Source organism: Pipistrellus hanaki, assembly GCF_964339955.1.
Source record: "Pipistrellus hanaki genome assembly, chromosome: 17".
In the NCBI taxonomy this organism is placed as follows: Eukaryota; Metazoa; Chordata; class Mammalia; order Chiroptera; family Vespertilionidae; genus Pipistrellus; species Pipistrellus hanaki.
Window position 1 is genome coordinate 16,143,325 of NC_140519.1, and position 72,089 is coordinate 16,215,413.

General features: G+C 42.8%; 1 protein-coding gene across 2 annotated transcripts; it reads left to right on the forward strand.

Moving 5' to 3' along the window:
- The first annotated feature begins 2,061 nt into the window (after positions 1-2,061).
- Positions 2,062-29,357, forward strand: TRAM1 (translocation associated membrane protein 1). 2 transcript variants are annotated; one of them, XM_084864943.1, is made up of 11 exons: positions 2,062-2,384; positions 11,283-11,346; positions 12,776-12,894; positions 13,007-13,123; positions 14,292-14,350; positions 16,312-16,396; positions 23,356-23,426; positions 23,533-23,637; positions 24,431-24,574; positions 24,872-25,029; positions 27,793-29,357. In XM_084864943.1, exons 1-11 carry the CDS (start codon positions 2,262-2,264, stop codon positions 27,864-27,866), a joined length of 1,119 nt encoding a protein of 372 aa, XP_084721069.1. In that variant the 5' UTR covers positions 2,062-2,261; the 3' UTR covers positions 27,867-29,357. The 2 variants fall into 2 exon arrangements, with proteins under 2 accessions (XP_084721069.1, XP_084721068.1); XM_084864942.1 differs by having other exon boundaries at positions 2,063-2,384; positions 12,773-12,894.
- Positions 29,358-72,089: the final 42,732 nt, after the last annotated feature.

Consider the following 72,089-nt stretch of genomic DNA (forward strand, 5'->3'; position numbering starts at 1 on the left):
GTCTTGAAAACACCATCACGTCAGTGATTGTCTATTATCTGTCTTTCATTCCAGGCACATGAGTTTCAAGAATAAAGACTCTTTCCTTTGGGGATAATAAAAACTTTCTAAAGTTAGATTATTGTGATGGCTGCACAACTTTGAAATACACTAAAAACCATCAAATTGTGCACCTGTGTGATATAAATTATATCTCAAAGCTATTAAAATGTATAATTGAATTATAAGAGATAGTAAGTCGGTGAAGCCTTCAAAGAAGTCACACATGAATGAGATTTAGAGGAATGATAGGAGTGTCCTGGGGGGAAGAGGAGAGAACATTCTGGACAGAAGCAGTAGACACATAGCCAGGGGAGAGGGCATGCTATAGAGCGTACAGTGTGAAGTCAGTAAGGCTGGTACTAGGAGATTGGGGCCTATGCAGGCAGGGTTTGAGCCTGTATGAGTAAGCAGGGGCCAACTCATCATGGGCGAGTCATGGGGGAAACCACCAAAATCTTTGAGCTTATTTGAAGCATCATTCTAATGTAAAAACTGGAAGGCCATTTGGAAGTGAGTGAAGCCAGTAATTATTTGACCAAAAAGGAGGAACACTCATCCCATCTAATAAAAGAGTAATATGCAAATTGACCGTCACTCCAACATACAAAATGGCTGCCCCCATTTGGTCAAAGATGGCTGACCCCATGTGGACACAAGATGGCCACCACAAGATGGCAAGCAGGGGAGGATGGATCAGGCCAGCAGGGGAGGGCAGTTGTGGGCGATCAGGCCAGCAGGGGAGGACAGTTGGGAGGGAACCAGGCCTGCAAGGGAGGGCAGTTGGGGGTGGTCAAGCCTGCAGGGGAGGGCAATTAGAGGCGATCAGGCCAGCAGAGGAGGGAAGTTAGGGGCAAACAGGCTGGAAGGGGAGAGCAGCTAGGCATTATGCTGGCAGGGGAGTGGTTAGAGGATGATCAGGCTGGCAGGCAGAAGCAGTTAGGGGCAATCAGGAAGGCAGGCAGGTGAGCAGTTGGGATCCAGCAGTCCTGGATTGTGAGAGGGATGTCCCAGATTGGAGAAGGTGCAGGCTGGGCTGAGGGACAACACACACACACACGAATTTTGTGCACCAGGCCTCTAGTAGCTAATACTTATAGAGCCCTAACCCTCTACTGAGCACTTTCCTTGAATCATCTATTCAGTTGCTAAAGTAGGTACTTACAGTAATATTTTTATAGATGATATCCAAGTGGCTTGCTCCCTCGCCTCCTTGAGGTCTTCAGGCAAATGCAACTTCCCAAAACTGTCCCTATTCCCTTGCTTTATTTTTCTCTGGGACCCCCATCTTGGTTTAACATGTTCTACTTTTTAAAATCTTATTTGAAGATTCCCCACCGCTAGACTGAAAGCCCAACAGAACAGGTTAATTTGTATTTTTCATTCAGTTCTGTATCCCCAGTGCCTAGCTACCCAATAAATATTCTTTGAATAAATGAATACACAAATGAATGAGTCAATCAAGTCTCACAAAGTTTAAGTAACTTGTTCATGATCACACAGATGATACGTGGCAGAATTCTGATTCAAAACCCTGCATTCTTTGGCCAGCCAATGTGGCTCAGTGTTTGAGGGCCAACCTATGAACCAGAAGGAGGTCCCCGTTGGATTCCCAGTCAGGGCACATGCCCTGGTTATAGCGGTGATTCCATCATCATCATCATCATCACCATCATCTCTCTCTGAAATAAATAAATTGATTAAAAATTATTTTTTTAAAGAAGTGATACTCAGCAAGGAAGCAGGCACTGACACCCAGCCCAAGATTGCCAGGAGGATGGGAAAGCATGCTTGTGGCCTTGCACGCTACCACACGTGGCGGTCAGCGACCAGGCTGGATATTTAACCTGTTTAACTCAGTTGCTTGGCTCCGGCTTCTGCCCTCGCCGGCCGGCGCTGTCGGCCTCCGGTCACCAGGCGGCGCTGTGGGCTGCCAGGGCGACCGCGGCACCAGCGAGCGCCGCCTCCCCCTCCCTGCTGCGCATGCTCGTCCCGCCGTGGGCTCGCTTTTTTTTTTTTTTTTTTTTTTTTTTCCGGGCGGCCCCGGCGGCTGCGTACTGGCTGTGGGATGGGAAGTGCAGCCCCAGCGAGCGGCGGCGGCGGCGGGGCGGTGAGGCGCAGCCAGGGGCAGGCGGCGGCGGCGGCGGCGGGCTGGTGAGCGGCGGGCGGACCGGAGCCGGCGGAGCACCTGCAGCGCGGGCGGCGGCGGCGGCGGCCTCACCATGGCGATTCGCAGGAAGAGCACCAAGAGCCCCCCGATCCTGAGCCACGAATTCGTGCTGCAGAATCACGCGGACATCGTCTCCTGTGTGGCGATGGTCTTCCTGCTGGGGCTCATGTTCGAGGTGAGCCCGCCCCGCGCTCCGGGCGCCTGGGGTCGGGGTGTGCGGTGGGGGTGTGGGGTGGGGGGAGGCGGCGGACCCCCGAGGTGCGGGCCTGGGGCCGCCGCTCGCCCCCCGCCGCTGACGCGCTGCCCTCCCTCCCTTCTCCCTTCTCCCCTCCTTCCCTCCCTCCCCTCCGGCCGCCGCCCCCTCCGGCGCCGCGCAGTTCCTGGTTCCCGCGGAGGGTTACGTGGCAGCCGGCGAGGGGCCGCGGCGGCGGGGGCGGCGGGGCTGCCGGGCTGGCCGCGGGGGCGGGGGCGGGGGCGGGCATGGCCGGCCTGGCGGCGGCGCGTCCCGGGGTGACGTGGAGGCCTGGCCGGGGGGCGAGGGGGCGGGTTGGGGGGGGTCCCCCGTTGGGGGGGGGGTCCCCGCAGCCCCGAGTTTGGGGGTGAATGGGAACAGACGGAGCCTGGCTGCCGGGATGGCCTAGGGGGGCGGGGGCGGGGCGGGGATGGGCGGCCTGGCGGCGGGCGCGTCCCGGGCGAGGGCTGGGGTGACGTGGAGGCCTGGCCGGGGGTCGGGGGCCGGCCGGGGACCTCGGGGGCGGGTGGGGGGGGGGGGAGGAGTCCCCGCAGCCCCGAGTGTGGGGTGAATGAGAACAGACGGAGCCGGCGGCCGCGGGCGGCGAGGGGCGCGCGGGCTGGGCACCCCGATGGTTTCCGCTCCCCGCTCCCAGGCCGGTGGTGTGCCCAGCCGGTCCCCCCAACTGTCTGCCTTTTCCGTAAAGGAGCCAGAGCGGCGGGGCGCTGGGCAGCGGCGCCCGGGAGCCGGGCGATGGTCCCGGTATTGTTCCTGGAAGCGGGAGCGGCCGGGCCTGCGGGAGCCGGTGCGCTCCCCGCCCGCGCTGCCGGGAGCGGCGGCGCGTTCGCAGCTGTTGAATGCGGTGATGCTCTGGGCGAGCTGGCATCCTCCTCCGTGTCCGTGCCCTCGCTCCCCAGTATGCATGCCCAGCCCTTACCACCTTTCCCTTTTCCCCCCATTTTTTCTCGAGAGCCCCGACGCCCTGTCCAATGTACTCGGTGTGCGTATTTGCCGCCTTTCCCCCTGCCGGGAGGGAGGTCAGGGCAGACCTGCCTGTGATTCTAGCGTTTCCAGCGCCCAGATCCGTGCCTGGGGGTAGGACTGCTTCCCTGGTTGGTGGTGAATAAGGGACGTTTGAATTCTTGGGAGGAAAAAATAAAAACACAAACACTAGCGGAATGAGACTGCCAGTGGCCACAGGATGGGTAAATATTTTAAATGGAGCCCCTCTGGGCTTTTGAAGGTTGCTATCAGGGAGCTTCATACGTGTTTTATTGTATTTTTGCAGTCTAAATGTAGGGTGTTTTTTTTTTTTTTTTTTAATTCCTGGTAATGTCCTTTATTTCCACGTGGTCTGTGGTGAAGGAGGGGGTAGGTGTGGAGGAAGGAGAGGTAGAAGGGAACTAACGCGTGGGAACTCACTTCTTCACTTGAGGCTGGGCCTGTGCTGCTCACCTCCTCCTGCCTGAGGGCTCAGCCACCTGTGCCCTTCTCACCGCGGGGATGCTAGGGCGGCCTGGTAATATGGTGTGAAGGCTCCCTGTGAGAACTGTGTGAATGTGTGATATTACTAAAAGGGCAGTGCTAGCTGAAGCCGGTTTGGCTCAGTGGATAGAGCGTCAGCCTGCGGACTGAAGGGTCCCGGGTTCGATTCCGGTCAAGAGCATGTGCTTTGGTTGCGGGCACATCCCCAGTGGGGGGTGTGCAAAAGGCAGCTGATCGATGATTTTCTCTCTCATCGATGTTTCTGACTCTCTGTCCTTCTCTCTTCCTCTCTGTAAGAAAATCAATAAAAAATATTTTTAAAAAATAAAAGGGCAGTGCTAAACATTTGTACTCCCTTTCTGTTTGTTTGTACTTTCTGCTTTGTTATTAGAAGTAATAACTTTTGTGTTCTGGCCGGGTACCGCGTTGTCCCCAAACTCCAAGGTTGCCAATACAACCCCGGCAGGGCACATACAAGAATCAACCAAGGAATATATAAATAAATGAGACTAAAAAAAAAAAAATCCATCTCTCTCTCTCTCTCCCCCCCCCCTCTCTTCTAAAATCAATAAATATTTTTCAAAAAAAGAAATAATACTTTGTATAAGTTTGTCATAATCTATCTCCATATGGTAAGAATTCCTGACTTTAAAGATAGAATTTGGGAGTAGTGTTTCAATGCTTTGAATTAAAAGGAATATAAATCGGAATACTGACCCTTAGACAAGGCTAACTTTGCTTTTATTTAAGATATATTTCACATTGTCTTATCACCATTCTAGGGAAATGCACCATCTGTACCTTGTCTCATGTGTTAATGATTTTTTTTAACAGAGTGGATTTTTGCCTTTATGTAAATATGTAAAATTTGAAAAGCTAAATAGATATAACAATGATCTAATAAGTTTTTAGGGTCAGTTCAAGAAAACATTGAAGTAGTATACAGGAAAGGGAAGTTTGCAAGTTGTACATTTTTCTTACCATATGTTAAAGTTTTAGGACTTGAAAGCATGTTATGTACATACGAGGAAAAATTGGCCAGGTGAGTTTTGCTATTTTAAAATAATTGCTTATAGCCCTGGCCTCAGTGGGCATTGTCCCATCATCCATCAAGGTTTTGGGATCCATCCCTAATTAGGGTACATGCACACATTCAAAGAGAAACCAATGAATACATAAATACATAAGTAAATAAAGTAACTGCAGATAAATCTCAAAGTAAATAAAGTAACTGCAGATAAATCTCAAAGTTAACATAATTATAGAATGACAATAATTGTACTAGAATAATAGAAAAGTCAATGTTTTTGCAGTAAAGCTAAGCCTTTTGTGTGACTATATTGAGGACATGTCAAGATTTATGGTGAAGTTGACAAAGCAATAATAGATGCTATATTACTAGACAAAATGAAGAATCGATATAGAAATATCATGAAGCATAGATGCTAGAGCTTAAGGGTTCCATGTTCAAGTTAGAGCTTTACAGCTTGCAAACTGGATGACCTATGTCATTTAACTTCTCAATTATTTCCTTCTCTGTAAAATGGGGCCCATTGACAAACTCAGAGAATAAAATTACTATATATAATGCCTCTCTACTTCAGTGGCATACAAGAGATATGCCATAGTGGTAGCTGTTATTATTCCTTAGATATTTTTCAAAGTGGGAAAATACAAGACAGCATTTTTATGTGAGAGAAGGGTCCAACCATTAATATTTAAAGAGATTATACAAGGTGGGGCAAAAGTAGGTTTACAGTTGTTCATATGGAAAAATAACACAAGAATAAACTGTGTTTTATGTCTTACAACTGCAAACCAACTTTTGCCCCACCCTGTGTGTACCGAAAAGATCGATGAAGTAGTAGTATGTTGGGGGAAATGTAAGACTTTAATTTCCAGGAAACTTGGCGATATCAAAAATTGCTTATGAAATTTGAAATCATGTTTTTAGTATAGTCAGCATCTGTTCACATAATGCAAATTATGGTCTATAATTAGTGGCTTCGAATTTGGAGTTAGGAAAGTTTGAACAGTCGAAAAATGTAAGGATGCTTGGGAAGCTTTCTGAAAGTGGAGCCAGAGAGGAGCTGTGGGTTTCCAAGAGGAATATTTGCTTCTGGAAGGCGTACTTCCCAGGTGTTCGGGAGCCTGTGTTGTGTGGGCTGCGCAGGTTTGGGAGACATTTACAGTTACAACCACCTTGGAATAGTTTTTGGAGGTTCGTTCTTAAGCATGACTTGTCTTAATACCAACATTTTCTTCCCTTTTTCTTTTTCTTTTTTTTTTCTTTTTTTAACCAAATTTTATATACATGTGGGAAAGTGGAATTTGGTATTCAGAAATTGTCCTTTTATCTTTCAGGCACCTGGTCAATGTAATAGTCACACCAACCTCTAACAAGTACAAAATACTAACCCCTGTATATAACAAAAAGAAAAAAAATACTAAGCTCCATTGGCAGTCTTGATATTGCATCCAACATGGAATTAAACAATTCGTTAGAGTTTGTGGTAACCTATTTAAGATGTATCTGAATAAGTCATTTTTTCCCTTATAAATGGAGAACGGTGCTGTAAATGTCCAGAACTGCCATAAATGCAGTAATTTTACTTTTTAATGCATTATATATTTCTGTAGTATGTTTTATTCCAGGCTAATTTGTCTTACTATTAATTAATTGTAAAATTAGTTTAAAGAATTGCTGGCTGTAGTGTGTGGCTAAGGGGGCTTAGAAATGGTTCAGAATGTGATGACAGTAATTTTCTAGAAACTTTTTGGGGGAGTGTAGTTTGTATTTTTTCTCTTACTCTACTTTTTTTTTAAATATATATTTAAAGTAGAGTTATCTCTCTCTCTCTCTCTCTCTCTCTCTCTCTCTCTATATATATATATATATATATATATACACACATACATATACTTATTTATTTATTTTTTTTAGAGAGGAAGGGAGAGGGAGAGAGAGAGAAACATCAATGATGAGAGAGACTTATTGATTGGCTCCCACTAGGGATCAAGCCCTCAACCCAGGCATGTCCCCGGACCAGGAGTAAACCGTAACCTCCTAGTTCATAGGTTGACACTCAGCCATTGAGCCTCACTGGCCAGGCTTCTTCTTCTACTACTTAATGTCACATAATAAACTAGTGAAGGCCAGACTTTAATTTTATTTGGAAGCCTAGCATAAAAGTATAATCTAATTTGTTTTTGCTTTTGGTATTTGATATTCAATTAATCTTTAAAGAAGTTCACTTGTCATTTGTATGGGGCTCTTAAAAAGTTGTCTTGTTGCCCTAGTTGGTTTTGGCTCAGTGGATAGGGCATGGGCTTGCAGACTCAAGGGTCCCAGGTTCGATTCTCGTCAAGAGCATATACCTTCGTTGGGGGCACATCTCCAGTGGGGGGTGTGCAGGAGGCAGTTGATTGATGTTTCTATCTCATCGATGTTTCTATCTCCTCTCCCTTCCTCTCTGTAAAAAATCAATTAAAAAAAAAAAAGTTTTCTTGTCTATGTAGCCGTGACCTCATATGCTGAACTAGAAACGGGGGTGTGAGTGTGTGTTATGTGTGTTTATGTTTATATATATGAAATCTAAACAAAGATATTAAAAATGAAGTTTAGTAATCAATTTTATTAAAAAGAATTACATGAAAGCCGTGTTACCTAGGAAATTCATACCATCATTCTGCTCTAATGCATCCATGTGAATGATTCAAATTATAACAAGCCTTACTGGCTTTTTTTATTCAAGTGACCTTTCTATATCTACCGGAGTTCAGTGACTCACTTTTGTGTCATATCCTGGGCTTTATCACACAGACCTGCTTATTTCCAATCCTGAATTCTGGGGTAGCAGAGGCTCAGCCATAACTTACCTGTTCCCCTCCTCCATCCTACTTCTCATTTGCCTGCTCCCCAGCCAGTCCGAGCTTCCGTGGTCCCTTGGCCCCCTCTCCCTCTCTCCAGAATGTTAGCCCCCTCATTGCTGTGCTATCTCTGCAGGCTTGAACTACTTATCCACACTCTCCCTCAGCTTTGTTTCCCTCTTGGTCTTTCTCCCCATTCATCCTGGCCTGCCATCTGCCTTTCCTGTGCCTCCCCATTTGTGGGTTGCTAAAAAGTGTCAGAGGAAGGCATACACTCAGTGTTACCCCCATACACAAGCTCAGTCTCTCCCCTCATAAAACAACATGAATTCTGACCTGGCATCTGTCACTAGGTACCACGTTGTTCCTCTTCTGTTCCTCAGTCTGTTGCCATTGGCTTTCGCTCTCATTACTTTGTTGAAACAATTCAGGCCGTGACCACGACTTCTCAGATTGTCCGTTCCATTGCACTCTTTCCCCACCACGTGTTCTTTGAAACTTTGACTTTATTAACCACGCCTTTTTGAAATGTTTCCCCCCTTGGCTTTTGGGGCATCAAGCTCTCTTCATTCTCTTTCTGCATCTCTGATCGTTTCTTATTTTGCCACCAGCTTTTTCTGTGCCCACGCCACAGTCTGATGTCTTATTTGTCTACGAATACTGTACCCTGTCCATAGATGATTTATGTGCTTTCAACAACTTCAGTTACTACCTGTAAATAGAGATGCCCAAGTCGCTAAGCTAGCGTCTCCCAGGCTTAAGCTTAACTACCTACAGAAATCTAAGTGTATCTAGGACTCAGTTTCTTCTTTTTTCCTCAAACCTGCTGTTCCTTCTGTATTCCACATTTTTATTAATAACATTACTTTTCACTTAGGCTATAAGCACCAAAACATAGTCATTGACTCTTGCTTACCAAGCCTTATTCTGCCTCGAAAGTCCCACTTCTATCCCACTACCACTGCCTTAGTTCGGGCCTTATTATCTTTCATGTGATCTCTTGCAGAAGTTTTATACTTGACTTCCATACTTACTTCAGATTATATTTTATCTTGTGTGTGTGTGTGTGTGTGTGTGTGTGTATGCCTAAGTGACCGACCATCCGACCAATAGCTATGAGATGCACCGACCACCAGGGGGCAGGTGCTCTGACCAGTAGCTATGATGCGCACTGACCACCAGGGGGCAGATGCTCAATGCATGAGCTACTGAGCTGCAGTGACTTGGCAGCTGCGGTTCTCAGGTGATGCACCCAGAACCAGAGAGGAGGGAGCTTTATTCTGGGGTGTGTCACCCAAGAACTGCCCTCTCACAATCCAAGACCCCTTGGGGGGGAGGGAGGAGCGTGTTGGAGAGCTAGTTTCGGCCTGATCCCTGCAGGCCAGGCTGAAGGACCCCATCAGTGCACGGATGCACTGGGCCTTAGTTCATCACCTAATATGTGCCAGGCCTCAGGCTAGTCTCTAGCATATGGTGATGAGCAGAAACAGGCATAGTCCCAGCTCTTACAGGGCTTACTTTCTAATGAGTGAGACAGAAACTGTTAATGTAATCACACCAAGAGTATGTGTTTTGAAAGGAAGGCAGTTCTCTGAGATAATCTAACAAAGGAAATGACCTGCTCTAAGGGACGGGACAGGCTTACTTGAAAAGGTGTGAAGGCTGAAGGCTGAAGGTTACCTAGCAGTGTTAGGTGGAACTGCACATACTCTGGGATAGAGGAATGCCACAGGCGAGAGAACAGGAGGAAATGGTCAGAGATGAGGCTGGATGGAGCTGAGGGGAAGGGTCAGACTATGGATTGTTGTTTGGGGCACATTGGAGATTTTGTTCTTCATCTGAGAAAGAACAGGAATCTAGCAAAGGATTTTTGGGCGGAGGATGCACCTGGGAAGATGTGTTAACGTGATCAGAAGATGATTCTGGCTGTAGTGTGGACTTGGGTCTGAGGAGACTTAGTAAGCCACAGCCAGCTACTAAAAAGCACTTGTGAACTTCCCTCTCCTCAAAATTCTCCAGTGTAAAATAAAATCTAAACTTACTTAGATCAAGAAACAAGGTCCTAATTGTACACCTATGAATCAGAAGGTGGGATGGGAACCGGCTGGAGAGGAGCTATGGGGTAAAAAGAGGAACAATTGTAATAATCTGAACAATTAAGATTTATTAATTTTTTATTTTTAAAGAAAGAAACAAGGTCCTTTCTAGCACTAGCACTGACAGTTTGTCTAGGTTTTTCTGCCACTTCTGATGTGTGCCCATGCCAGGCCTGTGTTGATTGCTATTTGACTTTTGCACTTTGTTTCTGCTGCCTACACTGCCCTCTTCACCCCCCTCATCAACTTATTTTTCAATGAGACAACTCTCTCACCACATCCTCTCAGAAGTCTTTCCTGAACATGCCTCATTCCCCACCCAAGACAAAAACAGTTTATTTATCCTGAATACCCATTGGCACTGATTCTATCTACACTAATAAAAGAGAAAGATGCAAATTGACCATACCTCTGTGATGCCCACTAGCCAATCAGGAAGGGATATGCAAATTAGGAGGACAAATATGGAGGTGGCTCCGCCTCCTAGCCACTCCAGGTGCGGAGCAGCTTGGCAGGTTGGCAGCTTGGCAGGGCAGGATGCCTGCTATGAGAGGGAGAATGGGGGGTGGCGAAGGAATCTACAGGAGCGGCACTCTGGCCTCAGTGAAGACAAAGACGGAAGACTCTGGCCGGAGCGAAGGTGGAGGGCAGTGGCCAGAGCGAAGGCCTGGGTCCAGGGTGCCAGAGGAAAACCAGTGATGGAAGCCAGGGGAAGGAAGGCCTATTGCATGAATCTCTGTGCAACAGGCCTCTAGTAGTAGTATAATAATTTTGTCTTCCTGGCCCAACTAAACTCGTAATCATCAAGGATTGTATCATTCATTCACCTTTGTTCTGTTTTCTTGTCTGGTACCTATAAATATTCAGGAAACATTCAATATTTCTCTTCCGCCCACTTTACTTTTACCAGTAGTGGGGTCATTTAAATGTTTATTGACCACTTAGCTATGCCAGGTGTGTGGGAGATGAACACACATAAACTACAGACCCTTTGATCCGTTTTTTTTGTCATGGCTACTGTGTTCCCATTTCTTTTAATTTACATTAACTTTTTTTTTTTTTTCCTCATTGGGACCTGTGTGTTCATTAGTCTAGAGTAGAGAAACTAACTTTCAAATCACCATTTAGTGGAAATGCAGAGAGTATTTCTTTTGAAATCTTTAAGGTAGGTGTGAATTATACAGTCTCATGTGAACTGCAGAATGCTCTTATGTGAACTCCCATCCCCAGTTCCTTGGTGATCAGGAATTTCATTTGTGCCTGTCAGGGTGCTGCAGGAACTAGGGTGCCCTTGGTTCTTAGGCTTGGGGACAGAAGCTATAATATTTTCCCTCTGATCAACTATTGGTAGGTCACAAATTAACTTGATCTTTTTTTTTTTCATTTCTAGATATCAGCAAAAGCTTCTATCATTTTTGTTACTCTTCAGTACAATGTTACCCTCCCTGCAACAGGTAAGTAGTTTTCTTTTAGAATTGTCTACTTAAGTGGAAAGGTTCACTTGGACAAACTGTGAAATTTCCACGAACACTAGGTTCTTCATTAATTTTTCACAAATCTCATTCACGATTAGACTGAATATTTTGATATTTTTGTAATGTAAGAGCTGATGTTTTTGGTTGACTTCACCCTATGTATTATATGGAAATCAGTTTTTATGTGTTTAGTGTTTGTTGTACATTTTTGTAATGAGCTCAAAATTCTGTCAAAGAACTTTTTTTTTTTTTTTTTTTTTTTTGCCTTCTCTTCCCTTTAACATAGATATTTTACATTTGTTTAAAGTATCATTGTTCAACCAAGGTTTCTGAAGGCACAATGTTTAGGTTCGGTTTTTCCAACAAGTGAGTTATGATTTAGACCTATAATAACCCTTTTAAGCCTATTTTATTTTCAGTTTTTTTGTCTTGCTTTACCTGTGACATTATTTCAATTAAGATGTCAGTAAACGCTAGGGGTAATTTGGTAATAGCACCAAATTATACTTTTAGTTTCATTTCAAAAAGGTTTTCTAAATTATGCTTTGTGAAAATCAAGTTGTTACAGGAAGTTGATTGTATTGAATACAGTAATATAATTAACTAGCACAGGGTAGGAATGGGTATTCAGTTCATGAAATATTAACATATTCAGGCAGTAAACTTGCCCTGGATTTCTCTTAAAAAAAAAAAAAAAAAAAAAAAAAGATGAATTATGTATCATTGAGTTGGATTTTCTTCATTATATATAGTTTTGTAAATATTTGATTTAGTGATTTAGATATCAGATAACTGAGAACCATAAAGTTGTTTTGAAATTTGAATATGCCAGAGAAAAATGAAGCCCTTAACCAACTCCTGTAAGCTTTGTTCTAAACAATTACAGCAATTTCAAGGAATGAAAATAATTTTAAGAAGCAGTTGCCTTTATCTCTACAGTGATCAAAACTAAATCAAATACAGATTAAATCTCTTTTTCCTTCAGAATCATAATGAGATGTCTCGTTGGAAAGTAGAGGTAGAAAGTAGAAAGTTTCCAAAGTCCTTTAAAAATACAGGCAAGTGGGCTAAGTGTAACGCCTGGGATAATGTCTATTTTATAATTACATTAAATTGTGGCCACCCCCCTCCTGTTTTTTGGTTTTTGATGGCTGTGACTAACATAACATGTGTCAAGTCTTTGTTAAGTAATTTCTGGAGTTTTCAATTCCTAGATAGTCTCCTCAATTTTCATTGTTGCCATGACTCAAGATGTCCAAAAGCAAATTACCATGATGTTTCTGTAATACTTATTTATTAGGTTAGTCATCTTCGTTTGTTTCCATAACTATGTTGTACTTAGTGCTGTTTTTATAATCTCATGTATATTTTTGTGTATGTGTGTCCTGTCCTTTTTGGCCTTCAGAAGAACAAGCTACTGAAACAGCATCTTTTTATTACTATGGTATCAAAGATTTGGCTACAATTTTCTTCTACATGCTAGTGGCGATAATTGTTCATGCCATAATTCAAGAGTATGTGTTGGATGTAAGTATACAATCTTAGAAATCTATACTTTGTAAAATACTAGCTCTCCATACTATGATTGTCATATTAAATATATTTTATAATTTTAATTATTGATTGTTTTTAATTTTAGAAAATAAACAGGCGTATGCACTTCTCCAAAACGAAACACAGCAAGTTTAATGAATCTGGTCAGCTTAGTGCATTCTACCTATTTTCTTGTATTTGGGGCACATTCATTCTAGTTTCTGTAAGTATATACTACGCTTAAATTTTCCTTTCTTAAAATATTTACATTATATACCCAGAACAGAAAATACAATCCTATTCTATTTTTTAATGTAAGCAAACCCTGAACCTTAGAAAATCCCTCTTCTTTTGCTATATAAGATTAGGTATTCTACTAGTGAACTAATATAAAGCAAATTTCATGGATAAGTCTCCCTTAGTTTTTATACAGTAAAAATTCTAAACTATAATGCTTGAGAAAGCCTTATTTGTACTCAGTTGAATGTTATTTTATATCTTGCAGTCATTTTCAGGCATCTCTGTATTAGCACAAAGGGTAATATGTCAGTGATACCTATGCTAGGTTACATGAGTTGTAATGTTTCTAGCCATTTCCCCCTTTAAAAACAGTTCAGACATTTCCCAAGCAACTTAAAATGTTGGTTAACTTTGCAGTTAAGGCAATCTAAACCTTTAAATGTGTCATTCTAACTAATGAGGGGGAAGGCAGTATCAACCTTAGTATTAGTACTCCAGAGTTAACATATTTTTACTTTGTCAGGACACATAATTTTTTAAACTACCATGTTAGAGGTGAATAAATAGGCTAAGTGAATTTTATCTTAAATATTTGTTTTAAAAACTAAACTGTTATATTTCATTGGGAAAATATTCTTATTAAAGATGGTCACTTTAGGCTTTCCTTTCCTTATGCAAGAACTCTCACTGAGTAGATACGGTTATCTAAGAAAAAGATTTGGTGGCTATCTGGGCATAATCTGTAAAATTTGGCAGCACCTTGATCTTCCATCTCCTGGCTACCTCTGATTACCCAAGATATAATCCATCTCTCCTGCAGCTATTGTACCTCTGTTATGGAGCATTTCTAATATTTTTTGCTTTGTTGATTTTGTTTGCATACTTGTATTTTTTACTCTACTGGACTGAAAGAATTTAGAAGGCCAGGAATTGTGTCTTATTTGACTTCGAACATCCATTGATTTTCACTTCACTAAAGTAAGCAATTCAGCTGAGTTGACAATAACTAAAACAACAGAAGAGTTTGACCTTGGGGGCTCTCTGGAACTTGACTTGGGGAGTTGTAAATGTGCAAGAAATGAAAATACTGTCTGATTTTCCAAGAAGTTTGCATTGTACTAATAGACTAATTTTTATATCTTCTTTCTTAGGAAAACTACATCTCAGACCCAACTATCTTGTGGAGGTCTTATCCCCCTAACCTGATGACGTAAGTTATTTCTGGCAGGCTTTTCTTAGTTAAGGACCATGGTCATGTCACTTTTAAGCAGAATTCATTCTTAATCTCCTTAAAATTGTAGGCAAATGCATACAAAAGTATGTCTTTGGCAGGCCTGCTGCCATAGGAAAAAAATTCCTGTGTGCTTTTTTCATGAATGTAATCTTTTCAGTATGTTTGTTAGCTTGAGAATTCTGATTATAACAATCTAATTTATTAGTTTTGTCCCTTTCTCCTCCCCCATCCTTTCTCCTTCTTCCTGCTCCTCCTTCTCCTTAGGTTTGCTCTTTTTCTTTGCCTCAGACTCTTCACTCCTTCACTCTTTTATTCTCTTATACTGTAAGCTTGAGGGTGGAAATTGTTTCTTTCTAGCTCCCAAGGTTTCTATACGCTGTTGTAATAAGCTTATTAGCTACAAAAGCATTCAACTATATTCTTCTTCTTCAAGCTGAGCTCTAGTACAACTGTTCCAGATTTTTCTCGTACTTAGCCTGTAATATTTTTTGCTTTTCTGAATTTGTCATGTGATGTATAAAATTTTATGTAGTAACCACATATTGTTGTGTCATTTATGTAAATCTTATATTGTGCCCATGCCCACCAAGACTATGTGCCTTGACAGCAGTAGAAACTCTCTGTTTATTCTGTATCCTCTGTCATGCTGGGCTTTAGGTGCTTACCACTTCTTAGACCAAGGCTCAAGAGCCGCAGTTTGCAGGCCAACCAAATGTGGCTCCAGAGCTGAGGTTTGCCACTCTGTTGACTAATGAACTTGCCAGCCACTGACATAGACATTGGAGAAAAGATATGAAGGGAGTGCTGTGGCCATGCATGTCTTAATATTTTGAAGGCCAGTAGTAATGTCCACTCTGCTGAACCATTGTAACTTTTTAAAGTTATATCAATTCAATGAACTTTTATAGAATGGGTTATAAACATCATATTTATGTGGGACTGTATTTCTTCCCTTCCTCCTCCCTGGAAATTATTTCACATTGGCTTTGAGGTTTCTATTTTAGACTCTGGAGGAGGAGGAGAAGGGAGAATAAAGAGAGAGCAGAAGGACTGGAGGATACCGTGTAAAGAGACCAGTGATTCCAGACTGATTAGGATATATCTCTTGGGAAACCTTTTTGCCTTTTACTCTCTTTAACCCTGGTTGGCCTCCATTTATTTGGGGCTCTCAATGTTCCATCCAGATAGAGTTACCATATTTCACTAAGAAAAAAGCCAGGGGATATTTAAAATTGGGATTATTCCAGTTTCAGGTAATTTTTAATCTCTTTCCTTTGCTTTTATGTCAGTCTTGTACCCATCCTGCTTCCCTTTTAATTTCATTCATTTCAGAGAGGAAGGAAGAGGGAGGGAGAAATAGAAACATCAATGATAAGAGAGAATCATTGATTGGCTGCCTCCTGCATGCCTCCTACTAGGGTTCGAGCCCACAACTCAGGCAAGCGTGTCCTAACTAGGAATCTGAGCCATGACCTCCTGGTTCATAGGTCGCCGCTCAACCACTAAGCCATGCTGGCCCGGCTCCCGCTTCCCTTTTGATGAAACTTTCTAGATCTGTGGTTTGAGTCCCTCAGTCATGATCCGTATGTGTTCAGTAACTAACATGACACACAAATCGGTATTAATTATCGAATAGACTCAGAGCTCCGGTTCCTTCCAGCTAGCTTGCATGTTTACAGGGTTCTTCAGCTGATGTGTTTGCTTCTGCTGCTCAATCCAGAGGAATTGACTGGTGGTGGGAATATCCCAGGGAGACGGGGGGAGTGGCTGAGGGAGAGTTGTTGAAAGGTGCACAGAGTATTAATTGTAAGGGCACCTGAAGTGATAGTGAAAACATAACTACTTAGTATATCCTCAGTTCCAGTGTTCATTTTTAACTTTACTCTTTAAAAATACCAGGCTTTAAAATGTGTTTTTTACTTCCTTTTGTTACACAGATTTCAGGTGAAGTTTTTCTACATATCACAGTTGGCTTACTGGTTTCATACTTTTCCTGAGCTCTACTTCCAGAAAACCAAAAAAGTAAGCTGGGATTTTGTGTTTTTAAAATTATCTGTCATTTTTTTTTCCCTTTCGTGTCTTTAACCTCCCTCTTCCCTCAAGTCTTCCCCCATTCTCTTAGCTCCAGACTTTCCACAAAGACTAGGTATCCTGGGTGGGACGGGGGTGTTAGTTTTCACTTAGAGGGGGATCTTTTGCATTAGACATGCTAATTGCTAATTTTAAAATTATTATTAGTAATGTAAAATAAATTAAATTTTGAAATGTAATATTAATTTCATATTATTGATACAAGGACTAATCAGATTTACCACAACTAACGGTTCTGCGTGTAATTCCCAGAGGAAAGTTCAGGATTGAACAAGTAAACCACAGTTAACTATTCACCAGCGAGGCTTTTCCCGACCTGGGCGGAGCATTCCCGGTTTAGCATGTGGGAGAGGTGTTTGTTTATCTGGACAAACAGCGCCGGGGCACTGCGGTTTTCTTTTTTCCAGCTTTACCCTCAGTACTTCTGAAGTCAGACTTTGTGATCTTACAGAGCAACTTGATTTCCTTTATTGAATGCTTTCTCCTCTAAAATCCATGCTAGCTCCCTGTTACTTTAAACTAAAATAGAGCCACTGACCTGTGCTCTAAGGCCCCCTCCTCTGGACTCCCCCTACTGGTCACCTTTTCTCCTGCTCTCTCCTGTGCTTCATTCCCATTGGTCTCTGATTTTATAACCCCAGCACATCAGTTATTTTTCCTGGAATACCCTTTTCCTATGATAAGTTAATGAAGCACTTTTTACCCTTTGGCGGGAGAGATTATTTTAAAATTCCCATATATGAAATTGAACATGGATGAAGATAAGGATGAAGCAATCTTGCTCATGAGTTAACTATTGAAGCTGGGCTATGGTTACGTGGGGATTCATTTCACCCCCTATTTGTTTTATATGTACATATACGTATGCTTTCCACATTTAAAACATTTTTAATTGTCTTGTAAGAAGCTTTCCCAAATAGAAATGTAACAACCCTTCCAATGACCAGTTTATCTCTGCCTTCTCAATCACCACAGTCACTTCTTTCTATATGTGCTACAAATAGTTCTTGAGTATAGTGTCTTGATTTACTACTGTTTTGTGTTTGTGGGGGTTTTTTTGTGTGTGTGTTCTATGTGTTCGTCATATTGATGTGTCTGCTACGATGAAAAAAAAGCACCACATTAGAGTTTTACGTTGACTTATAAAGTAGAATGTTCTCTAGTTAAGTTGATTGCAAGGATTAGGATGATGATCCATAAAACCTTTGAACTCAAATTGTCTGAAGATAAAATTTGTAGACTCCCAGTTTCCAGTAGCCCTTCCATATTCAGTAAGCTCTCAATGTGAACCATGGATATCCTATAGCTACACTATCCAAACAGTAGCTGCTGGTCCCATTTAAATTAATTACAATGTAATAAAAACAAATTTCACTCTCTTGGTCACAGGAGGCCTATCTCAGGTTCTCGTTAGCTGCATGTGGCCACACTGCCATTTTGGATAGCAGAGATGGAGAGCGTTTCCATCCTTGCAGAAAGTGCTTTACGACAGCGCTGCCGGAAATAGCATAGTTTGAGGTCTTAGTACCAGGGCTCAAATATTGAAGGCTTTCTTCATATACTTTTATTCCCATGGACATAATACAGACATAATACCTCTGGGTTTTACTATTAACCCATATTTTATAATTTGTTCATTGATCATGTAAGTAAAGAGCCATCTTTCAAAGTAATTGTTTCATTTTAGTTCTTATCAGTTCCTGCCAGATGGCATTTTTCCAGAAATGCAATCTAATTTTTATGGAATAATTTGCATAACTTAGAACTAAACCGAAACTATTTTTAACACCTACATATTACAGTCAAAAGTAACTGTTTCAAGTAATTAACATAATTTGAAAGTAACAGCTGTATATGTGTTAAACAGTTTCTTAAAATTTACTCAAAATTATTTTTGGAAGAAATCTTACTGGAAGAAACTAGCATAGTGATAGTTTAGGAACGATCCTACAGAGAAGTGAAGAAAGAACAAGAAAAAGCGGAACGCTGTTGGTAACAGTTCCGGAGGTATGTTAGTCATGAATAACTCAGTTTGTCTTAAGGAGAATATTTTAATTACATGTAATATATGTGCTTCAATATAAACAACATCCTCCATTTTGCCTATGAGGAGATTCAAAATATAATTTCCTTTTTTAAAATAGATTTTTATTTATTTCAGACAGGAAAGGAGAGGGAGATAGAAATATGAATGAGAGAGAATCATTGATTGGCTGCTTCCTGCAGGCCCTGTGCCGGAGATTGAGCCTGAACCCTGGGAAATGTGCCCTGGCCAGGAATCCAACTGTGACCTCCTGCTTCATAGGTTGATGCTCAAACACTGAGCCACACCAGCCAGACAAAAATGTAATTTCTTAGCTAAGTTGAATATATGAAATTTCAGGGAAGTGTGGCTGAAATAACCAAATGTTTTATTTATAATATTTAGTTTATCTAATTTAATTATACATACATATAACTGTGTATAATAGAAAGCACATTAAATTAGAATAATGCTTTTTTCCCCATTCCTACTTCATGAAAATTATATTCACACTTTTCAAATGCAAACTTGTTAATATGTCATTCATCATGAGAGCCACTTTTTGAATCATTTAGTTCAGTGTTTCGAACTATATTATCTTTACTTCTGTCTTACTGATTCCTCCACTCAACCTCTATAAGCATTTAGAAATTATATTGACTAAAGTTTTGTGTGTTTTTTTAAATGTCTTTATTGGTTTCAGAGAGGAGGGAAGAGGAAGAGAGAGATAGAAATATCAATGATGAAAGAAAATCATTGATTGGCTACCTCCTGTATGCCCCACACTGGGGATCAAGCCCACAACCAAGGCAGGTGCCCTTGATTGGAATTGAACTTGGGGACCCTTCAGTCTGCAGGCCGACATTCTGTCTACTGAGCCAAATTGGCTATGGCTTGACTAAGGTTTTTAAGGCTATTATCAGTATAGATTACTATACTCTGAGAGCTCTGGAAAGACTTAAATATGAGCTGGCTCCATCTGTGGTTTAAGGAGAGAGCTTTGCCTTATATTTGGGCATATATGTAATGCTCAGTTTAAGGTAAAGTTTGGCCGAAACCGGTTTGAAGCTCAGTGGATAGAACGTCGGTCTGCGGACTGGAAGGTCCCAGGTTTGATTCCGGTCAAGGGCATGTACCTTGGTTGCAGGTATATTCCCAGTAGGGGGTGTGCAGGAGGCAGCTGGTCGATGTTTCTCTCTCATCGACATTTCTAGCTCTCTATCCCTCTTCCTTCCTCTCTATGGAAAATCAATAAAATATATATATATTTTTTAAAGTAAAGTTTGTTTTATAGTAAGGTATAGTTAAGAAAAGCAATTTTTTAGAAAAATAGAAATTCACTGAAGTATATGGCTGATCTTTTTAATAAAAACCAAAAATTGTCACTTGAATTTATTTATAATTTTAGAATTTGGTTTGACTTAATGTTCTGTATTTATTAGATTTTCCTTGAAAACTTAGAATCAGAATTTTAAGTCATCATTTTATTATTTCATTCTTATGTAAACTACATGACCATTAGCATTAAGAATATATAAACAATTCACAAAGCTTTTCTAACTCATTTTCATTATATATTTTCCCATTCAAGTATAAAACAGTTTAATTTTTTTTTTTTATCTTCACCCAAGAATGTGTTTGATTTTAGAGAGAAAGGAACATCAATTGGTTACTTTGTTGTACTCGTCCCAACCTGGGATCGAACCCATAACCTGACCAGGAATCGAACTCACAACCTTTTTGGTGTACAGGACAATACTCTAATCACCTGAGCCATTTAACTAGAGCATAAATGTTTGTTAGTCTCTCAACAAATAAATAAGTAAACTTCATTTCTAATTCCTGATAGGAAAAGTTTATTTATTTACATAGCAAAATCATATGTAGCATATCATGTATTAAGCATGTATATAGCCAAGACCGGTTTGGCTCAGTGTTAGAGCGTCGGCTTGGGGACTGAAGGGTCCCGGATTCGATTCCGGTCAAGGGCATGTACCTTGGTTGCGGGCATATCCCCAGTGGGGGGTGTGCAGGAGGCAGCTGATCGATGACTCTCTCTCATCGATGTTTCTGACTCTTTATCTCTCTCCCTTCCTCTCTGTACAAAATCAATAAACTATATTAAAAAAAAACAAAACATGTATATAGCATATCAGATTACATTTATAACACTATAACTGAGCTGTTCTGAAGTGATTATGACAGAAGAAAGAGGCTCTCCTCTCTCCTTTGGTAAGGAGAAATAATATCAGAAGTTTGAAAATTATTTGGAAAGGACCTTAAGACTGCTTATTCTTAAAGATACTTCTCTCTCCAGTTGTACAAACCACTGTAAACTGGCATTGTGCCTGAGAATTTCCCCTGAAAGTCCCCAAACATAGTTATGTCTATAGGACCATTAGGCTGTCTTATGTTCCACCTTTATCGCTTGATCTTTGTACCGTTCTTACTAGAGGAGAGTTTTCAAGTTCAAAACTACACTTATAAAATCTCTACTCTTTCTCAGAAGACTCAATAAAGTAACTCTACTGAAATGACTAATATAGCCATATATATATATATATATATATATATATATATACACACACACACACACACACACACACACACACACACACAGGTTTTCCCCGCTGTCCAAAAATAGAGTCCTCCATTTCTTTCATAAAAAGAAATGCAGTAAAGCAAAGAAGCAATTACCTTGCTAATGGTGCACAAAGTAACTCACGATAAAGCACAAATGCTCTCAGACACAGTTGAAAGCCATGGTGGCTCCGTGCTGAGATGCTGCATGTAGTTCCTGGGGAAGGAGCTTGGGGAGTTACCTGCTCCTCTCTAAGGCTCACTGCCAGACATGCTCAATGCGCTTCTCTTCTGGCCATTTTTTATACCATCCTGTTGGGATTTCTTTCAGTTATAAAAGCAGGTGCCAATATAGGGCTTCCACAAACTTGAAGTGGTGTAAGTGAGCTTTGGAAATGCTGAGGGATACCTTTAGGGAAAACTGCCAAAATCAGGAGAGTAGAAATGCAAGGTACAGGCATTTAATAAATTAAGTATTTATTGGGCCCATCGCTGTATTTTGTAAACATTTCTTACTGCAACCCAAAATGAAAACTAGATTTTATGTCATGATTCCGTGTGTGTGTGTGTATATATATGTTTGTGTGTGTGTGTGTGTGCAATCTGGAATAAATTTTTCATGAAACAATACAGTGTGCTTACTCTACATTCTAGCATTTTCTATTCTATTTCTTTTTTAATTCTTATAGTGTGTTTTTTTTAAAATCTGTTCTTTTTTTAAATATTTTTTATTGATTTCAGAGAAGGAGAGAGAGATAGAAACATCAGTGATGAGAAAGAATCATTGACCAGCTGCCTCCTGCACATCCTCCTCTGGGGATCTAGCCTGCAACTCGGGCATGTGCTCTTGACCAGAATCGAACCCAGGACCTTTCAGTCCACAGGCTGGTGTTCTATCTACTGAGCCAAACCAGCTAGGGCTCTATTTCATATTTTAAAAGAGATTAGTGTGACTCCCTAAATTAATTTTATGATCCACTATATGTCTTACATTTTTATTTATTTACATTTTTATTGATTTCAGAGAGGAAGGGAAAGGGAGAGAGAAATGGAAACATCAACGATGAGAGAATCATTGATCGGTTAACCTCCTGCATGCCCCTCTCAAACCGAGCATGCAACCTGGGCATGTGTCCTTGACTGGAATTGAACCTGGGACCCTTCAGTCTGCAGGCTGGTGCTCTATCCACTGAGCCAGACCTGCTAAAGCTAGACTTAGATTTTTAAAAAACACTTTCTAAAACAACTTGGCTTCTAGGGTCTATGGGAGAATAAAAGAAGCAGAACTAAAATGTGGACACATGGCTTAGAGGGTTATTAAGAAAAGAAGGAAGAATAAAAAATTAGATGGTATCATAAGTGAGAAGACAAAATTATAACCTTTGGTTTTAGTGACTATACCTGATAGTGAAAGGAATTAAAAGCATGATCTTAAAAATGTAAATACTGCCAAAACCGGTTTGGCTCAGTGGATAGAGAGTTGGCCTGCGGACTGAAGGGTCCCAGGTTCGATTCCGGTCAAGGGCATGTACTGTGGTTGTGGGAACATCCCCAATGGGGGGTGTGCACGAGGCAGCTGATAGATGTTTCTCTCTCATCAATGTTCCTCTCTACCCTCTCTCTTCCTGTCTATAAAAAATCAATAAAATATATATTTTTTTAAATGTAAATACTGTTTTAGGTAAAACAAAAGCCTCTCTACCTCTAACCATAGCAATGTTAATATTAGAAGGACATTATCATGGGTATTAATAGTGTGTCATCCAATAAATGTTTATAATCAAAAGAACTAGCGGGGACCGGTTTGGCTCAATGGATAGAGCATCGGCTTGGGGACTGAAGGGTCCCGGGTTCGATTCCGGTCAAGGGCATGTACCTTGGTTGCGGGCATATCCCCAGTAGGGGGTGTGCAAGAGGCAGCTGATCAATGACTCTCTCTCATCGATGTTTCTAACTCTCTATCTCTCTCCCTCTCTGTATAAAAATCAATAAAATATATATATTTTTTTTTTAAAAAAAGAACTATAGATCTTAGCATGCAAGGGATTTTGAGGTCATCTGATTCAGGCAAACCCAAGTATTAGTCACACATTGCAGATGAGGTAGCAAAGCCAGATGAAATGCAATGACTTGCTAAAGCCATGCTGCTGATGGGGATGAGCAGTGGGGTCGGGGGCAGTGGCAGAATACCCCTCGGGTCCTCTGTACATTGTTCACCCTGCCACAGCACTCCTACAGAACAAATATGTTGGCACGTTTCACCTACAATGCAGTTTTCTGTTTACAGGAGGATATTCCTCGGCAGCTTGTCTACATAGGTCTTTACCTCTTTCACATTGCCGGCGCTTATCTTCTGAAGTAAGTTAGGATTTTCCTTGGGTGTGTGTATGGGCTGCGCAGATAGTATGCTAATCTGTCTTAGTTGATAAGTAACCTTTACATTTCAAATCTGTTCTTTTAACAGCTTGAATCGTCTAGGACTTGTTCTTTTGGTGCCACATTATTTTGTTGAGTTTCTTTTCCACATTTCCCGCCTGTTTTATTTCACTGATGAAAAATATCAGAAAGGGTAAGTTGGTCAGCCATTCTATTTCTGCTGTAATTAAAGCCAGTTGCTAAGGCCCACACTGTGGGCAGTCATATTACTTTATATGTAAGTAACAGCTTTAAGTAAAATGAAACTAATAGCAACTCGGGTGGGTATTTTCTCTAAATGGAGTCTTTTTTTAAGCTAGAGAGATATCATGTGGGAACTTGTAATCCTGAAGGCTTTTCGAGTTTACTTTTCTAACTTCTCCAGTCTTGCTTAATGCATGTTTTTCTTTTGGACAAGGGATTATAGGAAAGTGAACTTACAGAAGAAAATGAAATAACACATTATATACATTATATAACCTTAAAACTATTAAAATATTTTGATGGGAGAATTGAACTGAAAACAGAATTGAAGCAGTATTGTAAAGAGTGTAAAGTCTTTAAAGAAAAGTAGAACTAGAACTCTTAAATGAGAATTGGGGTCTTACTTACAGCACAGCTTTTGTTGTGTTTTCTCCAGCAGTTTTCAAAATTTCTGTATATACCAGGAGTTGTGAAGGTCATTCTATGGAGTAAAAAGAGGATTAGCCAAACAAAAAATAAAACGTTTCTTTACTGGACCTCCTAGAACCTTAAATATGCTAATGTGTTACCTCTGAGGGTGTGATACAGTGCAGCATCTTCCAAACATTTTACTTGCAGAACTATTTTTGCAGGAAAATTACAAATATTTTAATATGCATTTACTTAATAGAATCTGATTCCTAGTAGAATATTTTCTTATTGCTGCAGTTTTATGAATTTGACTTGTGACCTTTTTCTTCCAGCTTTTCTCTGTGGGCAGTTCTGTTTGTTTTGGGAAGACTCCTGACTTTAATTCTTTCAGTGCTAACTGTTGGCTTTGGCCTTGCAAGAGCAGAGAACCAGAAGCTGGATTTCAGTACTGGAAACTTCAATGTGTTAGGCGTAAGGTACAGTCCATTTAACATCTTTCTCACTTGGTACACCTGTATAGTATGTATTATCAGTTTATGGTATGACATACCTAAAAAATGTGGAGGTTAGGGAAAATACCCATTTCATACCTGTTTTATATGTCTAAGTTTAAATCCCAAAACATTCATTTAACTTCTGGGATGAATTATTAATGAAATAATTATTTGGGAATTCAGCAATAAATTAATACTACGAAAACAAGATAGACCACTTTTTAAAGTAGCATTGTTTTGATGCACTCTGATATTTTGTTTATTTTTTCATATTCTCAGAATTGCTGTTCTGGCATCAATTTGCATTACCCAAGCATTCATGATGTGGAAGTTCATTAATTTCCAGCTTCGCAGGTGGAGAGAACATTCTACTTTTCAGACACCAACCGTGAAGAAGAAGCCAACAGTGACAAAGGGCAGATCTAGAAAAGGAACAGGTTTGTGTTCAGTAAGCAATGAAAAACCTGGAGTAGAAAACACACACAAAAAAAATATTTTGGCGCTTTGTTACTAAGGTTTAAAATCCTGTAGAGAAAATTGTATTCTACTTTTAAGCAAAATTAGAGGCAAGGTAATCTTGCCCCATTCCACAGTTTGGTGGCTTCCTAGGGTCAGTTATTTCCCTCAAAAGCTGTCTCCTCAGTTTCTCTCTCGCAAGCTTTCCCCACTTGATTATTTTGAACCAGGATAGGCCAGTGTATATGGGCAGTTTCAGTGATAGTTTGTGCTTTCAAGCATCTTACTCATATTTAAAAAACAAAACCTCTTTACAGCTCTTTCCTATCTGCCCTTGCATTCCAAGTGGATTAGTCTGTGTCTTATTTAATAACATCTGATTGCTTGATCCTGTCCTGGACATTTCATATAAATTGAATCATACAATATGTGATCTTTTGCAGCTGTTTTCTTTCAGTTAGTATGTTTTAAGGTTCACTTACGTTTTAGCATGTACTGCTACTCATTTTTATGGCCAAACTAGTCACCCAGTGCACGAAATTTGTGCACATTAAAAGGAGATAAATTAGAGGAAATAATTTAATATTGCTGTTTGCCCTTTCTCTATGATAGAAGTGTCAGAGATTAAAGAAAACTAGTAAAATGTATAGGAAAACCTTCCTGTCAGAGTCGGGCTCACCACGGGATCCAGAGTCAAGTCCCCGCCCACCCATATGCACTTCAAAATCGCATGAGACCCAGACACAGCCTGCCCCCTGTCCCCTGCCCCCCATTGGGCTAAATCCAGACCCGGCCAGTCCCATCCTTGTCAAGCCCTACTGGGCTGGGGGCATAGCCTCAGGTCCCCTGGCCTGGTGCCAGGACAGGGGGTGTGGCCTGAGGTCCCCTAGACTGGGGCGGAGGGCATGCTTTGAGGTGCTCCATCAAGCCCCGCCAGGTTAGAGACACGGCCTGAGATCCTCTGTCAGGCCCCGCTGGGTGGGGGGCATGGCCTGAGGTCCCCCATCAAGCCCTGCCAGGTGGGGGGGAGGGGAGTCTGCCTCAGGTCCCCCAGCCCAGCACCAGGAGGGGGGGCGGGGTGCAGCCTCAGGTCCCCGTCAAGCCCCACTGGGCGGGGGTGCAGCCTGAGTTCCCCTGACCCCGCACTGGGGGTGCACCTTGAGATCCCCTGTCAAGCCCCACTGGGTGGGTGCCGTGGCCTGTGGTCCCCCAGCCTGACACTGGGGAGAGGAGCAGCCTGAGGTCCCCTAGCCCAGCACCAGGACATGAAGCACACCTTGAGGTCCCCTGTCATGCCCTCCTGGGTGGGGGGCGAGGCCAGATGTCTCCTGTCAAACCCTGCTGGGTGGGGGACACTGCCTGAAGTCCCCTGTCAAACCCCATGGGGACGGGGGAGGGCCTAGCCTCAGGTCCCTGCTGATGGCTTGTTAAGGCTCCTTATGGGAACTTTGCCTCAGCTGTGGGTGCACCCATCTTTGTGATGGAGTGATGGTCAATTAGCATATTCCTTCTTTATTGGATAGGATAGTGGTCAGCAAACCACGGCTCCCGAGCCACATGTGGCTCACAGGCCACGGTTTGCCGCTCCGTGGACTAATGAGTTTGCCAAGCACTGAGATAGGATATTTCATTGTATAGATATACAATGTTTTGTTTATGTATTAGTTGATGGATATCTGGGTTATTCCCACTTTTTGGCTATTATGAGTAATGCAGTAAACATTTGTTTACACAAGCTTTACAGAAAATCTTGGGCAGTTTGTCCTTTGTGCAACATTAGCATTATTTTTAAATGTTTGGAAGGATTCACCAGTAAAGCTGTCTAATTCAGCGTGATCTTTATTTTTATATTTTTACTTTTTTATTGAATTTATTAAGGCGACTTTGGGTAATAAAACTGCATAGGTTTCAGTGTACAATTCTATACCACATCATCTATATATTGTATGTTCAACCGGGAGCTCGATTGCTCACTATGGTGTGCGCTGACCACCAGGGGGTGGCACAGAACGAAGAAGGCCCCAGCCGGCAGCCGGAAGGAGGGCGCTGGCCAGCAGCTGCTGGAAGGCCCTGATCAGCCCTTATCGCTGGCCAGACCTTGTGTGAATTTTGTGCACCGGGCCTCTAGTCAGTGATAAGAGCAAATCATTGATTGGCTGCCTCCTGCACAACCCTCGTGGGGAATCGAGCCCACAACCCAGGCCTGTGCTCTGACCGGGAGTCAAACAGTGACCTCCTGGCTCCTAGATTGACACTCAGCCACTGAGCCATGCAGGCCAGGCCATGACACACTCTTAAACATAAAGAGTTATCCTAAATGCCAACTTTCAGTATGTTATAAGGAAACATAATCCCAAGAACCTTGCTACCAAATGTGAAAGGGTTTTTATTTCTACCAAAAGCACTGATCTAAAGACTACTTAAAAATTCTTATAATTGTTTTTTAGAGTTTATCTTTAATCACTTTTTTTTCTGCTTTCAATAGTAGTGATTTTTTTATTATTGAGATCTAATAACATTATAGTTACTTTCCCTTTAATTTGCTTCTTTCAATTCAGTGTTTAAATCAGGTTTTATGATTGGTTAAATGCTAGTAAAGATTACGCACTGGTAAATACGTTTTATCTAAGGGCATCAAAGTATATATTGGATTTTAAATTTTCTTCTCTGAAGGTACCTTTTTGTATAAAGATATTTGTGTTCCTCCATAAAATAGGGTAACACTGACTCTTTTTTCTTTTTAGAAAATGGTGTAAATGGAACAGTAACTTCAAATGGAGCAGACTCTCCTCGTAATAGAAAAGAGAAATCTTCATAATGAATTACAATCCGGTTGATTAATGTCCCCAAAGAAACCTGCTTTGTACTATATCTTTCAGCTCTAGAGATTTTTTTTTTTTTCCTGTTCTTGAAAATGCAGTTTGTGCTCTTTGATTCTCGCTATTGTACCGTTTCATGTATTTTTAAAGGGCAATTGAGGGGAGGATAATTACTATGAGTGAGAAAAATATTTTAGCTTAGACTAAGCTACTTGCCTTTAAAATAGTTTAGGGACCACCACCATATTTTACTTTATTTTTTATCTTTGAGCATTTTCTAATGATTTGGAGAGATAACTGTTTGCAAAAATCCTACATATCAATGATACGGTTTCTTGGTCTCACTGATTTTTTATATTAGCAAGATGGCCTCTTCCAGCCAGGTCATATTTTTTAAGTTATCTTTCAGAGTAAAATGGAAATAATATAAAGTTGGATGTCAAACTTTAATATGTTTTCAGTGTTCTCTAATTTGTAGGAATTTTTGTAGCCTTTACACCAGGGAAAAAAGATTTGTAAATTCGCCAAAATAATAGTGTGCTTTATTTTTTAGATAGTGGTTGTTAATGTTACATCTTTTTTTTAAAATAAAAAAATATACTATTGGTTACAGTATGGAGATTTTTGCCATATTTGTTGAATCAAAATATCTTTTATTAGCATAAAAGTATTTGTGAAGTAAAATCTTTCTTGTGCATTTTCAACACTTGTAAATGGAAATCAGAAAATTAAATATTTACTACAAAGAAGAAAATCTGACATAGCCCTTTTTGATATGTTTATTAATAATGATTCTTAATGGGGCTTGTGATAAGTTCAATATGCACAGCATCTTAGAAGAACATTGTTTAACCTGCAGACCCTTTCTAAAAATAATGCCTGTTTGATTTATATCTATAAAAAGAGTGTCAGGTAATTCTATTTGGAAAACATTTAATACGCTGACCTTAAAAAAATTGAAAATTCAGGTGGCTAAATAGTCTTAAAAGGAAATAATGCTTTATGTTACAACTATAGCTTTGGTCCCATCTTTGAGAAGCATTTATCTGTATAAATCATATTTTTGGATAAAAAAAAGATATATATTTGTATCTCTACAGAAAGTCTCTAAAAAACTTGAGTAAAATATTTGGTTCTCTTTTCTATAATTATCCTTTAAAATCCTTAGAGTATTTGCATTTTTGTTGTCTTTACGTACATGTATTCTTTGTTCATACCTTGTTCCCCACTTCTCACTTCTGTCACCAGCTCATCTCTGTGCCGTGTAGAGTGTAGGAGGTGCAGGCTGTTGGGTCTGCAGGTAAGAAGTTGCCATGCTCTTAGGAAGTCGTGCTTTCTGTCTCCAGCTGTTTACCTACTTCCTGGGGAAAGTAGTAGCTCTCTGTAGCATCATGGAGTTTGGAACCAAATTTTTGCCATTAAAAACTGGCATTCTATTGAACCATCATTGAGAAATCAATCAAAATAAAAATTTTTACTTTTACAACCTATATCCTGGATGTTTTCTTCACTGTTAGCAAGTTTTCATGCTATTTTAGAATATAAACTTTTAAAAATGTACCACGTTTATAGAATGCACTCTTGATGAACATTTAAAAAACCCTTTCCCAAAAAAATTTTTTCTACAAAGCATGATTAGAGGCTACTGTGGGGGGAAATGCTTCATAACCAAACAAATTAAGGGACTGAGTACTGGGTTAAATAAACTTAAGATGCTTCTTTCTACAGGACTGTTCAGTCCTTTATATGCAGGTGTGTTTTCTGATGCACCAAGAATGTTGACAATAGATATAAAATGCAGTTTTCCAACTCATTTAATTGTGGAAACTTCTTTCCATGGAAGTGCTTATAGCACTTGTGTTCTACAGCATATGCTGTGGGTTTAGGGGAAAAAGAAAAAAAGCCCTTGATTTGTCATTAAAACTTTACAAGACACTAAAATACACAAGTGTAACTGTAAATCATACTTCTACACCCTGTGAAGTGCTCTGACTGAGCAAAGTCTGACTTTCCTGGTCTCCAGATCCAGCAGAGGCTGCCACTGTGGCCTGGCCTCAGGTCAAACATTAAAACCTGGTGGGAAGCATTAGGCTTGCACCCTGAACCCGACAGCTGTCCTAGGCTCATTGAGTGACTTTCTTGCCTGCATTTTAGAATATAGTTATTGAGTGGAACAAACAAATTAACTGCATTCACTAAAATTAGGTAATCCTCCACAGTCCATAAATTCAGAACTAATCCTGGAGCAAAGCTTGTGTAGATGAGGAAAGGGGAGAAAGATTTTGCGAAGATGTTGTTAGCAATAGTCATCTACGCCCTCTATCTCCAATGTGTTGCCAAGTGTTCTCACAGAAAACTAGGACTGCCCCCTGGACGGGTAGCTCAGTTGCTTAGAGAATTGTCTTGATACGCCAAGGTTGTGTGTGTGATCCCTAGTCAGGACACATGCAAGAATCAACCAATGGAAACTTTTCAAGAAGTGATTATATTGATCACCTGTTTGCATTTTTAAAGAATATATTTTTATTGATTTTTTACAGAAAGGAAGAGAGAGGCATAGAGAGTTAGAAACATTGATGAGAGAGAATCATGGATCAGCTGCCTCTTGCACACTCCCTACTGGGGATGTGCCTGCAACCAAGGTACATGCCCTTGACTGGAATCGAACCCGGGACCCTTCAGTCTGCAGGCCGACGCTCTATCCACTGAGCCAAACGAGTTTTGGCCTGTTTGCATTTTTAAGAGTGGCTTTTAAAGTAACGAACAAAATTCTAGGTTTTCCCTCAAAGTCCACCCTGGGTGTGATAGGTGATTCAGTTAAGAGTCATTATAAAACCAATGCAGGACAAGTTTGGGAATTTCAAAGTAGACATTAGCAGGTGTCAGGAGGAAGAGTTAGGCTAGGAGTCCAGAGCTTGAAGGAAGTGCAAGGGTTGAACTGAGTCTCTAGGTGCTTTGGAAGCTCTGAGTGTACAGCCCAATCCACTAGGATGAAATGAGGGGCAGCAGGTCAAGCTCAGTACTGGGACTTTGTTAATCTGGTTACTGAACACTTTTTAAAAGCTATTAGCCATTTACAGAAGGCAGCACACCTCCATGGCTCAGTTCTACCTAATGAAGACAGCAGGGCCCAATAACTAGTACACACCGGCCCTGCATTCACCTAAGCATGATGTGCTTTTCACAACGCTGCCCTAGGAATCTATGCCTTGTATTGCTTTATCCAAAACCATAGACAAAGGCTAGGCCAATTTGCCTAGCTTGACTATTTTTTCATAAAAAATCTTACTTAGAGAGGGTCGGACCTGCATTGCCACCATCTGTCCATCATCCAGATATCATTGCTGATATCTACACATAAGGAACTTTTTGACATTGAAACGGGGTCTCAGAGCTATAGGACATTGAAATTGGGACTCAAACATTTTTTTGTTACTATATGTTTATTTCTAGTCTGCAGTTCCAAGATTTTTTAAAGAAAAGAATTGGGGGGGGGGGGCGGAGAATAGTTATAGAGGTAAAGAACCATTGAACAGACTGTCAAACTACAGTGGGAAGGCAGGGGAGCTTTGGTGGGGGGGGTTTGTAAGAAATCAACTGAAGGGCTTATATGCATGTATATAAGCACAACCAATGGATACAAGACACGGGGGAGGAGAGGGCAGGTGAAGGCATATGCTGGAGGGGTAGGGGAGGCTGGGGGGAGGTCATAGGGGGGGAAAGGAGACATGTACCACTATTTGTAAGGCTTCAAACAACATATATATATAATAATATATATTATACATTATAATATATATTATACATTATAATATATACATAATGTATATATTATTATATATTCAAACTCTCTCTCTCTATATATATATATATATATATGTGTGTGTGTGTGTGTGTGTGTGTGTGTGTGTTATGTATTTGTTTAAGGCTGAAATCAAACATTTGGGGTGTCCTGAAAACAAGCAAATCAGAAAAAAATCCAGAGGCTTAGGTCTAATTCATGACTATTAGTAACTTAACAGACAGACCTTAAGTTGACTGAAGAGGGGGAAAAAACTTTCTATTTTGAAGATCCAAACTTCAGCCAATTCAGGTGATAAGTAGCCTTGTTGATTTCAATTCATATAAATAGGTACACAGACTAGCAGACCAGAGTTCAAATCCCGACTCCCGTTAATCGGCTCTGGGTAATCTAATGTCTGTGCCTCAGTTTCCTGAGAAAAGTGTTAGCACCTGCCCCACAGGATAGTTCTGAGAACTGAGGAATCGTACCTAGGATTAAACGTTATCTCATAAGGTTGTGACACATAGCACAGGAGATGGCTGATGGTATTAAGTCCTTTTAGTTGCTGCGTTTCTCTGTAAGACACCATGGGGAAGGCTCTTGAGCACTCTCACTCTCTGATGCAGGCGCCGTGCTCTGTGGGAACTTCCCTGGAGCAGGTGGAACCCAAAGGAGTGGGAGATGTTCAAGCCAACGTCACTGCCATTTAGTCATTGGAATGCTCACCCAGCACAGAAGCTCACAAATGCCCAAGTCTGAACTGAATCATTTACACTTGAAAAAAAGCAAATGGTATGTTTAGTTTCTAAAGACAATAGTTTAAAAATTAGATACCTATGACTTAGGAAACTAGAGTTTCATTTAAATGGTGTGTACAACTTCTAGAGAATTTTTAAACTGTTCAGAGTTGCCTTACCTTCTATAATGGGAAGAATCGAACTCCATCAAGTAAATGGGAATATTTACCAGGGATGGGAAAATGGTGTATTATAAGATAACTAGAGGCAGCCCAGCCTGCGCCGTTCGACGGACGGCTTTAGTGCTGCTGTGGAGGCGGGAGAGGCTCTCGCCATTGCAGCTGTGCTCACCAGCCATGAGTCAGGCTTCTGGCTGAATGGTGCTCCCACTGTGGGAGCACATTGACCACCAAGGGGCAGCTCCTGCATTGAGCGTCTGCCCCTTGGTGGTCAGTGAGCATCATAGCAACTGGTCATTCCACTGTTTGGTTGATTTGCATATTAGCCTTTTGTTATATAGGATATTTATCAAGAAATTTGAACCGATCTCATAAAATGTTCTAGAAATTACAACCCTGCAAGTGACTGGAAGGCCTGGATGTGACAGCGTGTGTGGAACATATGCCCAGGTGTGGAGAATGCATGAAACACGCTGAAATCTGAAAGCTAAGGTTGTTACTCATTTGTACACTTGCTGATTGACTTCTGGATGAACCCCGTTTTTCCTCTATCAAATGTGAAAACCTTCAATAATGTTCCTTATGAGAACAATTAGAGATTAACTTTTCAAAAGTGCAATTTTACCAAACTAGGTTATTAGTGATCTCTCCTGACCAATTAGAGTAGTCCTTTTCTATTTCTTGCTGATTTCATTCACAATAAACAAAACTGTAAGACACGAATTATTTGTAACTTAGATCAGAAGGGGGACATTTCTAGACTGTATATACTAAGTATATGAAAAATGAAAACTCAAGTGTGGTTGTTAAAATGTGAATTCAATGTTGTAGATCAAGGCCTAGAGAACTACTGGGAATATGTTAGAAGTTTGGCCATTTACCTAAATCCTAATACACATAGGAAGCTTTGAAAAATTCAAAAGAAAATACGCAAGGTTTGGTTCAACTTTTTTTAAAAATATATTTTATTGATTTTTTATAGAGAGTAAGGGAGAGAGAGCTAGAAACGTCAATGAGAGAGAAACATCGACCGGGGATGTGCCCTCAACCAACGTACATGCCCTTGACCGGAATCGAACCTGGGACCTTTCAGTCTGCAGACCGACGCTCTACCGCTGAGCCAAACCGGTTTCACCTTTATCTTCAAAGAGAACGTCCATTACTGCACTATTGTTCTCACTGAATAGAAAGCCCCCGTTCAACCCTAGAAATCATTTCTCGGTGGATATTAGAGGATGGTGGGTCAACTCTGTCTCCAAGCAGACACAGTGGTTCAGAGCAATAAGATCAGGTGGAAACCATTTAGCAAAAAAAAAATCTGTTTCTGAAGAGAACTACTCTGCAGAAATTTCCACCGAAATAATAAAACATCTCTAAATGCTGATCATTATACAGAAAGCTCAGGCTCATTCCGTGCACTCTATTATACAGCATCTTAATTGTGCGCAGCCTGTGGCTTTAGGGTCTGTTGTTGTTGCTGTTGTTCCTAATGATCACGAAAACAGAATGAAGAATGGAAAAAGCAAAGCCCTTTTGCAGAATGTAGCTTCAGGTTTAAGTAATCACTGCTCTCTCTCTCTCTCTCCTGCTTGGCTGTCTTTGATGAGCGCCAACATTCTTAATTGCAGTCCAGCATCTCCTGTTTGGCAGGCAGTGCCAGTCACCCCCCAGTATGCCTCCGGGTGGGTAAGTGCTGGTGAGGGGCCACAGCAATCACCACCCTCATCTTCCACGCATGCTCCTTCCACGTCAGCGCTCTCGTCTCCAGAAGTAAGAGCAGCTGTACTCGCTGTGCTCATTAGCCCAGCCATCCCTGACATGGCTTCCTTTCCTTTTTCTTTTTTTAACCTAATGTCACAAATCTATGAAAGGAAGTATTTCAGCTGTTTCTTTATGCAGGGCCCGAACTTCCATCTATCTAAACTAGCACTCCCACAAGCCCTCGCCGAGTCGCTCCGTTTGTTAGAGCTTCCTTCTATTCGCCAACATTGGGGGTTCGAGCCCCCGTCAGTGCACCCACAAGAGCCAACCAGTGAACGCATGAGTAAGTGGAGCAACATAGCGACATGAAGACGGGTAGCATACAGGCATTGTAAGTGCCATCAGGAGGTCAAGGGCAAAGGGAGAGGAGGCGAGTCCTCCGTGAGAAATTGCCCTGCGAGCTGAGCAGCTCAGGACGAGGAGCGCTGAGGCTGAAAGCGGAGGGAGGGTTGGCAAAGGTGACATGGGGGTGTGGGTAGGGGGTGGCAAGCAGGGCAGGGTCTCCAGGACATTTGTGCCAGGCCCAGGATTCCAGGGCCACCTCCTTTCTTTGGCACCCGAATACCTCGTTTCATCCTCACCCGGCGTTTCCATGGAGAAGTGTGGCCTGCGGGAGTCTACTGGGCCAGGTGTACTGAAGGCATCCATTCAACACCCCCCTCCCCCCGTCTCTTGTTTTCCAAAGCAAGTCTTTCTGCTGTGAAGACGCTGGTGAAAGTCAAATTTCCTGGGACACTCTCAGCACTGTTTGTAAATCGGATGGGTGAAGGGCCTGCTTAGTGTCTAGCTCATGTGACTGGTATCATTTTACTATGTCACCCCCGTTCCCCGCACTTGCTGGGCGCTGCCGGAGGAGACCTGCAGGTGAGTGAGCGGTGAGACAACCCGCTGAGGAGTTCTGTGTGAGTGAGCCCAACGTTTGCCTCTCAGCTCAGAGGCAGGGAGACAGCAATAGGGTTTTAGGGGGAAGCATGGCTGATTCCAACTCTTCAAGCTCTGATTTAGGTCAGAGCGAGAAGCTACATGGTAGGAACTCTTTTCTTTAAAGAAAATAATTTCTCATCATTAAGCAGCAGAACATCTATCTTCATAAGCGCTGAGGGGTGCCAGATGTTGGTAAGCTCATGCTTCATTTCAGGCAAAGCAGGCCGAACGTGTTTCTGTTGCGCCTGTTTTATGGATCCTCAGTTATGCTCCATTCCATCACATGTGCATTTTCATGTTAAACGGCAATTGCTTAAACTCTCCCCCTAGCCTTCCAAATTAATTTTCCAAAGCCGAAGCACAGTCTTCCCCTGAAGCGAGGCATTCATGGGGGATTTCTTTCCGCCATCCTCTATGATGTCTGGGACAAAGGATAGCTCCCCGTGGCTTCGCTCTGCAGTCGCCCTGCCCTTTCTCACCGCCTGAGGAGAAAGGGCCATGCCAGCAGGTGCAGCGGACAGGCGTCTGTGCTGCTGCTGCAGAGTTAGATTAAAATGGCCAGGCACGGACTGTCTTGTCATTTGTGTACAGGTTGGGGCTGGAAATTCAGTGTACTCAGCGTTTCCTGTCACCGCATCCAAGTTTTGCCACTGGAAACGTGGGCCTTTTCTGTGCAGTGACTTTTTTTTTTTTTAATATATTTTATTGATTTTTTTTTTTGCCCCCCTCCCTCTCATATATACCCTCCCTCCCCAGAGTTTTATGCCCATTGGTTGTACTTATATGCATGTATACAAGTCCTTCGGTTGATCTATTATCTCTCCCAAATCTCCCTCCCCTCCCCGCTGTAATTTGATAGTCTGCTTGTTGCTTTATTGTCTATATCTATCTTTTGGTTCATCAGTTTATAATGTTCTTTATTATCCATAAATGAGTGAGGTCATGTGGTGTTTCTCTTTCATTGATTGGCTTATTTCACTCAGCATGATGTTCTCATATTCCATCCAGGTTGCTGCAAATGATGAGCATTCCTTCTTTTTTATGGCAGCATAGTATTCCATTGTGTAGATGTACCACAGTTTTTGGATCCAATCATCTGCTGATGGGCACCTAGGCTGTTTCCAAATTCTGGCTATTGTAGATTGTGCTGCTATGAACATAGGGGTGCATATATCCTTTCTGATTGGTATTTCTAGTTTCTTGGGATATATTCCTAGGAGTGGGATTACTGGGTGCAATGACTTTTTAACTCTAGTTTTCATAAGCGGAGATCAGAACTGTTGCTTTCCCACGATGTGCATGGTGACTGGAATTTGCTGTTTTATAGTATTTGAATTCAAGAGCTATTTGGTAAACAGACGATGTTTTCTCCTTTGAAAACACAATGAAAAAACAGTAGCACAACCTCATACACACTAAAAAAAAAAAAAAAGCTACATGAAGCCTGGCCAGTGTGGCTCAGTGGTTGAGCATCGACCTATGAACTTGGAGGTCACAGCTCAATTCCCAGCCAGGGCACATGCCCGGGTTGTGGGCTTGATCTGCAGTGGAGGGTGTGCAGGAAGCAGCCAGTCAGTGATTCTCTCTCATCACATATGTTTCTATCTCTCTCTCCCTCTTCCCTTCATCTCTGGGGGGAAAAAAAATAAAAAGCTACATGGAATCTATGGAAGGGGTCTTCTCTCTGGCTGTCTAACAAGTAGCTGAAAGACTCCTCCTCGGGAAAGAATCCACAGCTCCGTCATCTTTGAAGTCAGTGCTACTCAAACTGTGACCCAGGGCCCGGCGTCTGTCCCATTCTGCAAACTGTTTGTAAGCCAGGCTGCCATGAGAAGAGTGCAGACACAGAGGAAGCATGCAGAACGTTTATGGCAACTGGACGTAGCTTTCTGTCTGTTGACTCAAGACTAAAAGTTGAGCTTGTGTTTTGTTTGTCATTGGACAGTTTCTTCTAGTAGTTTCTCTCGTTGTTATTTATACCAATATTGGTACATGATGGATTTAAGACCAAAAAAATCGGGCCTTCCCCACAGGTGTCCTGAGACACATTGTTGGGAGTCATTACAGGGACCTCAAAGGCACTCCACTCAGAAGCACAGGCAGTGAGACCTGACAGTCCCCCACAGACCCAGCAACGCTGGCGACAGGTCAGAAGGGAGCCTGGAGCCACGCTGTTGAGTTTCAGATTCAAAACAGGTTCCTGGCCAGATTCTTGGCAGCTTTCCCGATGTCTGCCAGCAGGAAGCACCGATAAGGAGGCTTCTGGAAAGTAGAGTCCACACCCCCTTGAAAGTCAGGTTTATCTGGAGTGGCTGCTTCACGTCTCATGAAATCCACAGGGGCCGGCAGAGTGGAGGCGCCCAGAGACCGAGTTACCAGTGCTGCCTTCTGAGCCGAGTGTCTCTGCTGCTTCTCCCAACTCTACGCGGATAGAAGAGTCCTGAACTGATGCCAGTAGAGTCATATAACCTGTAGCTTAAATAGCCGTGTGGCCACGATGACATTGTCCATGAGATAAAATCAGGGATTTGGGGTAGAAAACCGGCCCTTTCCAAGTCACCACCTTTACCTGAGATGACTCAGAGGATGGGGTCTGCTGTCGGGCTGATTTGGGCCAGGGAGGGGCCATAGCATCCCCAAGCGAGCTGCTTCTGGGGACCCCGCCACTAAACCAGCCCATCAGCCCTCACAGGCAACTGAAACTCACGTGTCCTCAGTGGGCACCGCCAGAGACCCGTTATTTGTATTGTTAGCCGTGCTCCTGTGTCTTTAGTGGGTGTCTTCCATTAGACTCAATGAGTTGGATTTTTGCAAGCAGAAAAAAAAATATCTTCCCAATGTCCTTTGCAATCTCCCACATGCCCATTACATGCTGTACCCAGTGGGTTCTGAGCAAATGTTGACTAACCCATTAATAAAATGTTGTAAATCAAACAGCAGGTTCCTTTTTTTCTCCCCATTTTCGAAGTGCTTTTTATTTTCCTTGCTGGTGTTCTGTTGTACTCAAAGCTCCACGAATTCAGTGCAAAACACTGGAAATCAAAGAACAAAAAGAAAACGTGGGTCATTTGGATGCCATGTGCTCAGGGATGAGGCCCACTCAGAAAACTTGGCAAATGCATGCCAGTATCTACTCCGCTTGGGCAAAAATCTGTCTACTCACCATTTGAGGAAGCCTCCACTGATGAGAACTATGGAAGGGGAATTCAGAAACTAAAACCCAAAGCATTTGTTTTACATTTCCTTTTTTTTCATCTCTTCTTGAGTTTCTTGAAAACCATGCAGAAAGGCTCCAGTGGAAGCTGAGTGTGCTCATTCTTGGAGGAGTGAAACTCAGCTTCCACATCCAGAGGGCAAGGGGCCAGCTATGAGGGAGCCGGGAGGGAGTGAGGGGGGCAAGGCCAAGGAAGAGAGGGCCAGTGGGGGTACAGCCTGGTCTGGGGGAGACACAAGCTCCATTTTGTGCGTTGGCAGCACCTAGAGCAGGGGTCTTCAAACTACAGCCCGCGGGCCACATACGGCCCGCAGAGGAGTCTGATCCGGCCCGCCAGGTTTTTTGGGCAGTGAGCGCAGCAGAGGTGTTACAGTAGGAATTAGTAGTTCATATAGTCCGGCCCTCCAGCTCTCTGAGGGACCGTGATCTGGCCCCCACTTTAAAAAGTTTGAGGACCCCTGACCTAGAGCATAGAAATGTCCTTCCATTCCTCCTGCGTCATCCCTTTGTCTCCTTCTCTCCTACACCCACCCACCCTGCCCCCATCTTTGCTTAGCCAAACTCACTTCCCTTCTCGTAGAGAAAAGGGGGGAACTTGTCTGGCGGGGGGGTGGGGAGTGACCCGCAGTGTGTTTTGAATACAGGTTCCATTGTTACTCATGACCCCATTATCTCTGACTGCCTTAAATCCTTGCGAAAGAAGCCAACCATTTCTTTGAGGAAAAACTCCAAACTTCAAATAGAGTAATGCTCAACCTCCCCAAGTACCACTGCTTCGACACTCCTTAACTGAGAATTACGAATTGTATTTTAGAATCTTGTTACAACCTGTTCCAGAAAAAAAAAAAAAAAATTGGTGAAGCCACTGTCATGCCATTTGGTCACGTATGATAAGTCAGTACAAGCCGTAATGAAGAGTGAGCCAAAAACATGACCCAAAAGGCAGAGGCCCACGCACCAGGGTCTTGCCCCTTCCCAAATGGCCTTAGGAGAGCTGAGAACAGGGCAACGTTAGGGAGAGAGAGAGAGAAAAGAATGTTGCCTGTTCTTTTCTACTCCCTCTGTTTGGTCTTCTGGGAAATAACTTTTTTGTAGCATAATTTTGGTAAATTTACTCTTGGCAGAAGCTTGTAGAATAATTCCATACTAGTGTGCAGGATTTGATGAAACAAGTCATTTTTAAAAAAAATATATTTTATTGATTTTTTACAGAGAGGAAGGGAGAGAGAGAGAGAGCTAGAAACGTCAATGAGAGAGAAACATCGACCAGCCGCCTCCTGCACACCCCCAACTGGGGATGTGCCCGCAACCAATGTACATGCACTCGACTGGAATCGAACCTGGGACCTTTCAGTCTGCAGACTGATGCTCTACCACTGAGCCAAACCGGTTTTGGCTGAAACAAGTCATTTTAAAGCCAGAACTCCATTACCTGTAGGATCATATAGGCTATATTGGGCTACAGGCACCAAGGTTGCGGGTTCGATCCCCGGTCAGGGCACATACAGGAGTCAAGTGGTGAATGCATAAATGGATGGAACAACAAATCGATGTCCTTTCTTTCTCTTCTCTCTTTCTCTTCCTCTTCTATAAATACATTAAAAAAAAAACACAACAACAACATACAAACCAGAAAGGGAAGAACAGAGACAAAGAGAGCTAGAACAAAATTAAGAGCCAACTCTGAAAGGGAACCTATTGTCTGACTGCTGCTAAAACGAGGCCCAGGTCCCTGTGCAGTGAGTGGCATGTTTCTTGTTCACAGGTGCTGGAGAGGGTGCAGAGGACTCCGAGGAGAGTTTTATGATGTTAACTACATCTTCCATAAACTTCCTCCCTTCACCTCCTACAACAATTGGACACTCCTAGCTCTCTGGCCATTTGCAGCAAGATCTGAAGAACAAAGGCAACCCAACAACCTAGATCATGCTGGGTCTAGATCTGTGGTCGGCAAACTTCAGCTCATGAGCCACATGTGGCTCCTTGGCCCCTTGAGTGTGGCTCTTCCACAAAATACCACAGCCTGGGCGAGTCTATTTTGAAGAGGTGGCATTAGAAGAAGTTTAAAAAATTTGGCTCTCAAAAGAAATTTCAATCGTTGTACTGTTGATATTTGGCTCTGTTGACTAATGAGTTTGCCGACCACTGGTATAGATTACACCTGAGCCTTAATCTTGCCCCTGTGTCAGGAGCACTTTCTCTTTTCTTGGAAAAAGTTACAGTTCCCACCCAGCCAGTGTGGCTCAGTGGTTGAGCATCAACCTATGAACCAGGAGGTCAAGTTTCCATCCCAATCTCAGGGGTACGTGCCCTGGTTGGGGGCTCTATCCCAGTGAGAGTGTGCAGGAGGCAGCGGATCAATGACTCTATCGCATCATTGATGTTTCTATCTCTTCCTCTCTGACATCAATACAAATATATTTAAGAAAGAAAGAAAAGGCTACAGTTCCCTAGCATCTCAGACACTGTGTACCCAGTTGGGAGTTTGGAAGCAGACCCAAAGTGGAAGAGGTTGTAACATGATTGTAGAATACACTGTGTACTTATTTCTAAAAGGCAATGGTCAGTGCGGATGCAACCTTTGGGGGCAGACGGAGGCTAACGGCTTTGGGTGGGAGTTTTTGCTCTTCCTCAAACAATGTACTGGGCTCCAAGGGCCAGCTGTGTGGGGGTGCTCCCAGACAGGATGGGGTGATGAGTAAACTGGAACCCAAGTCAAAGTCTGCTGCGTGCCACTCCTTGACCCTCACTAAAGATATAGGCAGCCAACTCACCCTTCCCACATGCACACTCTGGGGCACAGTAATCCCCGCCGGCCAACTAGCTCCAACCTGACCTTGAAGTGCCAGTGACCTTGGAGACCCGCCCTGACCCCCATAAAACCCCACGGCAGAGCTGAAAAGCCAGAGCTCTCTATGTGTTCTCCGTGTCCAGAGGTTGGTTAGAACCTAGTTTTGACCCACAGAGCCTGATTCTAAGAGTGTGTTTCCACTCATTCTTTCTCTTACTGACTGGCACAACCGGACCAACAGACTTGCTGAGGCAGGCGTGCAGACCCGTGCTCCCTCTCCTGCCTGGCCCACACTTGCCTTCGCTTTCTTTCGCACGGAACTCGAGCGCAGGACTGACTTCAGTATATAGGAGTTTCATTCCCAGAATATTTGTACATGTAAGTGGCTTGGGGGGCTAAATGTCCTTTTCACAAAGCAGACTTTTGTGCAGATGGGCTGAGAGCAGTTCCGGTTTCACTGCTGAGCCAGAGGCACGGGGGTGACCACTGGAAAGGGCAGCGTGAAGCCGGAGGAGTGGGAACAATGGCTGCCATGTCTGGGGTGAGTCTCCCGATCGAGGAGGCTGGACGGGCGAGGAGCCAAGTCTTCCGAGAGAAGGACCGGAAAGTGGTGATAAGACTCGATGGAGAGGAAATGTATCACCTGGAAGCCACTGGTGCCTCCTGCATTTTGTCTTTATTCCTCAAGGAGGTAGGCTTCGGATGCATACTTACAGTTCATTCACTGACACAGCAGTCGTTGGGTGTCTTCGTTGCATCATGAGCTATTCTAAGCACTAGGAATATACATTAGTGAGCCAAATAACTCATAGGAATTAATACAGACAGCCCAGCAGCAAAATGGGTCAGACACTTCACAAAAATGTTTTCCAAATGGCCAATAGATATGTAAATGCTTTACCTCCTTAATCATCAGAGAAATGCAAAAACCCCAATGTTATACAGTTGCTATCTCATCAGATAGGTAAAATGTAAAGACTGACTACAAATGTGAGAAAGGATGTTAGCTACTGGAACTTTTGTACTTGGCAGGTGGGATGATAAATTGGTACAATCACTGTGAAGCAGGTTAGCATTACCTATTACAGCTGAAGAAGTGTATGCCTTGTGACTCAGCAATTCCAGCCAAACAAAAATGCATACACACACACACACACACACACACACACACACACACATAATGCATGCACAGAAGAGAGGTGCAAGAATGTCTACAGAGCAATAGCAAAAAGCTTGAAGTAACCCAAATGCCCACCAACAGTGCAATGGAGAAATAAATGGTAGGGTATTCATACTACAGGGCGGTACACAACAATCTTATACAATAAAAGCCTAATATGCTAAGTGTCCTACCATTCGACCAGTCGCAATGACATGCACTGACCACCAGGGGGCAGACGCTCTGACCCATAGGTTAGCTTGCTGCTTGGGTCCAGTAGATCAGGACTGGGCAAGTCAGTCTGGACATGCCCTGCAGCCCTCCTGTGATCCCTCCCAGGCAGGCCAATCTCCCGTGGTCCCTCCCTGGCCTCTGAACTATTTCTTCTAATTAATTTCCTTTCAATGTGCACGAATCTGTGTGTTGAGCCTCTAGTAATAAACTGTTACCTACAATCAACAAAATAGAGGAACCTCAGAAACACGTGTTGACCAAAGAAGCCAGACACAAAAACATATATAATGTGTGATTAAATGTGTAGTATACATTGGGAAAGAAGAAGAAAATTGAGGGTATGTGTGAGGGGTTGGTTACAATATCTTACCATGGAATTTCATTTGGGTAAGAAAAGAGGACCAGAGGGTAGCGAGGGGCAGTGTTGAGGCTGGGGCAGGGTCACTAGCAAAAGGAGCTGAGACGGGAGATCTTGCTCAGAGAGTGGTCCCTAGACTGGAGATTAGGAGGGTTTGCATTGGTTGGTGGTGACAAGGTCCAGAGAATGACAATTGAGATTAGCAACTGAGGAAGGGCATATGCCAAGGAGAGGTCAAGGCACTCAGAGGCCTGGGTGTAAAAGCTGTTATCAATGTGTAGGTTAAAACCACCAAGAATTAAGACAGAGGTGGTGTTGGAGAGACTTACTGTGAGCTAGAAATGATAATTATTTTTTAAATATATTTATTGATTTTTTTTTACAGAGAGAAAAGGAGAAGGATAGAGAGTTAGAAACATCAGTGAGAAACATCGATCAGCTGCCTTCTGTAGACCCCCTACTGGGGATGTGCCCATAACCAAGGTGCATGCCCTTGACTGGAATTGAACCTGGGACCCCTCAGTCCTCAGGCCGATGCTCCATCCACTGAGCCAAACCAGCTAGAGCTAGAGATGATCATTATTGAGGCAGGTAGGGAGGAACCTTTGGGTCAGGTGATGGATGATGCACAAGTGAGATATTGTAGAGAGTGGATGATATAGTTCGATGACATGAGATCAAATCAGGGTGAATTTGGGAGGATTATTGGGACTGAGCTGGAAGTATTGAAGAGGAGGAAGGACACCCCCAGGCCCAGTGACCATGCGGTAGGGTGTTGGGAAGAGGACACACAGGGGAAGCAGTGACCTCAGGGAGGCCCTAATATTGTTCGGAGCAGGAAGCTGAGGAGAACGTTCAGGAAGAGGTAGAGGGTCTGTGTGGGGGCGTTTGCTAATGCCTGAGAGTGGATGGGAGGTTGGCGGGGATGGGAAGAAGAGGGCAGAATAGAGATTAGGGGGCAGGAGAGGAGAATGGCTGGGCATTCAGGGCCCCCTGGAGTGACTGAGTGGGAATGAAGGCCTAACGAGATTAGTACTGATTGACTCAAAAGAGATACTGGCTGGGAGGCTGCCAGCGGTTTCTTATTAGCAGTTCCATTAACTGCCGTTTAGTTTGTTGGTTTTCTTAATGTTAGTTGTCTTCATGCGCTTTCACGTTTGGTTTGTAGCATTTGCTTTGTTTGTTTTGTTGTGTTGCGGGGTGAGGGTGCGGCTGGCCTTGTTGTTCCTTTCTGAGCTCACTCGCAGAAGAAGGTCTTGTGGCCTGAATCCGGCCTCCCAGAACCCTCTGTGCACAACCAGGTGTTTCCTCGTTAACAGAGATGGGGGGAGGGGAGGGCACCGGGCCGCTCGGAGTTGGTTCTGGTGCCGCTCGGGCTGCATTCCATCCCCGTGGGTGCCTCCTTCAGACCAGCTGCCCCCCATCCGTCATGGCCCAGCCGGGTGAGAGCCCTTTCTCACCGGTGGAAGCCCATCTCTGCGCCAGCTTCGCCCAGCACCTCCACGCTCCTCGCCCTGATGGGGATGGATTTCAGCTGAACCCTCCATCTTAAGGTAAAAAGAGAACCTAATTTTTAAAAAGTCATCGGCGTTGGGGAAGGTCTTCCGAATAAATTATCCTTATCAAAAGATACGTTTTCATGTAGTGAATTAAGAACTCTCACAAATCACTGTTAATTGAGCTATGCGTGGCACATAACATACTAGTTTCAGGTGTATGGCATAGTGATTCGGTATTTGTAAATACTGCGAAATAACCCCAGTAAGTCTAGTTAACATCCATCACTATACTTATAAGGTGTTTTTTCTTAGGATGAGAACTTATATGATTTACTCTATAGGAACTTTCAGATATACAGTACTATATTAACTATACTCATCATGCTGTACATTACAGCCCCAGAACTTAAATTATTTTATCACTAGAAGTTTGTACCTTTTGATCACCTTTACTCATTTCGCCCAATCTCTGCCCTCCCTGGAAACCATCAACCTGTTCTCTGTATCAGAGAGCTTGGCTTCCTTGTCTTTTAAGATTCCACATATAAATGAGATCATATTTGTCTTTTTCTGCCTGACATTTCACTTAATAAAATGTTATTGTGGCCCTGACTGGTTTGGCTCAGTGGATAGAGCATTGGCCTGTGGACTAAAGGGTCCCAGGTTCGATTCTGGTCAAGGGCATGTACCTTGGTTGCAGGCATATCCCCAGTAGAAGGTGTGCAGGAGGCGGTTGATCAAAGTTTCTCTCATTGATGTTTCTAACTCTCTCTTCCTCTCCCTTCCTCTCTGTAAAAAAAACAATAAAATATATTTTAAAAATAAATAAAATAAAGTGCTATTGTGAATGATGCCAGGTTGTTGCAAATGGCAAGATTTCCTTCACTTTTAAGTGGCTGAGTAATATTCCAATATATAAAAATAATATGTATAAAATCACACTTTCTTTATCCATTCTTCATTAAATGACATGTTGTTTCCATGCCTTAACTATTGTAAATAATGCTGCAGTGAACATGGGAGTGCAGGTATATTTTCAAGTTTTTATTTCCTTAAAAGTTAAATGATTAACACCCAAAAGAAAAATGAACAATAAACAGATCACACAAAAAATGTATTTTAAATATATAAAGAATTTTAAAATGTCACTATCAAAGAAAGGCAAATTAAAGCTATACTAAATATAGATGTAGTATTTAATATACTATTTGATTAGAGAGAGGAAGGGAGAGGTGAAGAGAGGTAGAAACATCAATAATGAGAATCATTGGTGGGCTGCCTCCTGCACACCCCACACTGGGAATTGAGCTCACAACTGGGCATGGGCCCTGACCAGGAATTGAACCATGACTTCCAGGTTCTTAGGTCGACTCTCAACCACTTGCTGACCGGGCTAAACATTACTTTTGCCTGTCTATCAGCTACTCTTTGCATGAAAGCAGATAGGTCAAAGAAATGCTTAACGTATTTTTTATGTGCTTTGCGTTCCTATGCATTTACACATGCTGTTCCTTCTGCACAGAATTCCTTTCCATTCTGTGACATCTAACTCCCATTCATCCTTCAAGACTCAGCTCACCTCACCTCCTGCGGGAAGCCTTCCTTGTCTACCAGCATAGCCACCCTGTCTCTCTTCTGGGCTAGGTGCCATATTTTAAAAAATCTCATCATATTCTTGTCTCCTTGGTTTCAATATTTGATTGACTCATTCCTTTTCCCAAATACCGTGTGAGAGCACCAAGTCTAATTTGATTTTGCGTTCCCAAGGCCTAGCTCATTGGAAGCACTCAAAGATTCTTTGTTGGATATATGAATGAAGGACTTGTTACTTCTCTATACGTAGTTGATTTAGTGACGCCGCGTTGTGTGTGGAGCACAGGCCACTGGGAGGCGGTGTTGGGCAGTGAAAAAGCTCTCGGCTTTGTGAGCCAGAAGGCCAGCTCACATCAGTTCTGCCAGCCTCTCCGTGCCTGCCTGCCTGCTTGCCGCGGGCCTCGCAGTCTCCTTCAGACAGCAGCAAAATAGGCAGAATGAGAACTTTGCTTCAAGATTTTCATGAGGACGAAAGATAATTTAGGTAGATTTAGGTAAAGTACCCAGCATAGGAGAGGTGTATTTGTCATACGGTAGCTCTTGACTGTAGACTTACATAATGGTAAGCACAGTTACCAGTAAAGGCCAGATTCAAAGAAGTAAGTGTTCTTCACCGTCAGGCTGCAAACGGTCCTCACACTAAAGGCTCAGTCTGCTTCTCACCTCCCTCTGGCGGTGGAGGGTGGATGCCTGGTGTTCAGAGGTCCCCGGGGCTCCTTGGGACCGGCTTAGGCAAGTCCTGGGCTTGAGGGACACTTGTGGCCAGGCCCTGTTCAGCTGCGTGTGCATGAAATAGATTTTTGTGCGCTGGCCTGGGAAACAAGCCACCATCTATAATTCTGTTTCTATGGGGAAGGGCTTTCTGTGTTCCAAACAACCAGCTCAATAATGAACGCCTGGAATACAACCCATTTGTCGCCAGGACCAGCTGACCGGGTTTACAGGGCTCAGCCAGCCGCCCGAGCGACTGTGCCGTGTTGATCTAATTACAATGAATTCTCTACGGTGACTAATCTAGCTGCGGTCTCCTCAATTGAAGAGGCATTTTGAAAAAAAAAAAAAAATTGGAGAGGGTTCTACAAAGAACCACAGAGATGATTAAAGGATAGAAGGGAAATCTAGTCTGGTCTCTACAGCTTTAGGAGGATTGTAGAAACTACCCACGTGATAATCACTCCCAAATGAAAAAAGACTTGGCTCTGTACTGTGCCAAGTGCGTGTATCGTTGCTAGTTGACTATGAATTCCTAAAGAGGGGACCCGGGATTTGTGGCACTCCTGATCGGCGTATCGGACACTTGGCAGGCCTTGAATAGACAATGCTTCCATTTGTCCTCAGAGCCGCCCTGTCAGATGGACATCAGTATGTCTGTTTTACAGATGAAGAAACTGAGACTTAGGGAAATTAATTTATCGAACATCTTATCGCTAATCATTCAGGACATAGATGCAAGTCCAGGCCAGGTGAATTCCGAAGCCCCTCTCATCAATTTTCTACAACACAGCAGAGTGATCTTTCTGAAATATCAACCTTATACCCTGTCCCTGCATCAGCAGTTCCCTGGCCCCGCTGTGCTCCTGAGGCTCAACTCAAGCTTCTGACAGGACTGCTGAGAGCCAAGTGTCCTTCCTCCTGCATTCCAACATCATCTCCTGCCATCGCCGGTTCACCCCGCCCCCATGCTGTATTCAAACATCTCCCCACTTTTAAAAATATATATATTTTATTGATTTTTTTTTTTTACAGAGAAGAAGAGAGAGGGTTAGAGAGTTAGAAACATCAATGAGAGAGAATCATCGATCAGCTGCCTTCTGCACACCCCCCACTGGGGATGTGCCCGCAACCAAAATTGAACCTGGGACCTTTCAGTCCGCAGGCTGACGCTCTATCCACTGAGCCAAACCGGTTTCGGCATCTCCCCATTTCTTTATTCCTGTGTATGCTTCCAGCCTCCACACCTTCACCCACACACCCCTCCTGCCTCTGGTCTCCCCGCCTCTGTTGGCTGGCTTTCTTCTGCTCACCCAGTGGAGCTCAATATGCCTTCCCTGGAGCCTCCCAGTAGTACGAGCCCATCAGCTCTCTTGCTAGTCTCACAGCGATCACACGTCCCATACAAGAGCATTTATCATATCGAATTGGAACTGCATGTTGATTTAGTCCTAGACACCCCCGGTACACCCACACATCCCTCCCTCAACAATGACATGTTAATCAAATGTGGAATGATCACACCACAAGCTGTTTTTTACAAAGAACCACTAAAATAGTCACATTTACAAAACATTTACCTTGTTTTTAAAAGAGGACTTGAGGTTATCCTGATTTGAGGCTGGCCCTTCTCTGCTGGTCCCTTGTTTTCTGATCCGTTTTGTTGAGAGGAAAGAAAGGCAGACAGCAGCCAGGAGGATGCTGGGAGTTATGCAAAATGACAGCACATTATGGAGTGTGTCCAGAGTGGTCATCACCCATCATCAAGGTCAGGGCAGGAAGGAGACTGAGAACCTTCCACCCCTAACTTCAGGAAGGACCCAGTGAGTCCATCACATAGAAAAGGACACTGACCTTTGTAGAGTGCCCCAGAGAGGAATCTAACCCTATTCAGTGTCAAACCCTTTCTTTTGTTTAACTTTAATAAACCCATTTTTTTGTGTGTGTGTTCTTGGCAACAGAATAAAAGCAGCCATCATCCTCCACACAGAGTCTCTTCTGAAGTCCAAGGCAGATGCTTCTTAAGTCACCCCGTAGCTTTTCCCTGCGAGGGCAAATCAAACCAAGTCCGGCCGCCCTTCTTGGCTGGTTACTGCATGACGCGGTGGCTTTTGCTCTGAACTCTCCACATTCCCTCAATCCCATTGAACTATGGAGACCAGAGCCGGCCCCTCGGTTTCAGCTCTGATCAGTGCAGAGCAGTGTAGCGATTACCTCATGATCTAGACATGCTTTTCATTTGCCACAGTTCCCTGCTTACATTTTTTTTTTTTTTTTTAATCAACAGAACTGTAGAGTTGTGGCCATTCCTCTCAGTAGAACTGGCTGTCCACTAAAGCTATGTTTCCGATTTTCCAGCCAACTGCCTTGGAGTGGTTGGCACCTTGCCTTCGAATATGCTCACTTTTCAACTCCAAGTGCATGACCCTGTTTCTCTGCTGAACTCCATCCAGTCCACGTCCTGTTATTCCAGTTGACCAGAACTGCCTCCGATGGCTCCTCGAGCTTGCAGAGATCTCTCCCTTTAGTGACACCTCAGGACTGGTGTAATGAGATGCCTGCTCTCGGTGCATATTTCCTATTGATCAGTCCATTAGTCAGATGAAGCTAGATGTTGCTGCTGTAAACAAATCGCCCTTAATCCCAGTGGCTTACAACAACAGTTTTGAGTTTTCTGCTCTTCCCGTAAGCCACCTGAGGCGACCTCTGAAAATGGTTTGCTGTTCACTTGACCCAGAAAAACCCCACAAACATGCAAATCAAGAGGTTCAGATCTTCATGTTCACTTTACAAACACTCATGAAACTACCCAGGCCCACAAAGGGTATGCGTATCCAAAAAGCCACCAAGTACCCGAAGGGCGTCACTTTCCAGAAGCAAAGCGTGCCATTCCCTCATTACAGCGGCGGAGTTATTCCTTCATTACAGCGGTGGAGGTGGTAGGTGTGCCCAGGCCAAACAGTGGAGCTGGCTGACCCAAAAAGCATGCTGAATTTTTGCTGCACGTGCTTCAAAATGCGGACAATAATGCCGGACTTAATGGTGTCGATGCAGACGCTCCAGTCATTGAGCACACTAGGCTGGACAAAGCTCCTAAAAGCAATGCAGAACTTACAGGGCTCGTGGGCAGATGAGCCCATACCTGAGGTCTGCCTGCACACTGAAAGGACCTTAGTGAAAGTGAAGAGATGGTTCCTAAAAAAGAAAGACAAGATTGTCCCTAAAGCAGAAGCAGAGGTTGCACAGAAGCAAAAGCTAGTCCAGAAGAGTCAAAAATTCAAGGCCCGAAGTAAATTCAGTATCCAATAAATGCTAAGAAAAGCAGAAGCAGACCCGGCTGGTGTGGCTCAATGGTTGAGTGTCGACCCATGAACCAAGAGGTCACTGGTTTGATGCCTAGTCAGGGTATATGCCTGGGTTGTGGGTTCGATCCCCAGTTGGGGACATACAGGAAGCAGACAATCGATGTTTCTATTTCTCTATCCATCTCCCTTCTTCTCTGTCTAAAAAAAATCAGTAAAAACATTTTTTTAAAAGTAGAAGCAGCCGAAACCGGTTTGGCTCAGCGGTAGAGCGTAGGTCTGCGGACTGAAGGGTCCCAGGTTCGATTCCGGCCAGGGGCACGTACATTGGTTGCGGGCACATCCCTGGTGGGGGGTGTGCAGGAGACAGCTGGTCGATGTTTCTCTGTCATCGATGTTTCTAGCTCTCTATCTCTCTCCCTTCCTCTCTGTAAGAAAAATCAATAAAATATATATTAAAAAAAAAACTGAGATAAAAGTAAAAGCAGAATGTTGGTTGTCTTTATTAGTATATATCCTGTTTCCCTGAAAATAAGATAGTGTCTTATATTAATTTTTTCTCCCAAAGTTGCGCTAGGTCTTATTTTCAGGGGATGGCTTATCTTTCCATGCGCTAGGTCTTATTTTCGGAGGATGTCTTATTTTCAGAGAAACACGGTATTTCTTTAAGTGTCCTTACAAGAGGCACCAAAGAAGTTTCCTTCTGATTAGGATTAAAAACATAGTTTTGGGTTTTCTTTTCTTATTTGCATGGCATTTCCTACACTGTTCGGCAGAGGGGCTGCGATCACAACAGCCACTCCTAGGTGCAGGTTGGCAGAAGTCCTACCATCTTGTGACACTGGCATCTCAACGCAAGGCTTCAGGGTTTGTGGGGTGGGGGCACAAAGCATGGAGAACAAAGAAGTTAGTATTCTCTAACCTGTGCACATGCCCTGACTGGGAATCCAATCATGACCTTCTAGTTATAGGTTGATGCTCAACCACTGAGCCACACCAGTTGGGCATTCATAAATTCTTGGTAAGAAAATTTGTAGATTCGGAGTTTATTTTTCTCCAATGGAGCTTCCCCCACTAAAATAGAAGCAGTTTTCTAATCCATAGTCCAGATTATCCTATATAATAAATGCCTAATATACGAAGTGTCCAGTTGTCCAGTCGGCCATTCAACCAGTCAAAGCATAATATGCTAATGATAAGCTAAGGCTGATCAACTGCTCACTATGACTTGAACTGACCACTTTGTGTGTGTGGGGGGGGGGGGGGCGTAGACAATTGACCAGTTGACTAGTCACTATGATGTGCACTGACCACCAGGGGGGCAGACACTCTGACAGGTAGGTTAGCTTGCTGCTGGGGTCTGGCCAATCAGGACTGAGTGAGACGCAAGATGGGCCGGACATACCTTAGAGCCCTCCTGTGGTCCCTCCCTGGCTGGCCAACCTTCCACATCCCTCCCCAGCCCTGATCGTGCACCGGTGGGGTCCATCAGCCTGACCTTCACCCTCTCACAATCTGGGACCCCTTGCGGGATGTTGGAGAGCTGGTTTTGGCCCGATCCTGCAGGCCAGGTCGAGGGACCCCACCAGTGCATGAATTTGTGCACTGGGCCTTTAGTATAAGATAATAGGTCAAAGACCAGATTCCACAAAAAGCTGCTAGTAGAATAATAACGCTCACCTATTGATAATAAGTTTTCACTTACTGATGAGATTGCTATACAAGATAGAATTGTTAGAAAGCCAGTGGCCTGAACTTGTGGACAGCATCTCTCCCTCAGCCTCCCAGACCCACTGCTCCGTCAGTTATGCTATTGTAACTGATTGCATGTTACAAACAGAAGAAAGAAGTGCAGACCATCCCAGTGGTTTTAAAGTCTCAACAAGACAAAAGGTTCTCACGAAGTTGAGCACAGCAGAGGAGAAAGGACAGTGGGTTGGGAATCTGAGCCTTTCAGCTTTCAGGAGCCCTGTGACCTTGAGAAAGTCATGGCACCTCATCCCACCCCCACCCTGGACCTCAGGTCCCAGCGAGGCCTAGGAATCAGGTGGGACTAAATCTGCGGTTCTTAGCTGTAGCTGCTTATCTGAATTTCCTGAAGAGCTTTTTAAAAACAGATTCATGGGCCTCACCCAGATCTTCTAAACCACCAAGGGCAGGACCTAAAATCTATGCATAGCTGAGGAGAAAAGCTCTAACGGTATTCTCAAGTGTGGACTATCCACAACTCCGTCCTTGACCTCCTTCCGCTTCAGTTGTCCTCCAAACCTAAGAAGCACAAAAGTGAGCTCATTGTTCCCTTCAGCTCTAAAATGCTCTCTGTACATATGCAGAATTCCCACCTGAGAGTTACCACCATCCATCCTCCAATCAATAAAGCCAGAGAAATCTGGTTTCACTTTAGATTCTTCCCTCTCCCCACCCAGTTTATCTTTCAGTCCTAAACATCTCTTCCCCTTTTGCCCAGAGTCACGGTCCTGGCCCTGCCTGGGCTCTTGGATTCACCTCTTGGTAAATTTCCTCGACTTGAATCTCACGGCTTCCTCCCCTCCCCATTTGTACACCTTAGATCCAGAGTAGCCATTCCAACATCAAATACCCGCTAACAGTCTTCCCTGATTTGTTTTCATTGCCACTAATTTAACATTTAAATTGCCTTCCAAGGCACTCAAGGTCTGTCAAGATGTTATCCCACCATTTCAGAGCCGTGGGCAGTGGCTTCCCTGCTCACAATCTCCCTGCAGCCGTCCTCAGCTACTGGTGGTCTGTCAACCTCTCCCTGTCTCTGCACACATGGATCTCCAGTGGAAGCATTATTCCTACACCTGTTCTCTGAATTAGGATCTGCCCACTGCCTGCTCTGGGAAGCCTTCACAGTCTCCTTCCCAACAGAGCGACAACCTATTCTACGCGTCCACTGTACTCTGCTTCCGCTTCCATTCATAGAATTTATTCAGTTGGGTTATAATGACTTCTCTGCATATCAACCCTATATTTTACTCCCCTCTCCCCCAACAAAAAAAAAATACATTGAAAGCTACTGAGGGCCCTGGAGTGATGCTTGACACAAAGCACAACTATATGAATAATATATGAACAAATGAATGAATGAGTTACCCTTTTAGCACTAATCATCCTTTAACTCTATGAATGCTTCAGAACAAAATATGAAGTATAGTAATAAAGTCTATGATTAAATCAACACCTGAGCAATGACTGGCAGCGAGGTGGGAATGAACAGAGGTGTGAGCAGGAGAGGAAGAAGCTGGCAGTGGGCAGCGGTTAAGAGCCAGGGCAGAGCAGACGTTCTGTCCAATACATCCCTGACAGCCCAGTATGGAGTCACGGTCAGCCATGACCGTTCTGTCAAGTGCCATGTCAAGACGGAAGTAGTGGTGTCTAATGGGAGCACCCTTGGGAGAGGCCCGGGACACCCCAAAACACAAGCCTGGACACTCGGATAAGGAGTGACTTCTGTACCACGGGTCACGCTCGGAGACCTGCTGGATTCCACTTCCGCTGGACGGGGGCTGCCATTTGAGCTGCCGAGCTTGGGACCAACACTCGCTCTCCATCTGCGGACGCCGCCAGTGACGCCGCCAGATGCTCGCTCTGCTGGCTTCTATCGAATAAGCTCCCATCATCTCTGGGTGCAACCTGCGTTGGGGAGGTCTTCCCTAATAAGCCTGTCATGTGAGAGTGACTCCTCTGGGGGATGCTCCCTTGCTCAGGACAGCAGCTAAGATGGGGGAAAGGAAGACGGACAAAAGCAGGGAAACCACCTCCAGGCCCCACGCTGCCCAGGGCAGTCCTTCATGAGTTAGAAGCGAAGCGGCTAGAAAAATCAAGATCAACTTGATCGGAAGTCACTGAGCAGCGTGATTTCACAGAACCGTTTGAGTCTTGAAAGCAAATTACTTTCACTCCCAGCTGCTTTTTTCTGACTCTCTCCTCAAGTAGGGACACGTGCGGAGCCCGAAAGGCCGAAGCTATGCTTAGGAAAGCTCAGAGATGCGGAATTCCACAGCGGGCCGCCTCCCGTGGCTGTCCCTGGGGGAGAGCTTCGCTCACAGGCTCCTCACTATTCCTGCGATGCCCAGCACTCAACGGTGTGACTTCTGTGGCCAAGGCCATCGTCACCGTGAAAAACGTCTCTCTTCTAACACATTTCTTCTTTAAACAAACCTTAGAGGGCTGCCTGGTGCCATTGTGCCGCCAATGAATTTTTTCCCCCTTGAATGTTTATGCTGCCCCGCCTGTAGAATTTAACTTAACAAAGAACGTTTAGTGCAAGGTAGCGATGGGAATGAATAGTTTTTTTGTGTGCTTGCTAAAAATGGGGGCTCCCAAGAAAATCAAAAACCCATCAGGAATAATTCTGCTTTTCCCAATGATGGTCAGAAATCATGCCGGGGAAAGGGAGGAAATTATAAAAGACCTCATTCTGAAGAGGCAGCAGAGTCAAATGTCAGTCAAAGTTAAAGCAAAACCAGCCCAGCCAACAGCTCAGCTCAGCTATAGGAATGAGCCCCCACAGCCAGCTCCCTGCTTCTCTCTCTCTCTCTCTCTCTCTCTTTCTCTCTCTCTCTCTCTCTCTCTCTCTCACACACACACACACACACACACACACACACACACTTCACAATTGGAATTCCTTCCATTAAAACTGTCAGGGCAAAGACCCTCTCTGGCTTGACACTTAAGCTTTCTGACAGTTGCTCAGTGGTTAGAGCTTTGGCCTGCACGCCCGAGGGTCATGGGTTTGATTCCCAGTCAAAGGCATGTACCTGGGTTGCAGGTTCAATCCCCCTGCCTCCCAATTAGTGGTGTTGTGTCCAGGCTCCTAACTGCTTGTAGTTCATCAAGAGATGGAGTCTTTATCCCCACCCATTAAATCTAGGCTGGTCTCCTTATTTACTTAGACTAATGGGATGGAGTGGAAATGACACGGAGCCCATTTTGAGCCTGTGCTTCAAAAAGCCTTGTATGTTTCTGTTCTTCAACCTCTGCCATGCCGCAAGAATGAGCCCAGGCTAGCCCGCTGGAGGATGAGAGGTGATGTGAAGCAACGTCAGGTTGTCACAGCCAAGTCCGTTCTAGATCGGCTCCTCGCCAACCTCGAAGCCAAGGCTGCCTCAGGTCGGCAGAGCTGCTGAGCCAACCCAGAGGTTCCTGTGCTAAATAAATGCTTATTGTTTGGTGTTGGCGTGGTTTGTTACAGGGCAAGAGCTAACTGAGACAGTGTTCAGGTAATGTCACTAGGCTTGTAAAAAAAATGACTACCACCTCGCCCACCCTCTGTGTTTCTGCTCCCGAAGCATTCAGCTTCGAGATGGGCAGACCTGGGCTTAAATCTTCTCTAAAACACGAATGAATCAGATGACTTTGGGTAAATTGATCAATAGTTCTGAGTCCCACTTTCCTTATCTATAAAATAGAGCTAAGAATAGTATGGCAGAGAAGGTAGCTAGTCATCCCTCAATATCTTGTATTCCTTTCTCCATGTTTTGGGTCCCCAGGTTTTTAGCTGGGCACATGGCCATCCATCCAGATGTGTTTATGTGACTAAATTCTGGACAATGGGCTCTAAGTCAGATTTCATGTAGTAGGAATCTTCCCCAGGAAGCTGGCACATTTCCTCCGGTCCCTTTTTCTTCATCCTGTTTCTCTCTGCGGGCATGGCAGTGAGGGGCCGATTATAAGGGAGAAAGAGCTTGGGTCCCTAAGGACTTCAGGAAGCAGAACTATGAAACCCACCTTAGACTGCCTACCTGCGGCCTTTTATGTGAGAGAAATAAATTCTCTCTTGTTTAAGACATTGTTGTTTTAGGTTTCTGTTAACTCACAATTGAAACTCATCCTAACATACCGGTAAATAGTTTTCCTGTTGGTTTGTTGTGAGTTAGGTCATATTATAAGTGCCTGGAGTCATGCTTAGGACACAGTTGCTGGCAAAAAGTGAATGTAGCTATTATTATTTTTAATTGAAAACTAGAGGCCCAGTGCATGAAATTCATGCATGGGAGTGGGGCGTGGGGGTGGGGGGGACTCTTAGCCCCCCTTCACCCTCTCGCAATCCAGGACCCCTGCCAGATCAGGCCTAAACTGGCAGTCGGACATCCCTCTCACAACCCGGGACCACTGGCTCCTAACTGCTCACCTGCCCTAATCACCTCTGCCTACCTGCCTGATTGCCCCTAACTGCTTGCCTGCCTGTCTGATCACCCCTAACCTCCTCTGTCTCGGCCCCAGCCATGGCGGCTTTGTCCTGAAGGAGAACCAGAATGACTTCGGCTGTCCAGTCTAATTAGCATATTACACTTATTATTATTATAGATAATACTGCAGGAAACACCAAGATACCTCCTTAGCTAATCTTGGGATAAAATTGGTGATATTGTTGAAGTCAGCTTAAGTTATGACTAGTCACAACATTTACATTTACATGGTATATGGATCTATATATTTGTTGATCATTTTATCTTAAAGAGTTTCCTTCTTTATTCATTCCTCACTGATAATTTTTTAAAATAAAATTTAGGAAACATTAGCAGTGTTTGCACAACACTCACATTGTCACAAATGTTAACTCACCCAGATAGTGCCATCAAAATAAGGCATAACAGCCTTAGCCAGTTTGGCTCAATGGATAGAGTGTTGGCCTGTGGACTGAAGGGTTCTGGGTTCGATTCCAGTCAAAGGCATGTATCTTGGTTGCAAGCTCTGGCCCTGGCCAGAGGACTGGGGGAGGCAACCAATAGATGTGTCTCTCCCTTCCCTCTCCACTCTCTCTAAAAAAAAAAACCAATGGAAAAATAGCTTCGGGTGAGGATTATTAAAAAAATAAAAGGCAAAATAGAAAGGGTTTTGAGCATTTTTCATATAATTCTTTTTCTCTTATGCACATTTCAATACTATATTAAGAAAATGTAATCTTTGTATGTACTTGAAAGGCAATATTACATATAAAAACTATATTTACTAAGGCAATACTGTTTCTTTAAAAGTTATACCTCAGCTTTAAAATATTGAAAAACTTCATGTTAGATATTGGAAGAAGAAATGCTTTTTAGAAAACTATTGCCATTGTAACTCTGCCATTAGAGTCTTTGCTATTCCCCACTGTGAAGATCATTATTTTGAGATGTGGAAAGTCAGCAAAAAGGCATGCAGAACCTCCCCCAGCACTGAATCAATTTTTTAAGACAAATTTTCCTCAGAAATATGGTGAAACACAGAGAAGTCATTCATAATGGGTTCCTCAAGCAAAAATTCTTTTTAATTATTCTGACATTAAAAAAAAAAAAAAGAACTCACAGAGAAATACTGTTCGCAGCAGATTCCATATGGCATTTGATAGTTATGTGTCATTACCAAAGTAACTAACAGGTCCCAATTTAACTGGAATGAGGCTTTCCCCATTAAGGTGCCTTTTAAAATTAATTAATTACAGAAGCCTATTATGAAGACTTTTCGATAAGTCCTACACTGCGGAGATCAATAGAAATTTTTAAAATGGCTGTTAGGGGAAGTTGGTTTGAAAATTGCAAGAACATCTAAACTCATTGATCAGGGGAGTCAAGAAAAGGTCCCAAGGTATAAGTAGACTTAAGATGTCTTAGGGAGGGAAGGCAGCCTGGCTGGTGAGATATACAAGGACATGAGAAGTGGGATATCACAAGTTGCCTATTAGTAGGGGCTGGTGGGAATAGTAGAACACAAGACTGGGAATGCTGCCCTGACTGGTTTGCTCAGTGGTTAGAGTGTTGGCTCATGGACTGGTTTGATTCCTGGTCAAGGGTATATACCTCAGTTGCAGGCTCGATCCCTGGCCCTGGTCGGGGTGTGTAAGGGAGGCAACCAATTGATGTGTCTATCTCACATCAATGTTTATGTCTCTCTTCTCCTCCTCCCTCCTTTCCACTCTCTCTAAACATCAGTAAAAAAATATTCTTGGGTGAGGATTTAGAAGAAAAAAAGAATTTAGCTTGGCTCAGTGGTTGAGCCTTTGAAATCAGAGGTCACTGTTCAACTCCTGGTCAGGCACATGCCCAGGTTGCAGGCTTGATCCCCAGTTGGGGACATGCTGGAGGCAGCCAGTCAATGATTCTCTCTCACCATTGATGTTTCTGTTTCTAACTCCCTCTCCCTTCCTCTCTGAAATCAATAATATATATATATATATATATATATATATATATATATATATGTAAAAAGAGAATTTAATACCTGACCAGAGGTATTTAGCTGATGTAGAGCCTCAGAGTTTTCATGCCTAGCACATAGTAGTCCTCAAAAATATTAAAAAATAAAATGAATGAAAATTAAGAATAAAAATAGATTTTCTGATAAGTGGCCAAGAAAGACATTGTGAGATGAAAAAATAACACATTATCTTAAACTGGTGATGGTAAAAAAATATTAAGAATGAAAAGAGCCAAAACCGGTTTGACTCAGTGGATAGGTCCCAGGTTTGATTCTGGTCAAGAGCATGTACATTGGTTGCGAGCACATCCCCAGTAGGGGGTGTGCATCCTCTCTCATCGATGTTTTTAGCTCTTTATCCCTCTCCCTTTCTCTCTGTAAAAAAAAAAAAAAAAAAAAAAAAATCAATAAAATATATCTAAAAAATAATAAAAGAATGAAAAGAAAGGAATATTTAATTATTTAACAAGACAGCAAGCCTCCGAGGTATAATATGAGCTTCCTCCATCTCTTTCAGGGGGCAAAAAAAGAAAGAAATTATAAAGTTGTGTAAAAGAGTAAGAATATTACAAAAAAAGATAAAAATCAACTTATGGAATCCATGCAAAGAAAACATATGATCATACTGATAGATGCAGAAAAAGCTTTAGACCAATTTCACTACCCTTACATGATAGAAGCTCTCAGCAAACTATAAATATAGGTGAATTTCCCCAATTGAGAAAGAATAAAAAGGAAATTATGCAAATCAGAAACCAAAATCTCTTAAGGATGCAGAGAGGAAATGTAAATTGTTACTCATGAAAAAAATTTGCTGAAGTAAAAAACAGAGAAGAGATTAAGGAAAAGAAAAAGGAAGTTAAAAAAAAAAAAAAAAAGGAAAATAAGGAAGTAAGACAAAAATGGAGCTGTCTTCAGTACCCCAAGTTGAAAATAATGGTGAAACAGTCATTAAAGCACCACCCCAGGACTGTCATGTCCCTCACAACCAGCTCTAGCCAGAGAGATCTAGCCTGTTATAGTTAGAGAGCTTCTGTCCTTTGTCCTAGGGGATAATTAGGAAGTGGAGAAGAAATAAACCCAAGATCCGGGGATTACCAACTGCCATCTCACAAGAATGATGATTAAAATACCGTGATTAAAAATCAAAGACCTGCAGCCCCTCGGAGTGCTGATTACAAAGTGATTAGCAGGGATTACCGTGAGATTAACAATGTGTGCAGGGAAGATGATTTGACTCATTTCAGGCGTTAGGGACAGAGGTGGCAGATGGTTTAGTTCTACCAAGAGAAACTGTAAAACACACAAGAGTAAAAGACAGTTGGATTTTTACGTGTAAAGATGAAATAGCTCTTGATGGGTGAGGACATGTTGCTTAGAGTCGAACGGGCTTATGTCATACCTTTTCAATTTGTCAAGAGTGCGAAATGCTGTGATTAGTTTCTGTCTGGGAGGAATGAAGGGATCCAGATAATGAACACATCAAGGCCAGGCTGCCCATTTTGTCCTTTACGTATTAATTAGAAGCCCTTTGATGAGAATTTATGATGTGCACTAACTTGCTCGGTTTACTCTTCAGACAGATGTGGAAGGAAATAGTTTGGATGTTTAAACTAGTACTTGCATATGCAGATGGCATGTTAATGACTTTATCAATGGATGAATCTGTGGAAACCGTCCCTTGAAATTCTGAAGCATATGTTTAAAGCAGCTGGTTCTAAAATAAGTTTAAGGGCAGCTCTTTGCTCAAGGGGGGCTGACAAATAGGAACAGGTGATTGTCTTGGAAGGGGCCATTACTATTTAAAAGTCAACCAATCGGGAGTTTAGGATGCTTTTTGGAGAGTCAAAACAATGCAAAAATCAAACGGAAAATAGATGTAGCAGATAAGTTAGTGTCTCTCCAGCAGATTTGGAAGTTATTTTATTGTACTGAATGTGTTGTTAATCAAAAGAATTTCTCATTGCCTTGAGCCATATGGAAGTGATTTGCCATGTTTTTCTTGCTGTCCATTTGCAAAGTTATGTTTGAGGGAGCTGGCAGAGTGCCTTTTATAAAAACACTATCTTTGCAAAGTTACCTTAATGAGCTGATTGAAGACAAGATTCTTTGCGTGGCAATCATGAGTGAAGTGGTTGTCTTGACTTGTAAGAAGGATCTAGCTGAGAAAAAAAAAAAAAAACTTGGCAAAAAAAATCCTTTCTCAAATAATTCTATTATTCGGAGACATACTTAAGGAAGCATGCACACTAAAAACACTGACTACTTAGAATTATCTATGGAAGAGCCTTTCTAGTCAAAACACTTTGTCAGCATTGTTTTCTAATCTTTTGAAAACCTTTAGTGTGATGAAGAGACTTACTGATGGAGAACTACTAAAAAAGTGACTGAATCCTCTCTTGAGGCAAAATGATGTAAGAAAAGGAGCCGGGAGGTGAGAGGCGAGGGATCTGGTTTCCAGTATCGAGTTCATCACTGGCAGTCACTCACTCTTCCCCTGCCTTGTTTTCTTCGCCTGGAAAAAAAAAAAAAAAAAAAAAAAAAAAAAAGGAATAACAGCTAACATTTATAAAATGCTTACTTCCATCAAGCACTGCTAAAATAGTTTGTATAACTTATTTTCACCTGCGGTAGATACTATTCTCATCACTCCCATTTTGCAGGAAACCGAGTGGAGAAAATAGGATATATCAGACCTCCCATGAGCATGTGTTTTGTTTTTTGTTTTGTTCTGTTTTTGGTCTTAATAATGTCATCTCAACTGCAGAGCAGTTTGTGTGTATTCTAGACTCGAAATGGAGGAGATAGATTAAAAGTTTCCTTCTAAACCCACTCATGGCAAAAGAAAGTTTAGCAAACTAGAAACAGAAGGATATGTTCTTAATTTGATAAAAAGAATCTATATAAAAGCCTGGCCAGCATGGCTATGGTTGAGCATCAGGCCTATGAACCAGAAGAGCATGGTTTGATTCCAGGTCAGGGCACGTGCCTGGGTTGCACACTCGATCCCCAGTAGGGGGCATGCAGGAGGCAGCCAATCAATGATTCTCTCTCATCATTGATGTTTCTCTCTCCCCCCCTCCCCCGCCTTCTTCTGAAATCAATAAAAATATATTTTAAAAGAAATTTTTTCATCAAACTATATTTACAACTTACAAAACACTTATTTATTGAACTCTCCTGCACTCCACAAATACTTGGAAGTTACAACTTTCTCTCTAGAAAGTACTCATTTGTGGAAAAGAAATGGTAGGCCAGGCAGTGTTGCATTGTGGGCTTCAGTTTTATCTTTTATTAAATGAGGATAATATTGGCTGCTCCACTACCAGAGTGTTTGGCGTCATATAAATAGTAAATATAACAGCCCCTTCAATGGTTAATTTTTTTTTTTTTTTTAAAGGGTGCTCTTTGTAGCAAGGCTTCAATAAAATGTGCCATCAGATTAGAATATGAGACAGTGTCAACACAGCAATTGGGAGGGAAAAATCGGACATCTAGCTGATTGTTTTGCCATGTGACACCAAACAACCCGTTTGGCTGTTTCTCACTGACTAATCCAAACAGGGCGGATGATTCAGTTCCATCGTCACAGCCCCTGAAGGTCAGCCCTTTTCCACACGTGAAGTCAGGTATGTGGCTGGCCACCAGGCATCACGCTGCCTGCTCTGCAAGGCTCCAGTGCCTCCGTGCTCAGGAGGTCAAAGGGAGGGGACCTGCCTGAGACCTTAAGAGATGAGCAGCTTGAACTTGATCCCACAGCAAGCAAAGGAAGCCCCTCCTCCTGCCGGGTCCTCCATATGTGCTGGTGTAGTTCCAGGCAGCTTTAAACGTTGACAACTTTCTGAAATATCTGTCCTCAAAGCCCCTTGCCTTTGTTCTGTGTCTCTTCCATCCCTACTGGTAAGGCTGATGGCCCGTTCTTGGCAGGAAGGCTTCCCTGGTGTGTGCTGGGGAGAGCTGTATGGACGTCTCTATACGTGGAGAGAAAGTGAGACGGTTGGAATGAAAATATATGGGGGAATCAAGCCAAGTCATGTTTTTAATCCCTTTAAGATGACAATAATGTCTTCACTAACACACTGACGTCATTTCTTTGTGAAACTTTCACTGTTTCAGAAACAAATGCAGCCGCTCCTCGCACTCTTACGGAATGAGTTATGTTCCACTGGGAATGGGACGAGTCTCCCCTCTGATGTTCTCTTTCAGCCTCAACCTCTGGTTTATCCAACTTGCTTATAGCACCAATCCTGTCACCGTTAGGCAGTGTTATTTCCCACCAGCCACTTACCCGCTCTGGGCAACCACCTTCCTCAGTTTTGATCAGCTCCTCCTTCCGGCTCTGTCACTTCACTTTTTTTTTTTTTTTTTTTTACAACATTATTTTTATTATTTATTTATTTATTTATTTATTTATTTATTTATTTATTTATTATATATTTTATTGATTAAACCTTACAGAATAGTAAAACAATCATATACTAAAGCCAAGTAAAAAAAATTTTTTAAATATATTTTATTGATTTTACACAGAGAGGAATTGAGAGGGATAGAGAGTTAGAAACGTCGACGAGAGAGAAACATCGACCAGCTGCCTCCTGCACACCCCCCACTGGGGATGTGCCCGCAACCAATGTACAAGCCCTTGACCGGAATCGAACCCGGGACCCTTCAGTCCCCAGGCCGACGCTCTTCCACTGAGCCAAACCGGCTTCGGCCCAAGTAAAATTTATTCCAGAAATGCAAGGATAGTTTGACAGTGGTAAGCACATTAATATAGCTCAGCATTAGTAAGAATAAAGAGAGAAAATATATAAATATATTGATTATAAAATATTTTATGAAATTCATATTTTTTAAAAATATATTTTTATTGATTTCAGAGAGGAAGGGAGAGGGAGAGAGAGTTAGAAATAGCAATGATGAGAGAGAATCATTGGTCAGCTGCCTCCTGTATGCCTCCTACTGGGGATCCAGCCCAAAACCCTGGCACATGCCCTTGACTGAAATCGAATCCAGGACCCTTCAGTCTAGAGGTCGATATTCTATCTACTGAACCAAACCAGGTCAGGAATCTTTATTAATATGCTAAAAAAAAAAAAAAAATTATCTTAACTAATAGCCAGCCTCATACTTAATGGGACTCACAAAAACTTCTATGTGGTTCATGTTTCTTGAGCTTCCGAAAACTTTAAACAAATTTTGTGGGCCTGTGTATTTTTCTAGAGTTGGCTTGTATCAAATTCTTAAAGGGATAGAGTATACTAAAAATACTCTAGGGCTGTGGTTGGCAAACTGCGGCTCGCGAGCCATTTGTGGCTTTTTGGCCCCTTGAGTGTGGCTCTTCCACAAAATACCACAGCCTGGGTGAGTCTATTTTGAAGAAGTGGCGTTAGAAGAAGTTTAAGTTTAAAAAATTGGGCTCTCAAGAGAAATTTCAATCATTGAACTGTTGATATTTAGCACTGTTGACTATTGAGTTTGCCGACCACTGCCCTAGGGGCATCACCATTAATGTCAGGAACAAGAAAAGGATTCTTACTATTACCACCATTATCTAATCATATTCTGAAATTTCTGGCTAATGCCTTTAAGACAAGAAACAGAAATGAGAAACATTAAATTATCATATTTTAGGGTAATATGATTGTATTACGTTCTTTTGATTGCAAGACATAAGAGCATGTTCAAGTTATGTTAATTATATTAATTGATTATGAAGACACACAGGAAGTCAAGAGGAGAGGAGTCAGCCACAGGGAGCGGTTTGCTGCTCCGGACAAAGGCACATGCCTAATGGCTGATGGCGGGCGTTCTTTCCTCCTGTGCTCCACCACGAAGGTGGTTGGGCTCCAATTTCCGCTATAAACTCATTGACAGAACCTATATGTCTCTTCTTTTAAAGAAACTTGCTCTTTCCAAGTTTCTGTTCGTCAGGCCAACTCAAGTGTCAGCCAATCCTGATCCAGGCCAACTCTCCTCTTACGACGAGGGGACCATGGAGGAGAAATCCTCTTCCTCACTGTTGTCCGTTGATATCCAGTATGGTTTCAGGATCCATAAAGCTGAGGTCAGTTTCTGGAATACAGCGCTGTTAATACGGAGCACAGCTATCTGTTAATCAGACCCAGGTGTGCTCCTTCTCTGTCAATACTTCGTTGGGGGAAAACCACGCTAGCATGGGCTCTGGCCTAGAGAGTGTCAGCACGTTAGGTAGATGAAGTCAAACTTTACATTCGAGCAGCTTGCTCGTGAAAATTATGGGGCCTTGCAGCTTACTGAAGCCTGCTCCCATGCATATCAAATAATCATTCTGATGGTGATAACAATAGTTACTATTAGGAATTGGAAATAGCATAGTGCTTAACAGCATGATGCTGGAGCCAGACGGTCTGAATTCAAATCCCAGCTTCATCGTTTACTAGCTATTTCAGATTGGGCAAGATAGGTAGCCTCTTTGTGCCTCGGTTTTTTATTTTTTATTTTATTTTATTTTTAAAATACATTTTATTGATTTTTTACAGAGAGAAAGAGAGAGGGATAGAGTTAGAAACATCGATGAGAGAGAATCATCGACCAGCTGCCTCCTGCACACCTCCCACTGGGGATATTCCCACAACTAAGGTACATGCTCTTGACCGGAATTGAACCTGGGACCCTTCAGTCCGCAGGCCGTCACTCTATCCACTGAGCCAAACCGGTTTCGGCTGTGCCTCGGTTTTTTAAATTTATAAAGTGAGGAGGATTGGGTTGCTTTGAAGATTAAATGAGTTGTTACTTATAAATTACATATACTACCTAATTAATGCCATGTAAAGGTTTGTTGAACAACATTCATCGAGCACTTAGGTGCCAGACACCATTTTTCATGCTTCTGTTTTTCATTTAAATCCCGTAACAACCCTACGATGATGACACAGATAACACAACAGGATGTTTAGAAGGAAGTTTTTCTGCCCGAGTTTCAGCTGAGAACAAAACAGTATTGGCGAGAGTTCCCGCATTCCAAAGTGAGTTGTTAACCGACTTCTGCAGGGTTTGCAAAGGAGGCGGTTAAGGACACGTCTCGCCCCTTAGGTTCGTGGGCATCTCTGGAAGGGCATTGGAAAGGGAAGGGGACAGGCGTATTTATTTCCCTGGCCCCAAACGAATGAGAGGGGCATTCGGAGAGTTAGCCTTTTGTCCCTTGGGGTCACAGGGTCCGGCGTCTGAGGCATGGCTTCTCACCGAAAGGCCTGGGACTTCCCTGGGAGCAGGCTGACCTGCCAGGGTCAGCAGGACAGAGGCATGTGACTTCCACGGACAGGATGGACATGTGGGAGGGGCAGGCCTGACAGCCATTTAAAGGGGACCTGACACCAGAAACACAGGACTTTAAGCAGGAACTTGGGGTGGGGGTCAGCAGGGCTTGTAAGTGACCAGCCCCATGAGAGACCTTGCCTGTGCCCACACCAGAGGTGTTGCTAGTATGTCCCCAAATGAGGGTCTCCAAGGGACTAAAGACATCCCATGAGAGGAAGTCGGTGTTATCTCCAGAGAACTCCAAAACCAGCATCAGTCAAGGAAAATCTACCCTGGTGGCGAGGGTGGGAAGTGCAGGTGGAGCTCACCCCCTTTGCCCATTGCAGAATTACATATTTTTCAACCTTAAACAATGTGGGTTAGGGGCGTAAACTTTACCCTGTGTTCTTGGCACCCGCCTATTCGACCAAGCAGAGATGGAAAACAAGGTTTTTGCATTCCCAACTGTGTATAATCAACCGCGGATGGAAAATACTGTTCTGATCTGTGGTTTTCCACCTGCCATTGGTTGAAGCCAAAAGTCACATGTGGGGATCAAGCCTCTAACCCCTAGAGATAACGCTAATGAATCGAGGCTGGCATGAGGACAGGGAAAATCAAATTCAAGTTAAGATTTTTACACAGAACGGGATATTTTAATAACTGCAATGTCGTGGTTCTGATACTACACATGACAGAGAGCTTTTTAGTATCCAGGAGTGGCAGGTGTGTGTGTGTGTGTGTGTGTGTGTGTGTGTCCTAGGACCTGCCTTAGATTTCACCCAAGGAGCAGGGAAATGCTCGCCTCACAGAGTGAGTTTGAATGGGCAGTAGGCTGTGGAAAATAAAGTTATTTACTGCTTGCACTCTGTGGAATCCTGGTCTTGAAACAATGGTTGCAATAATAATAAAAAGCCTAACATTTATTGAGGACTTACTGTGTGCCAATTTATGCTTAAATTACTGGTACATGATACCTTCTTGCTCAATGAATCCCCACAACCCTAGGAGATAAACCTATGGATTTTGTAAAATTTATCTACAAAACCAGAAACTGAGATTTAGAGAAATTACATACTTGCCTATGGTGACACAGCTAGTAAGTGGCAGATCTGAAGACCATTTGATGTTACTCAAATGTGGGCCCTGGCAGATCACCCTCTCCCCACCAGCACTTTGTGAGCCTAGGAGCAAATCAGGAGCTTTTCATACGGACAAGAGCATGGACTTGTCCCAAAATCTCCAGGATCGCCTACACAAATTGCCTATGGGTTCCACATGGTATCCTGATCTACAACGACCTCTGTAAACTTGTGGGACCAGTGGGAAGAGTTCTTTGGGGAGGACTGGAAGAAGACTCATGACACAGAGTTGAGGTTTTGTAGCAGTCCTCTTTAAGGTAACCAGCCTTTCCCTTCCTTAAGCGTTGCCTTGGATTTTTTAATGAACTGAAGTCTAGGACTTGCCTGAGGGCCCGGTACTCCTTGCTCTGTTGAGTTTGAATTGCATACAGGATCCTGTTTGTCAGGTCAGGATTTTTTTCTTCTGATACAATCAAGCAATCCTCTGCTTTACCTGACAGTTTTGTTCCCCAGGTCCCCATAATTGATAAGCTTGGGGTGCTGGGCCGCTCCCACAGCACTTTGCTACCCATGGATGACACCTCACTGGCTTCCATCTCCTTATAGTCACTACCGGGACTTCCTGTCACAACTCTCCTTAGCCCCACCATAGTCATTAAACTAACTTCTGTTTCACGCTCTTGAGCTGAGACATAAGGTGGTAAACAAATAAAAACTGGGTGTTAAGAGTTAAATGTTCAGATTTTGAAAGATGATAAAAATCAGCTGAGCATTGAATGGTCTAAGTTTGGGACCATTCGTACTATTTTTGACATTTGTACTCAAAATAGTACAAATGTCAAAATGTTCCCACTACAAAAATAGTTGTATCCTATCATCCTGTACCTTTGTCATTATACCTGAAGGATTAGTAATAAAAAATAATATATAGTTAGAAGGAAATATTTATAAATAAGCAAAAATAAAATGTTAATAAACAAAAAGCACATGATAAGAAATATGAGCAGTTTGTTATTGATATGTGAAGAGATAAAGATAAAAGGAAAAGAATTAAGACTTCTAAGATAGCCCTAAATATGAATACTTAGTATAAGATAAAGGTTCTATTTGGAGGGAAAATAAATTGCATTGAGACAGTTAGCCATATGGAAAAAAAAAAAATTAAGCTTGGATTCCTACCTCATTCATTCAAAAATAAAATCCAAATAGTGCAAAGATATTAAGATGAAAAGTAAAACTATGCCAGTACTAGAAAAAAACAAGGAAGCATATTTTTGTTTATTAACTTTGTTTGTAATCTTAAAGTAAGGGAGGGCTTCCTAAGCATAAGACAAAAGCCAGAGGATGAATACATTTGACTATAAAAACTAAATATTTCTAGGTGAAAAGTTACCATAAACAAAACTGAAAAGCAAAAAACTCAGAAAAAAAGTATTTGCAGCACATATGATAGATTAAAAAAAAAGGCTGGTTTCTAAGAGTTCTTAGAAAGGAGAGCGAGAGACAGAGACATAGCTACTAAAGGACGAAAAGAGGTAGAGGAAGAAGGAAGAAATGGATTTTTCAAGACATGGAAAAAATTATTCACAGAAAAAGACATACATGTTTGTTTGAATATAGGAAAGTATACTCATCTTCACTTGTAATTTTTAAATGAAATTTAAAAAGCCATCATGTTTTTAATGGCTAAACTCGGAAAGTTGTGTAATATATTATGCTAGCATATATTTGGGGAAATATTGCTAGCATAATTAATTGCTACAGCCTCTAAGGACAAGAATCTGTTAATGTTTTAAAAAGTTTAAATGCAAACATCCTTTGACCCAACTACTCTGTTTCTAGGAATTTATGTTAAGAATCACAAAGAAAATGAATAAAGCAATGTATACAATATTTTTAGTAACAAAATATGGGAAGTAATCTATATATCTATCAATGAACAGCTAATTAAACAAGTTGTGGTACATCATGCAATGGAATGCTCTGGAACTGTTTTTAAAAGACTGAATTACAGCACTATAAACTGATATAAAATTGCCTACTCAATATGTTATTAAAACATTCAGTCCATCCCTAGCCAGTGGACTCAGTGGATAGAGCATCGGCCTGCAGACCAAAGGGACCTGGGTTCAATTCCAGTCAAGGGCACATGTACCTGGGTTGCAGGCTCCTTTCCGGCCTCGTGTAGGAGGCAACCAATCGATGTGTTTCTCTCACATCAATATCTCTCCTGTCTTTCCCTCTCTCTCCCATTCTCTCTAAAAATCAATGGAAAGCCGAGACCAGTTTGGCTCAGTGGATAGAGCGACGGCCTGCAGACTGAAGGGTCCCGGGTTCGATTCCGGTCAGGGCCATGTACCTTGGTTGCGGGCACATCCCCAGTAGGGAGTGTGTAGGAGGCAGCTGGTTGATGTTTCTCTCTCATCGACATTTCTAACTCTCTATCCCTCTCTCTTCCTCTCTGTGAAAAATCAATAAAATATATTTTTTAAAAATAAAAATAAAAATCAATGGGAAAATTTCCTCAGGTGAGGATTAAAGCAAAACAAAAGAAAATAAAAAACCAATTTATAGAAAAATGTGTAGAGTATACTCAAATTTGAACTTACAAAAAGGAGGAAGGGACATCCCTACATATACATCCTTGTAGATGCATGTGTAGTTTTTAAGGAAAACTCTTGATATCATTTTGGAAAGTGAAAATGGTATGAACCATCTAAATAGAAAAAAACAGTTTGATCCTTTATGTAGTGGCAGCAGAATCACCCTGATCATCAACGAAGTCCTGGACTCACTAGCTCACCCACAGCCCTTATCTCAGGGGTGGGGAACACCCGGCCTTTGGGTTATGAAAGGCTCATGAAGTCATTGGCCTGGCCCTGCTGAGATAACCACAGGCAGGACCTGAAATTCAATAAATCTAGGCGTTTTTGCATAGCAACATATATTTATATTAATGAATGATATTAAGTGAATAAAGTTATAATTATCCAAATGGCCCTTGGCAGAAAAAGTTTCCTTATCCTTGATTTATTTATTTATTTTTTTAAATATACTTTAAATATAAACATGCCTCTTCTGATTTTCTTTTCTCTTTTAAAAAAATGAAAAATTGGTATTTTTCATTTTTGTTACACAGTAAGTCCCAGTAAATCACTATTTACTGTAGAAGTTGCTTGAGCAGTTAGAAGTATAGTGAGAGGCAGAATGGAATTATCCCAGCAGGTAAACAAAAATCTCCCAGCAGCCTCTGGGTCACCTTCACTTTTTGCAATTTCCCACCAAGTGCAGAGGAAGATGATAAAAGATGAAGGTCACCAGTCCAGGACCTTGTGCCAACAGGCCAGTGGGAGCCATCAAAAAACTACAGTTAGCGCCGAAACCAGTTTGGCTCAGTGGTAGAGCGTCGGTCTGAAAGGTCCCAGGTTCGATTCTGGTCAAGGGCATGTAGGTTGGTTGCAGGCACGTCCCCGGTGGGGGGTGTGCAGGAGGCAGCTGGTCGGTGTTTCTCTCTCATCGACATTTCTAGCTCTCTATCTCTCTCCCTTCCTCCCTGTAAAAAATCAATAAAATATATTTAAAAAAAACCAAACTAGTTAGCAACTTTGAGTCTAAAGTCATGGTGGCCTTGATGACGAAAAAACCCTGTTCTATAGTTTCTGCACAGAAAGCTTAACTTCTTTAGAAACTGGGATAAGCTCTCACTCCCCTGAGTAAGGGGTGCCCATATCAAATTTGAGACATTTTCCTAAATAATGTCTCAGACCCTGTTATGACTGGCAAATGGAAATGAGAATCAACCTATCTCTGGACATGTTAATTGGATAGTATTCATCACATTTAGCAGCAACAGAAACAAGGGGAAAATATTTAAGTTGGTTCTCTATCGACCTTAATTTTCCATTTGCAGCATAATAGCCTATGAAACTTTATAATACTTAATGAAATTATCTTAGTCTAAGGCAGTGGTTCTTAATTGGGGGTGATTTTGACCCCCCAAGGGACATTTGGCAATGGCTGCACACCCCCTACTGGTGGACACATTTTTGGTTGTCACAACCAGGGGGCTACTTCTGGCATCGCGTGGGTGGAGACAAGGAATGCTGCTAAGCATCTGACAATAGACAGCACATACCCTCACAACAAAGAGTTATCCAGTCTAAAATGTTGGTAATGCCAAGGATGGGAGATTTGGTCTCCTTTGATCCTAGTGTGGTAGATGAAGTGGCCCTGCTTTAACCCAAGTTCATAAGAAAATCCAGCCTGGTGGGCGTGGCTCAGCGGTTGAGGTTTGACATATGAACCAGGAAATCATAGTTCAATTTCGGGTCAGGACATATGTCTGGGTTTTGGGCTTGACCCCCAGTGTGGATGTGCAGGAAGTAGCTAATCAATGGTTCTCTCTCATCATTTATATTTCTTATCTCCCTTCTCTGAAATCAATTATAATATAATATAATATAATATAATATAATATAATATAATATATTTTTAAATTCAGCCTTCCTCTGAGTTAAAATTATAAATTGGTTATTTATAAATTTAATGCTCTTCTAGAAACTATCAATTAGCCCCTAAAATACATCTTCTTAGTTTCCTTTCTTTCTTTCTTTCTTTCTTTCTTTCTTTCTTTCTTTCTTTCTTTCATTCCCTCCTTTCTCTCTCTCTCTCTCTCTCCCTCTCTTTCCCCTCCCCCCCCCCCACCTCTCTCCTACTTTCAGGCCAAATTACATATTCTTCTAAGACACTTGGTAAATACTCTATCACTGCTATCCTATCTAATAAAGAAGAAATATGCTAATTGACTGTCACGCCCTCACAAGATGGTGGTGCCCACAGCCAATAAAGACGGAATATGCTAATTGACTGTCATGCCCTCAAATATGGTGGTGCCCACAGCCACAAGATGGCAGCACCCAGTTCCCTCAGCCCTGCTGGGACTACAGGCACAAGGCACGGCTGGGCCTGCCCCCAGGTGGGCCTGGCCACTCCGCACGCCTGCCTCCGGAGTCCCCCAATTCCCTCAGCCCCCCAGCCTCCCAGGGGCTGGCCCGAGGCACAGGCAAACCTCGGATGGCAATTGCCCAGCCTCTCAGGGCTGCCCGAGGCTCAGGCACCAGGGCCAGCTGAGGCTTGCGTTGCCGGCAGGGGCAGTAGCAGAGGTGTGATGGGGCATTGCCTTCCCCTGTCACATCCCACCTCTGAGGGCTCCCAGACCATGAGAGGAGGTTGGCCGGGCTGAAGGATCCCCCTCCAGGGCATGAATTTTCATGCTCTGGGGCCTCTAGTATTCTTTATAATATCTAATACTTCGCAATCCTTTTTTGCATGTCAGTTTGGGCTAAGTGCTTCACATGCCTGCTCTTTTCAAGCTCCGTCGTGACCACCTTCCCTTCCCACATTCTAGGGTA

Coding starts and splice junctions, on each gene's coding strand:
- TRAM1 (XM_084864942.1), top strand. CDS start 2,262: ATGGCGATTCGCAGGAAGAGCACCAAGAGCCCCCCGATCCTGAGCCAC. Junction 14,351..16,311: donor TATCCCCCTAACCTGATGAC/GTAAGTTATTTC, acceptor TTTGTTACACAG/ATTTCAGGTGAAGTTTTTCT. Junction 24,575..24,871: donor TTCAATGTGTTAGGCGTAAG/GTACAGTCCATT, acceptor TCATATTCTCAG/AATTGCTGTTCTGGCATCAA.